Source organism: Lactuca saligna, chromosome 4 (genome assembly GCF_052625555.1).
Source record: "Lactuca saligna cultivar CGN05327 chromosome 4, ASM5262555v1, whole genome shotgun sequence".
Taxonomy (NCBI): domain Eukaryota; kingdom Viridiplantae; phylum Streptophyta; class Magnoliopsida; order Asterales; family Asteraceae; genus Lactuca; species Lactuca saligna.
The window spans coordinates 36,593,343-36,665,431 of NC_136420.1; the positions used below are offsets into that span (position 1 = coordinate 36,593,343).

Genomic DNA, 72,089 nt, shown 5'->3' on the forward strand with positions numbered 1-72,089 from the left:
TCTCAGAGCTTATAAATATAAATAGAACAGCTTTTATTTATCACCATATTTATTACACATTATTCATTGTATTAGTTTCAACTAATTAGCTTTATACTTGAATCAAAACACTAGTCATGCCATGCTCTAAGCATGCACACTATGTTTATCCAAACAATAGTCATGCCATACACCAAGTATACACACTATGTTTGTCTAAACATTAGTTATGCCATACACCAAGTATGCACACTAAGTTTTTCTATGATCTTTACTTTGTGAAATAGATCGATTGAACATAATACCAATGATTCTCATTTCACAATCCCAAATCCTTACTGCAAATGCAAGAATTCTAAATTCCTGCTATTTACCAAAATCTATTAGATTTTAAACTTATATGCACTGATCCTCTGTAATGATTATGCACAAAGTCACAAAGACTTGTCAACAGACATTAGAGAATATTCCAATGGATATCAACTCCACGGAACCGAAGTCTCAATTTCAAACTCCATTGCTTTGAACATCCTTCTTGCATTAAATTTTCTAATCTTACATAGATTGAATAACTTCCACCTATAGAGACATTTCCATATTCCTATTTTTATTATCACTTCTGAACAAGAGTTGTCTCCTTTCAGAATATGTCAATATTGTCCTTTCAAAATTAACACTATACTTCCAACTGTCCCTCGGCAACCAATCTTTGATAAACCTTATATTTTCCTCGATAATTGCTTAATCATTTTAGTCATATCAAATTCTAAACCTTTTTCCCTCTTAATGCCACCAGACATTTGAAAAAATTTAGAAAGGATAAATATTATAGCACATGCAATCGATCCTACACCCGAATCATATGGGACACGATTCATTATGTCTCATGTAAAGACATGATTCTAGACCAGTCTTTTGCTACAATATTTTTTTATTTTCCAGGTTTTCATAATTCGACTATGAAGAGGGATGCCGTAATCATAATCGAATTTTGAGAACGCAATATATACATATATATATATATATATATATATATATATATATATATATATATATATATATATATATATATCCATATATATATATATATATATATATATATATATATATATCCTTGACTAAAGATGATTAAAATCTCAATCTAACCTTTTAGAATTGAAATGAAGTATAATTTCCACTCCCTTAATTATATTAAAACTACTTTTCCCAATTGAAACTTTTGTTTTCTATAATTAACATTGCTAACTTGCAACACTTATCATAATTATCATGATCCCACTAACATGAGAATAATCAGCATAACACTTATGCTCCCTTTGACATGTACTAAAAAATTAGCTAAACTTATAGAAATCAATACTTTATTGACTTTCTTACCAAAGTTCATACTTCTAATACAAGATGCTTTGATAAAAACTTTATCAAAATCATATACCTTTCCTTAGATAGCACACATATGTATCTAAACAATTTCAAAACTATGAAAAGCGACGCCGTAATCATAGTCTCAATTGTTTAGACATTTGCTATTCCTCACAAGTGCATGTTAGTATGTCGGTTAACCACATACGCTCCACTAACGACATTGAGAATGCAAATATCACAATTACTATCTACTTATAATCACTTTGTGAAAGCGCTTCCTTACCATCGTTTTCATGAATCAGAGAGAAACCTTATGACACTTAGATTTTATGGTGTTTTTGTTCCTATCCATGTGAATTTGTCAAAACCATAATCACAAGATAAGGTAAGTGACAAATCCAAACTTATATGGACTAAACTTGTTCAATTTTAATTTCTTGCCTTCTGGCAGCACAAGGGCCAGCCATTGCTTCCAAGTTGTTATGTAACCAATTGAGAACTCTCAGAACTCATATGCAAAGACAAATTTAACAGGAATGGGCACAGAAATAGGAATATGTCAACAAGATAGGTTATAAACCTCAAATCGTGAGCCAGTGAGAAACTACAGGTTTTATTCTTGATTTGTCACATCCCCATTTTCACAGCCAAAAAAGACGGATTTTTGTTTATCCTTTATAAAACTCAAAGTACCTCTTTTAATAAAAATTTTGCGGAATTTGTTCCCAATAAAACATGATAAATACGTTATCAAAGCATTTCCGAAGAAAAATATTTTTAATTCGTTTGAAAATATTCGGGATGTCATCGTCAATACAGAAACATAAGCCTAAACAAAACTTACATTTATTTACACTAGTGATCTACATCTCTTTAATCTCTCAGTGTAATGTGACTTCATATCAATACTTGTAATATAAATAAACTGAGTGGTCAGGTTGGGAAACCTAGTGAGTACATAGGGTTTTCAACCCACAATAATATAATTATTATGTCTAAACAATCAAAAAATCGAACCAATTACCCATCCCCATTATCTTCTTTACTCTTAAGGATCTATCCTAAGAGTTCTATCCTTCATTCGTTTATTCCGAAATCCCTTGCTTCCAGGGTTATAGGAGTGGCACTAAATCCATAGCTGCCAATGCTCGTTCGTAAAGCACTAATTCCATAGCTGCTATAGTTTATTCATCGGGTACTAAATCCATAGCTAACAGTGTTTATCTAATAGGTACTAAGTCCGTAGCTACCGATTTCTAACAAGTACTAAGTCCATAGCTACCAGTGTTTGTCCAATAGGCACTAAGTCCATAACTGTCGATGTTATTTGTTAGGCACTAAGTCTATAGTTGCCAATGTTTACTCACATCATCTTTTATCTCTCACCATTCATCTACCCATCTCATACCCAACACACTTGTATATTTAAAATACGTATCCAGTTCAAATCATTTAAAGCATGTATAAAAACGTTCATCCAGCATAGACAGCAAGTATTCAAATAATATGCACACATAGCACGTAGTTTATATAAAATACTTCATATCTATGTGTAAGATGAAGGTAACTATGCACTCACTTGAAAGGTGGTGACTCAACACTCGGACAACGCGTTGATACTCTCAAAACAATTTTCCTTCGATAAAACCTATGATCAATACCACTAGGGTTTAGTCTAACGATAACCGCAATAAATAAATAGTTTGACTATTATTACTATTATAAAAGCGTTAAACGATACTTATATAACTCATAATAATAGCCCAAATAATTATTTTAAGGACCTAATAACATTACTATAATTGTTTGAAATCTATATTAAAAATTGCGTAAGCGTAGCTCACTTACCTATATTAAAAATTGCGTAAGCGTAGCTCACTTACAGTGGATTTTAAAGAAAATCGGGCTTTGCTCGGAGCATCGTTTCGAAACCAAAAGACCCTTTTTCTTAGGACTCCGGGAGCCTCAGGGCTTCCTTTGGGTGTTAGGGAGGTTCCTTAGGGTTTAAGAGGGTTAGGATAGGCTAGAGAGAGAAGTGAGAAAGGTGCAAGAAATGAGGCTGCCTCGGCCACCTTTTATAGCTGCGAGAGGCCTTCGCTACGTTGGGCGTTCAGAAGCTCTACGCGGGGAGTAGCTTCGGATAAGGCGGACAGATGGCGAGCTTCGGATGAGGCGATGTGGCTCAAGTTGGACCGAGGAGTGTGAGGCGTACGCGGTGCGTTCCGAGCTTCGTACGCGGGGCGTAATGCAACCACTACGTGTCGCAATCCGAATTGAGATCTTTGATCGGCATCGGACGGCTGGTACTCGTCCACGTCATCATCATCGCATCAGGCTTCGCAAATCTGAGTGCAACTTTAAAAATTCGTAACTTTCGCGTACGAGCTCCATTTTTGACGTTCTTTATATCCACGCGATGGTGGGTACGTACTCTACAACTTTCGTTTAGACTCCGTCAGCTAATTTTGACTTTATTTTAAATGTTATATTATTAACAGGCCGGGACAGGATTGGTCCGTAAAAAATTCATAACCTTTTCATCCGATGTCCGTTTTTGTATGTATTTTTATCGTTACGCTAAACATAACGAGATCTTCGATTCTCGTTTAGGTCATATCGGCTAAAAACCGCTCGATCTAATATTCGAACTTCGGGCTGTATATTACTAAGCCGAAACTTCGAAAAATCATAACTTCCTCATACGAAGTCAGATTTGGGTGTTCTTTTTATGGATGCTCTCAGTTTAACGTATTCTACGACTTTTGTTTAGATCACTAAGGCTAAATCTCGCTCTATCGTAAATTCACTATTTACGTTTCCCGGTATCGTGCCAGTTCCGTCGCGAAACTTCGATGGGTCATAACTTGTTCGTTATAACTCGGATTTCGGCGGTCTTTATATGTACGGAAACCTTGTAATATACACTATAACTTGGTTAAGATTACTTATTCTAAATAATGTTTTGCCGAAAAGTCATTTTAGACACTTATTGCCTCTAATTTGACTAGCCCGGATCTACGGGCGTTACAATTATCTCCCCCTAAGGATGATTACATCCTTGAATCATCAACGAAATAGAACTCGTATAATGACTCCATACGTCATCTCTCTATCCTAGGTAATAATTATAACTTCTATATTCTTTTAAGTCTATCTCTTAGACTTATTGATTATAAGCAGTACTCGATCGTGCACCTGCTTTCTATCTCAAGTTAGACTCCAAATTATGACCTACCATCATGTTATGCACGTTTAGACTTAGGTCTCTTATAGTTATATTCCAAAACAGACTATACCTTCCTTCATGTTCTAATGTAATATAGTCACATTTTAAAAGGTAGCATTTCTAGCTACAAGCAACTTTTCGTGATGCATCTACTAATCGCTTTGTATTCCAATATTCCGTTTTAAGTCAGATGCTACATCGAACTTGATTTTCTAAACCACGCATCATGCTCAGTGTAGTCGGACTTAATTCGATATGACCACTTGGGTCGGAATATCAACAATCTTTTTAGTCATTACCGAAACAATGGTAACGACATACTTGAATAAAACGGTATCAATTACTAGCTTCTTGGTAACCTTGTGACTTTTCCTGATCCAAGCGTGAGTCCTGTGCTTCCGGTAGTATATGCATCTACTACCTTTCACACCTACTCATACTCGTCCCAAATTGTCTCACAGTTTTCCAAGTCACCATACAAGAAAATCACATAACAGTTTAACACATCAGATAGCAAAACGAAGGCTTCATTATTTCTTGAAACTATTACATAGGTGTTCAAGTTCATCCTAGACTATGCCTCTAATAGGCTACATCATATTGTTCTATCTCTTAGGCTACCTCATAACTAAATCTTCGGGTATGAATTCCTCATCCTTGATTCCTCGCATGGTTTTCTTCCTCGTCAAGGATCATGTGGAATGCCCTTGGCATTGGTGGTGTGTTTGGCTTTGCTGCTTCATTTGTCTTTGGGCAATTTCTAGACAGGCTCCCCTTGCCTCCACATTCGTAGCATACCTTATCATTATGTGTGCAGTCCTTGGAATAGTGACCAGTCCTTCCACACTTGTAACAAGTTACTTCTTTGTTGCACTTCCCACAATGCTTCTTCTTGCATTTATCAACACATCTCGCCTTCTCCTCCTCTAAGCTTTGAGAATTTGCTCTCCTTGTTGGACCTTGAATATCCTTCAAACTTTTGCTTCTCTCCTGTCTTATCTTTTTCTAGACCATTTTCTCTTATTTGAGTCTCTACGTTCTTAGCTTCCCTAACAGCGGTTTTCAAGGTAGTTGCCATTTTGACCATTGGGCCAAAGTCAGTGGGCAATCTCTTAGCAAACCAATCAATCTTGGAGAGTTCAGTAGGAACCAAGTAGGAAAATAGCTTCATCCTCTCGGTGAATGCGGTGGCATACTCATCAACACTCATCTTCCCTTTCTTCAGGTTCTGAAACTCGTTGTTCAGGTCTATCATATCTATCTCTAAGCAGTACTGCATTTTCAACTGTTCCAAAAACTCTTCCCATGACATCCTTAGGGTTTCTCCTCGTGGAATCGTATCTTCCAGTAGCTTCCACCAGCTCAAGACTCCTGTGTTCATCTGTCTTATTGCGAAGACATTCTTCTATTTCTCGCTACAACTGCAGCTCTCAAACACTATCTCCATCTTGTAGATTCAATCCACAATCTAAACCGGCTTCGGGCTTCCTAAGAGACTCAGTGGCTTCGCACCCAAGAAATTCTTGTACATTCTCCCATCCTTGTCGTTTCTCTTCTCCGGTCCATCCCTTCGTTCACCTTGAGTCCCCACTTGACTTACTTGGCGGTTGTAGTTCCCTTCATCTTATTGCTCGGGAATCAGGTCAGGTTGCTCATTGGGCATAGTAGGTTCATCCCTATTCAACATCCGCCTCATTTCTTCCCTTTGTTCAACTAACATAGCCTGAATCATGGCTTGTACTCCAACCATGGTGATTGGCTCGGGTACATCTTCTACTACAACAGGTATTTGTTGAATCACCGAGGGTTGATTCCTAATCCCATTTGTATTCCCAACTCCACTGCAGGTTCTTGCCATTTTGATCTATACACCGAATAAGGTGAATCTAGATCATAATTTAGGATTGAAGTTTTAAATCATCCTTATCACTCTTAAACATGTATATGCTAGTTCTAATATCGTATTCATACTTTTAGAATCCTAAACACATAAGGTTTCCAGATCCAGTCAGCAACAGACCATAGATCCGATCAAACTATAGCATAAAGCATAACAAATCATTTAGCACGTAAAAGCAATTTACGCATCATTCCTAAAATAAGCTAGTACTTGTGTTTATTCAGGTGTATTACCTAAATCTATTAGACACACTTCTCACAATCATTGCTTAGCATTCTAAGTTTAAGTCTAGAAATAAATCCATATTCCTAGTTCGCTTGACATCCCCATTTTTATGGCCATAATAGACCAATTTTTGTTTATGCTTTATAAAAATCAGAGTACCACTTTTAATAAAAATGTTGCGGAATTTGTTCCCAATAAAACATGATAAATACGTTATCAAAGCATTTCCGAAGAAAAATATTTTTAATTCGTTTGAAAATATTTGGGATGTCATCGTCAATACAGAAACATAAGCCTAAACAAAACTTACATTTATTTACACTAGTGATCTACATCTCTTTAATCTCTCAGTGTAATGTGACTTCATATCAACACCTGTAATATAAATAAACTGAGTGGTTCAGGTTTGGAAACCTGGTGAGTACATAGGGTTTTCAACCCACAATAATATAATTATTATGTTTAAACAATCAAAAAATCGACCCAATTACCCATCCCCATTATCTTCTTTACTCTTAAGGATCTATCCTAAGAGTTATCTATCCTGCATTCGTTTATTCCGAAATCCCTTGCTTCCAGGGTTATAGGAGTGGCACTAAATCCATAGCTGCCAATGCTCGTTCGTAAAGCACTAATTCCATAGCTGCTATAGTTTATTCATCGGGTACTAAATCCATAGCTAACAGTGTTTATCTAATAGGTACTAAGTCCGTAGCTACCGATTTCTAACAAGTACTAAGTCCATAGCTACCAGTGTTTGTCCAATTGGCACTAAGTCCATAATTGTCGATGTTATTTGTTAGGCACTAAGTCTATAGTTGCCAATGTTTACTCACATCATCTTTTATCTCTCATCATTCATCTACCCATCTCATACCCAACACACTTGTATATTTAAAATATGTATCCAGTTCAAATCATTTAAAGCATGTATAAAAACGTTCATCCAGCATAGACAGCAAGTATTCAGATAATATGCACACATAGCACGTAGTTTATATAAAATACTTCATATCTATGTGTAAGATGAAGGTAACTATGCACTCACTTGAAAGGTGGTGACTCAACACTCGGACAACGCTTTGATACTCTCAAAACAATTTTCCTTCGATAAAACCTAGTATCAATACCACTAGGGTTTAGTCTAACGATAACCGCAATAAATTAATAGTTTGACTATTATTACTATTATAAAAGTGTTAAACGATACTTATATAACTCATAATAATAGCCCAAATAATTATTTTAAGGACCTAATAACATTACTATAACTATTTGAAAGCTATATTAAAAATTGCATAACCGTAGCTCACTTACAGTGGATTTTAAAGAAAACCGGGCTTTGCTCGAAGCAACGTTTCGAAACCGAAAGACCCTTTTTCTTGGGACTCCATTCTTTAACAAATAAATATTCAACAGATAGTGTGGATTCTTAACAAGAAAAAAACTTCACAAAATTGGCCTAAGTTGGTTTTTGTTTTATCCAAAACATCACAACTTACCAATTTCAAATGTAAAAGAGTAGGACACATTTTACTCTTACATTTGACAAGTGTTAAGAAATCTTCTTTAAGATGTGTCACTCAAATTACAATCTCAGAGAATGACTCTAAGACTTGTTTTGGAACGAAGTATGACTCACCTTCTTGATTAACCATTTCAACAATTCATGACTCCTCTTATTAGCCATAGGAATGAACTAATATGTCCTTACAGGACCAATTGTGATATGTTTTCTTAATCATTAAGATTATCACAAAACATGATACTAAAGTACCCTCCCATCTTTTCATTTTTGAGAAACTTTTATCTTTCTTCCTAATTATATTCTTCTCATTCATTCTGCAATTAATTTAACCCTTTCCAATGTATCATGATTATACTTAAACTTGTAAGTATAACCATATTTACAAAACTTTTGTAAATCATTACGAATAGTTTTATCGATCTTTTTTGGTGGATCTGACCAGTGCACAACCAAGTGTACCCGATCCCTTTGTCCTTCACTTGACTCACGTATACATGTGAATATGAATTAGTCTTAATTTTCCAAAGATGAAAATTCTCATTCATCATACTATACAACTTGCATGATTCCAAGTTTCGGTCCAATTGAAACTTGGGTGATGAGAATCTTTCCTTATTCGCTAAATTTAGACATTACCACAAATCAAAGAATCAAATTCATATTTCCATTATTGCTATAAACATACAAACATCAATTTTCATAAATGCCATTACAAGGAGATATAAAATAAAATAAAACAAAATTTTATTTATTTATAAAATGCGGAAAAAAACTTTACAATGCAACTTTAAATGAAAACTATGTTATTACATATTTTCTAGCAATCTATCATAACTCCTAAGTAGTAGCTCAAGAATTTGATCTTCGAACCATGCGATTGAAATCCATCTTCACGATCAGATTCAACATACTCTTCCTTTAAGTTTCCTTCCTTTTGCTTGATCCTGCCATACATCAAAATGTATTAAGAATCTTCAAATAGGAACTTAAGAGAGTTAGATAGTGGACTTACTTGAAGTAGAGTCAAACATGTTGACTTGACCTTCTCTCGGATCTTTCAGGTAGTTAGGGCAGCTTCACAACCAATGCCCCTTCCTTTGGCAATAGAAACATATGGACCCTTTGTGAATGGTACACGGGACTATCTCAATCTTAGTCTTTCTCTTTACAATTTGGTCAACCGAGTTGAGTATGGTCGATCCCTTTCCATAGGGAAGAGAAAGCTTTTCTGGGTATCCAATCTTACCATTGTCAATATCCATGGTAGTTCGGGAATTTGATCTTCTAATCAAATTTTCTTTACCAGTGCTCCAAATCGTTGTTGATTCAGCAGCACCAAACAAATAGATAAGATCACTAAGGGTCATGTCATAGTTTGTTACATAGTAGTCCTTAATGAAGTCACTATGTGACTTAGGAAGTGATTGAAGACTTAGTCAACATCCAACTTCATCAAGACTTTGACACCCAACTCTCCCGGCTTATTAATATGCGACTTTATCTCCAAGTTGTGAGCATACATAAACCTTGCTTGCCAATAAGGCTTGAGTGACCTTGAACTTGTGGGTTAGAAAGAATAAATGGAGGAGGTGGTGGTAGAGAAGTATGATTTCCATGAGATTTGGGAAGATCATAGTTGTCTAAACCAGACATCTAAAATGGGAGAGCATCAAGTTCGTTGATTTAAGTCCTTAATATAACACCCAATATGAAATATTAAGGCTAGGACCCAACACAATATTTTAAGACTTAGAAGAGGGATGTCGTAATCCAAGCTATAGAATATTTGAAGGTAGGCGAATGACGATTCACCAATTTCAACCATGAAAAATGAAATAATTTATTAGGTTTTAATTCGATTTGAAACTTCATGATCTTTTGAGATTCATTGAACTTTTCAATGGCATGTTTCAATCTCGATTTTACCCTTTGCCTACCTTGTTAAATCCAGGTTAGTGTGCAGATTAACCACACACGCTCCACTAACGATTTAAGCAAAATGCAAAGTGTAATTTCATGGGTTAGCACCAAATTTACATTTTCCCAAAGTTACTAAGATTGGAAATTTATAAAAGGTTTAGTTACTTTGTATTTATCATTATACTTATAATGAAGGGAGAATTATAGAATATCAAAATAAAGGTAAAAGCATATCAATCATAAATATACAATCTATATATATTATTGGTTATTATAAATAGAAAAATAATATATTATTTTGAACATTAAAATGGACACGTAATAAACGTAATAAAGTTAGTCAAACCAAATAAGTACGTGATCAAATAAGTACGTTTTTTTAATAGGAAAATTATATATATATTAGTTTCATAAATTAGATTGCTTTAGTTTCACAAATAAGTATATTACGTGTTTATGAGAATTTCTTTTAAAGAAAAACATAAAAGTTTATCAAGAAATTGTGGCAAGATTTGATGATACGTATTGGTTTGTAAAACATCCATATTTCCAATTTGTAAGGAGTAAACGTGTTAAGTTTTAGTGATGCAACCGTACATCTTCATTTTATTCACGGTGAATACGTGTTATTTTTATTTCAATGACTAAGCTACCTTGATTTAAGTCGGCGATTCCAAATTCAAGTATAAATAGAGGCATCGTTTAGTTAATTTTCATTCAGCAAATTGAACTTTAAATTTTAAAGAGCAAGAATAATAAATAGGAATTCTGGTGAGTTACGCTCGCAACTTTCCAAGCTATACCTAAATTAGGTGATATGGTTAAGTTAGGGGATGACGTCAGAACGACGATAGGTCGGGGGCTTATAGACCCGTGTGTTGACGACGAAATGGCAAGTAGGTCGTAAGTCTAGATACACATTTATTTAGTGGATCGGCGAAAGGTCGTGAGCCATTGATTGTATGCATGTATATGTATTGTGATATATGGTATTTTGGGAACACTCACTAAGCCTCGACTTACAGTTGTTGAATAACTATTTTTCAGGATGTTCTTCTGATCGTGGAAATGCTCCAACATGATTGTACTCGCATCGAAGAAATTAATAATGTTTTTACACTTCCGCTAAAAATCTCTTTTATGTTTAATAAATGTATGAAAATGATATTTCAATAAATATGGGCTTTTGGACATATTTTCTATATGTTTAAAAAAATTGTGTTGAAAATTGGGACGTAACAAGTTGGTATCAAAGCCCTGGTTTGAGAGAATTGGATGAGCACTTGTGTGATTCCACACTCAAACTAAGGATCTGAATAATTTTTATATATCTTTTGAAAGAATTTTATTTAAATGGAATGGATGTGATGCGTATAGTCATCCGAAGCTCAAAAAGGAAAGTGATTCCCAATATATCCATATTGTTTATATTGTTGATATGTGAATTATTAGAAATGCATGCTAGTATAAGGGCTAAGGATCTTTTCAGGAGTTGCATTAGTGTGCCTTGTAGCCCTAAGGATTTCTTTTATGTGCTACTTGAAACCTATGTTGATATCAATACTTACTAAGTGTATGCTTTAAATGGAACCTCACTAGGATTTTATAGCCTTAGAATGCTTAATTCAGCCTTACCTCCTGTTCCTTGTTTGGTTGTGGACTTAGGGTAGAATCATTTATTTGGCTGTCTATCCGATCCTGGATTATGTACGATTTGCATACACAAGGCGACTATTGATGTTAGGAGAGATTTCTAATTGTACGGTTAGTAAAAAACCTAGAAGAAAGTCTAGGGAAACTAATAATTTGGCCCCTGTAACACTAGGTGTGTGAAAAGGCCAATTGGTAGAGAAGTGTAGTGACTTGGAAACATTAGGAGAATTCTTGGATCTTGTATGGATAGGGGTGGAAAGTATTATGGGCCCATACTACCGGAAGCACAAGATCCACACATGAATCAAGAAAAGCCACAAAGTTACTAAGGAACTGTAAAGGGTCTGTTATTTCGAGTTATACATTCATATTAATTTATTCCCATTTTATATCATCAGAATAGTAATGATCACAAGAGCAAACGGTTCTGGTTCTGGAACGGGACGGGTTAGGTCCAAGCGAGATTGATATACGTGAATGGATAGAGGTGGCGGTATCAGCAACTGTAGAGGAGATGATTCCAGAAATGTTCGGATCCATCAAAACTGAATTAATAGCCTTGTTTGATGAACGGTATGTTGTGGTCGCTAGTACTGTTGCCGTCGCAGCCACTACTGTTGTTTCTGCTGCAACACCATCTAGAGACAAGGGAATGCCTTACCAGGAGTTCAACAACACCAAACCCCCAGAGTTTGATGGTGTCAAGGATCCAACTGTTGCCATGAGATGGATTTCAGACGTAGAAGGATGTTACTACACTTGTGCTTTTCCTGCTAACCTGAAGTTTAGATATGAACAAAATCTTCTTCGTTCGGGAGCAAAAGACTTGTGGAACTTTGTCACTAAGAACTATTCACATGCTTTGAAGAATGCGGTGACCTGGGAGAAATTTGTTGAAAAGTTCAGGGCAAAGTATGTCCCACCGGTAGAAAGGGAGCGACTCGCTCAAGAATATCTGTCACTCAAACAGACCACAGAATCGGTGACTGAGATCACTAAGATGTTCACCGAAAGGGAATTGTTTTCCCCGGAGTATGCATCCTCAAAACAAGTGCAAATGTCTCGATACTTAAGTATGCTTATGACGGAGATTAGGGAGTTTATATCAAACAATCAATACGAGACCTTAGCAGAGATGCAAGAGCATGCCAGGAGAAGAGAAATTGAGTTGGAAATCCAAACAAAGGAAAAGAGGCATACTCCAGCTCCATCTCATCCAACAGCTAAAAGGTTCAAGCACGCCGATTCAAGGTCTGGAGGACAGAAGGGTCCTAAGTGTAACAAATGTGGGAAACCACATGAAGGATTCAGTCGTACCCTGGTTTGCTATAAGTATATCAAGGAGAGACATTACAGTTGAGACTGTAAACAAAGGATGCAGGGGACGCGCATTTGTTTCCACTGCAACCAGATGGGTCATATCAAGTCTGAATTTCCCCTTATAAAATCAACAAGTGCAATACAAGTTCCAGCATCGACAACTTTGAAGATAACAGATGGGCATTAGGGCAGAGCTGAAGCTCCAAAGGCCAAGGGACGAGATTTTTAGCTCACGGCAGAGGAGGCCAAGGTGGCGTCATGTGACATCCCTAAAATCACGGCCAGAAAAGACCGGTTTTGTTTATACTTTATTTCAAAATCAGAGTTATCTTTTAATAAAAGGGTTGCGGAATTTGTCCCAAAACAATAATATGATAAAGATTTATCAAAAGCATTTCCATAGAAATGTATTTCATTAAAAGACTCGGGATGTCATGTTCGTACAGATCAAAAGTATAAACAGTACAATATAAGCCTTACTACATTATTTCATATCTACAGGCCTATATCCGTAATCCCTCGTCCAAAACATCACACCTATGCTCATGCGCCACTACCTGTAATGCATAAAACTGAGTGGGTCAGGCTTGGGAGCCTGGTGAGCACATAGGGTTTTCAACCCACAATAAGTTTATTAATTTCATCAATCAACAATAACCCGATTACCCGTTCCCGTTATCCTCACTTTACGTCCCTAAACACCTATCATAAGGGACCTAGCCTAAGGATCATCATCGGGACGGACACTACTGCTAAGGGGATTCCTCAGCAATAAATGTCCTAATAGGCAACCATGTGGGGGATGGAGTACACCGGTGAACACATCGTTCACAACACCTATAGGTTGCGAACCTGCTAGTGTTCCACTGGACTGTCTAGAAGAGTCCGTGGTCGTCATCTATACTCCGCTAGATGACTGGATCAACAACAACAACATCGAGGCCTCTCATCATTTTATCACACATCACCTATTACATCTACCCATGTTTTACCCCAACATTTTCGTAGATATAAAATACATATACAGTTTAAATCATTGAAAACATGTATAACAACGTTCATCTAGCATAGATAGCAAGTATTCAGATAATATGCACACATAGCACGTAATTTATATAAAATACTTCATATCTATGTGTAAGTTGAAGGTAACTATGCACTCACCGGAAAAGGTGGTGATTCCGAACTCAGACAGCGCTTCGCTTCTTAAAAAGAATTTTTCTTCGACGAAACCTAGTATTATTACCACTAGAGTTTAGTTTATTATTCGTCGAGACTAATTAATAGTCTAGCTATTATTATTATTATTATTATATAAGCGTCAAAAAAAATACTTATATAACCCATAATAATAGCCCAAGTATTTATTATAAGTTCCTAATAACGTTACTATAATTAAATAAAAGTTATATTAAAAATAGCGTAGGCGTAGCTCACTTACAGCGGGTTTTATAGAAAACCGGGCTTTGCTTGGAGCAGCGTTCCCGAGCCGAAAAGCTCTTCTTCTCAGAGCCTTCGAGCACTCCGGGGCTTCCGCCTCGTGCTAGGGAGGTTCCCTAGGCTTTTCGGGGGATTTCGGGGCTAGAGAGAGGTTCTAGAGAGAGAGAGAGAGAGTAAAGAGAAGAAAGAATGGGAAAGGTGTGAAGAAAATGAGGGTGGGAGAGGTGGTATTTATAGGGTGAAATGTGGCTGAACTTGGTGCCACATGTCACCATCTGGTGGCAAGCCTTGGGGAGAAAGCAATGGCCAAGATTGTGCCACATCACCCATTTTCGCACAGCACACTTCCGACTTCTAAAATCCGTAACTTTCACATACGACCTCCGTTTTTGACGTTCTTTATATCCACGCGTAGGTAATAATAAGATCTACAACTTTCATTTTGACACCGTCAGCTAATTCTCGACCGATCTTAAATTTAACAGTACAAGGAGATTATACTGTTAAACGTCTGCGTAAAATTAATAACTTCTACATACGGACTCTGTTTTTGTCTGTCTTTTTACCGTTGATTTCCTATTAATGAGATCTTCAACTCTCATTTATGTTGCGTAAGCCAAAAACCGCTCGAACTAAAATTCGAGTTTCAGGCCGTGCACTGCTAAGCCGAATCTTAGAAAAATCATAACTTCTTCATACGAAGTCAGATTTGGGCGTTCTTTTTATCGATGTTCTTAGTTTAACATATTCTACGACTTTTGTTTAGATTGCTAAGGCTAAAAAGTCTTCTATCGTAAATTCACTATTTACGTTTCCCGGTGTCGTGCCGGTTTTGTCGTAAAACTTCGGCGGGCCATAACTTCTTCTTTATAGCTCGGATTTCGGCATTCTTTATATGCACGGAAACCTTGAGACATATTCTACAACTTTATGTAGAGATATCGGGATTATCTCACACTTTAATTTTGACGCTCATTTTTATTCTTTATTAATTATACATTTATAATTAAATAATAAACACATAAACACACATAATTCACATAATACTCAAATATTTCATATTTATTACTTCAAAAAGAGTTACAATAGTTGACCTAGACTATTACATTGACAAAAATGCTTAGCCCTGAAAACCCGGGCGTTACAATTCTCACCCCCTTAGGATGATTCCGTCCCGGAATCATGCATCAGCAAACAGATGTGGATAGCGACTCATCATGTCATCCTCTGTTTCCCAAGTGAGATTCGGCCCATTCGAATGTTTCCATCGGACTAGCACCAAGTCGACCATCTTGCGTCGTAACTTCTTAGTCTTACGGTCAATAATTGCCTCAGGCTCTTCGATCAGCCTTTTATTCTCATCCATCCTTAATTCCGAGATTGGAATTATGTCGGGAACATCTCCCATGAATTTCCTCAAATAACACACATGGAAGGTGTTATGAATACCATTGAGTTCTTCGGGCAATTCCAGCTTGTAAGCTTGGTTCCCAATCCTCTGAAGAACTTTGAATGGTCCAATAAACCTTGGACTCAACTTTCCTCGTTTCCCAAATCGTATAAGTCCCTTCCACGGTGAGACTTTAAGTAAAACGGAATCCCCAACTTCGAAGGTTATCGGTCGTCTTTTCTTGTCGGCATAGCTCTTCTGACGATCCTGAGCTGCTAACATTCTTTCCCTAATCACCTTCAATTTCTCAGCAGTCTCATGGACTATCTCGGGGCCCATAAACTGCTTCTCTCCGGCTTCAAGCCAACAAGACGGCGTACGACACTTCTGCCCATACAAGGCTTGATAAGGAGCCATCTTGATGCTCGAGTGAAAACTATTGTTGTAGGAAAATTCTACCAGAGGTAAGTGCTCGTCCCAATTCCCTTGGAATTCGAGGGTACATGCTCTCAGCATATCTTCCAACGTCTGAATCGTTCTTTCACTCTGACCATCAGTTTGCGGATGGTAAGCAGTACTCAAACACAACTTTGTACCCAACTCCTCTTGTAGACTCCTCCAAAACCTTGACGTGAAACGACTATCACGATCTGACACAATCGTAAGAGGGACACCGTGAAGTCTTACAATTTCCTTCACGTAAGCATTTGCGAGCTTATCCATAGACCACTTCTCATTGGCGGCTATGAAGTGTGCACTCTTGGTGAAACGATCCACGACTACCCAAATCATGTCGTGTCCATTCTTCGTTCTGGGCAGTTTAGTCACAAAATCCATGGTGATGTCTTCCCATTTACCCATGGGTACAGGTAAGGGTTCTAAACTCCCATACGGTTTTTGATGTTGTGCCTTAACCCTCGCACATGTTACGCACTCAGCCACATACTTCGCAACATCGAGCTTCATCGTCGGCCACCAGTAGTAGGGTTTTAGGTCCCTATACATTTTAGTGCTACCGGGATGAATCGAGTACATGGTCTTGTGTGCTTCTTCCATTAGAAGATCTCTTATTCCTCCCGTCTTAGGTACCCAAATTCGATCTTGGAATACCTTCAGTCCTCGACTGTTCGTACCGAACACTAACGTTTTTCCCAAACGTTCTTCCTTTCGGTCATTCTTTTCTAAGGCTTCTTCTTGAGCTTTCATGATACTTTCCACAATCGTCGAGACGACTTCAATTCTTAACGCTCTTGGCCTTCTTCTTTCAAGATTGACTTTCCGACTGAGAGCATCAGCAACAATATTTGCTTTACCTGGGTGGTAAAGTATCTCACAGTCGTAGTCCTTGAGAAGTTCTAGCCAGCGTCGTTGCCTCATGTTCAACTCCTTCTGATTAAAGAGATACTGGAGACTCTTATGATCAGTGAAGAGCTTGCACTTCGTGCCGTAGAGGTAATGCCTCCATATCTTTAAGGCGAATACTACCGCTGCCAACTCCAGATCATGAGTGGGGTAGTTCTTTTCGTGCTCTTTCAATTGTCGAGATGCGTATGCTATCACCTTTTCTCTTTGGGTCAGAACACAACCTAACCCGACTCCAGATGCATCACTATAAACTGCGAAATCTTCGACTCCATCGGGTAGAGAAAGTATCGGCGCTTCACATAACTTCTTCTTTAGCTTCTCGAACGCCTCATCATGTTTCTCACTCCATGTATACGTAGCTCCTTTATGGGTCAAAGCTGTTAATGGAGCAGCTATCAAAGAAAAGCCTTGGATAAATCGTCGGTAATATCCGGCTAATCCTAGAAAGCTTCGAATCTCCGTGGGATTCTTCGGACGTTCCCACTTCATTACAGCTTCGATCTTCGCAGGGTCAACCATTATTCCTTCTTGGTTAACAACATGACCCAAGAATTGGACTTCCCGTATCCAAAAGTCGCATTTGGAGAACTTTGCAAAAAGCTTCTCCTTCTTTAACACCTCCAACACTTCTCGTAGATGCTTGCCATGCTCCTCCTGGCTTTTCGAGTAAATGAGAATGTCGTCGATGAACACTATCACAGATTTATCGAGGAATGGTTTACAAACCCTATTCATCAAATCCATGAATGCTGCGGGAGCATTGGTTAGTCCGAACGACATAACCAAGAACTCGTAGTGTCCATATCTTGTTCTGAATGCAGTCTTCTCAATATCCTGCTCTCTCACCTTCAGCTGATGATATCCTGACCTAAGATCGATCTTTGAGAAGTAGCTCGAACCTTGCAGCTGATCGAATAGATCATCAATCCTCGGTAATGGATACTTGTTCTTCACCGTTGCCTTATTCAACTCTCGGTAGTCTATGCACATCCTCATGCTTCCGTCCTTCTTCTTCACGAATAACACCGGAGCTCCCCAGGGTGATGAACTAGGTCGAATGAAACCGCTATCCAACAGCTCCTGAAGTTGCATCATGAGCTCCTTCATCTCCGTCGGTGCTAATCGGTAAGGTGCCTTTGCTATCGGTGTTGTTCCTGGTAATAAGTCTATACGAAATTCTACTTGCCTATCAGGTGGTAATCCAGGAAGATCTTCGGGAAAGACTTCCGGATAATCGCACACAACCGGTATATTCTGCACCTCTTTCTTTTCCTTCTTAGCATCGATTACGAATGCCAAGTACGATGCACATCCCTTGGACAAACATTTCCTAGCTTTCATCAAGGATATGATTCCAGAACTCACTCTGCGTTTGTCCCCGTACACCATAAATGATTCCTTTCCGGGTGGGTTTATCCTAACTATCTTCTTTCGGCATAATATCTCGGCATCGTTGGCGCTAAGCCAATCCATACCCAAAACGATGTCGAAACCGTTTAACTCTATGGGTAATAGTTCCTCCTGGAATTCGTTTCCGTTTAGGTCAATGACGATGTTCCTAATACGATTACTAACAGGTACGAATTTGCCACTGGCAACTTCTACAATTAGGGCGTTATCAAGTTTTTCTACAGGTAATGCTAATTTCGCACTAAATTTATGCGACACAAAGGAGTAGTTGGCTCCAGAATCAAACAGTATATTTGCAGGCAAACCATTTACAAGAAAGGTACCTGAAGCGACGTCTGCTGCCTCCTTTGCAGCCTCGAGCGTCATCTGGAAGGCTCTCGCCTTCGGCTTTGGTGGTATGTTGGGTCTTCCTGCCTCCTTCTTCTTCGGGCAGTCCTTCAAAATGTGCCCTTCTTCATTACACCCATAACAGGCCTTCTGGTTAAGAGTGCATTCGTTAGCATAGTGCCCAGGCTTTCCGCATTTGTAACAAGTGACCCCTCCATCACACTTCCCAGAGTGCTTCTTCTTGCACTTGTCACACCACTTTGCTTCTGATCCTCCTCCTCTCGAACTAGACTTCGAGAATCTACCTTTCTTACCGGACCTCGAGGATCCGTCAAATTTCCGTTTCTCTCCCACTTCCGCTCTCTCTAGACCCTTTTCTCGTATCTGGGTCTCCACATTCTTAGCAGCCCAGATGGCAGCTTTCAGAGTGGTAGTTTGCTTGACCATTGGACCGAAGTCCGCTGGTAATCCGAGGGCAAATTTGTTAACCTTGGAGAGTTCAGTTGGGACGAGGTGAGGAACAAGCTTCATTTTCTCAGTAAAGCTTGCAGCGTATTCAGTAACGCTCATTCTTCCCTTCTTCAGATTCTGGAATTCGTTGCTAATCTCCAGAAGATCCTGCTCAGAGCAGTATTGCATCTTCAACTGTACCAGAAAATCCTCCCACGACATTTTGCTTGCTTCACCTTTGGGCATTGAATCAGCTAATAGCTTCCACCAGCTTAGTACTCCAGATTTCAATAGAGGAACTGCAAGAGCAGTCTTCTGCCTATTGCTACACTCGCAACTCTCAAACATTGTCTCCATCTCAGAGATCCAGTTCATGACTTCCACCGGCGTCGGGCTTCCGGATAGACTCGGTGGCTTGGATGCCATGAAATCCTTGTATTTGCATCCACGTCCATCATTTCCTCCATCCTGGTGGTTTTGCCTAACTATCGGTGGGTTGGCTTGACCAATAGTCCCACTGTAGTTTCCTTCTTCAGTCTGCCCTTCGTTCAACTCGGGCTGTTCGAGCTGAATAGTCGCTTCCTCTCGATTTTGCTGGAGCAAACGCCTGGTTTCCTCCATTTGACGATCCAACATTGCCTGGATCATCGCTTGCACTCCGGCCATCGTTATTGGTCCGGCGGCGGCTTCCACAACTGGTATTTGCTCGATCACGGGGGGTTGGTGTCCGTTCCCATTTGCGTTTACGTTTCCGCTACGGGTCCTTACCATCTTGATCTATATACCGAATAAGGTGGATTTAGATCTTTATTTAGGAGATACGTTTTAAATCATCCTTATCACTCCGAAACGTTTACATGCTAGTTCTAATATCGTAGTCGTACGTTTAGAATCCTAAACACATAAGGTTCCAGATCCGGTCGGCAACAGACCATAGATCCCGAACAAAATAACAGCATATCATGCATAAAACATTTAGCACATAAAAGCATTTTAGGCACAATTCCTAAAATAAGCTAGTGCTCACACCTCACAATCATCGCTTAGCATTCTAAGTTTAAGTCTAGAAATCCTACAAATTCCTAGTTCGCTTAAACTAATGCTCTGATACCAACTGTGACATCCCTAAAATCACGGCCAGAAAAGACCGGTTTTGTTTATACTTTATTTCAAAATCAGAGTTATCTTTTAATAAAAGGGTTGCGGAATTTGTCCCAAAACAATAATATGATAAAGATTTATCAAAAGCATTTCCATAGAAATGTATTTCATTAAAAGACTCGGGATGTCATGTTCGTACAGATCAAAAGTATAAACAGTACAATATAAGCCTTACTACATTATTTCATATCTACAGGCCTATATCCGTAATCCCTCGTCCAAAACATCACACCTATGCTCATGCGCCACTACCTGTAATGCATAAAACTGAGTGGGTCAGGCTTGGGAGCCTGGTGAGCACATAGGGTTTTCAACCCACAATAAGTTTATTAATTTCATCAATCAACAATAACCCGATTACCCGTTCCCGTTATCCTCACTTTACGTCCCTAAACACCTATCATAAGGGACCTAGCCTAAGGATCATCATCGGGACGGACACTACTGCTAAGGGGATTCCTCAGCAATAAATGTCCTAATAGGCAACCATGTGGGGGATGGAGTACACCGGTGAACACATCGTTCACAACACCTATAGGTTGCGAACCTGCTAGTGTTCCACTGGACTGTCTAGAAGAGTCCGTGGTCGTCATCTATACTCCGCTAGATGACTGGATCAACAACAACAACATCGAGGCCTCTCATCATTTTATCACACATCACCTATTACATCTACCCATGTTTTACCCCAACATTTTCGTAGATATAAAATACATATACAGTTTAAATCATTGAAAACATGTATAACAACGTTCATCTAGCATAGATAGCAAGTATTCAGATAATATGCACACATAGCACGTAATTTATATAAAATACTTCATATCTATGTGTAAGTTGAAGGTAACTATGCACTCACCGGAAAAGGTGGTGATTCCGAACTCAGACAGCGCTTCGCTTCTTAAAAAGAATTTTTCTTCGACGAAACCTAGTATTATTACCACTAGAGTTTAGTTTATTATTCGTCGAGACTAATTAATAGTCTAGCTATTATTATTATTATTATTATATAAGCGTCAAAAAAAATACTTATATAACCCATAATAATAGCCCAAGTATTTATTATAAGTTCCTAATAACGTTACTATAATTAAATAAAAGTTATATTAAAAATAGCGTAGGCGTAGCTCACTTACAGCGGGTTTTATAGAAAACCGGGCTTTGCTTGGAGCAGCGTTCCCGAGCCGAAAAGCTCTTCTTCTCAGAGCCTTCGAGCACTCCGGGGCTTCCGCCTCGTGCTAGGGAGGTTCCCTAGGCTTTTCGGGGGATTTCGGGGCTAGAGAGAGGTTCTAGAGAGAGAGAGAGAGAGTAAAGAGAAGAAAGAATGGGAAAGGTGTGAAGAAAATGAGGGTGGGAGAGGTGGTATTTATAGGGTGAAATGTGGCTGAACTTGGTGCCACATGTCACCATCTGGTGGCAAGCCTTGGGGAGAAAGCAATGGCCAAGATTGTGCCACATCACCCATTTTCGCACAGCACACTTCCGACTTCTAAAATCCGTAACTTTCACATACGACCTCCGTTTTTGACGTTCTTTATATCCACGCGTAGGTAATAATAAGATCTACAACTTTCATTTTGACACCGTCAGCTAATTCTCGACCGATCTTAAATTTAACAGTACAAGGAGATTATACTGTTAAACGTCTGCGTAAAATTAATAACTTCTACATACGGACTCTGTTTTTGTCTGTCTTTTTACCGTTGATTTCCTATTAATGAGATCTTCAACTCTCATTTATGTTGCGTAAGCCAAAAACCGCTCGAACTAAAATTCGAGTTTCAGGCCGTGCACTGCTAAGCCGAATCTTAGAAAAATCATAACTTCTTCATACGAAGTCAGATTTGGGCGTTCTTTTTATCGATGTTCTTAGTTTAACATATTCTACGACTTTTGTTTAGATTGCTAAGGCTAAAAAGTCTTCTATCGTAAATTCACTATTTACGTTTCCCGGTGTCGTGCCGGTTTTGTCGTAAAACTTCGGCGGGCCATAACTTCTTCTTTATAGCTCGGATTTCGGCATTCTTTATATGCACGGAAACCTTGAGACATATTCTACAACTTTATGTAGAGATATCGGGATTATCTCACACTTTAATTTTGACGCTCATTTTTATTCTTTATTAATTATACATTTATAATTAAATAATAAACACATAAACACACATAATTCACATAATACTCAAATATTTCATATTTATTACTTCAAAAAGAGTTACAATAGTTGACCTAGACTATTACATTGACAAAAATGCTTAGCCCTGAAAACCCGGGCGTTACACGTCAGACGTTGTAACTGGTACGTTTCTAGTCAACTCTATGCATGCCTTAGTATTATTTGATTCTAGAGCAAGTCATTCCTTCGTATCACTTAAGTTTATCAAAAGAATCGATATCACCTTAGGGGATTTAGATTACCCTCTAAAAGTCGAGATAGCTGACGATCGCATGATTAAAGCATCAAAAGTTTATCGTAACTATACCCTAAAGATTTATGATGTTAGTTTTCCGATAAATCTCATTCCCATTCCTATGCGAGAAGTGAATATAATAGTAGGTATGGACTGGCTAGACCAGTTTGAGACCCTGATCGATTGTAGGAAGAAAATAGTACGGGTTCGGACTCCAAGTGAGGGAGAACTAACCATCCAAGGTAAGGGTTCCTAAAGAAGTTGGACATTTTGTTCGGCTGCGAGGTCCAGAAAATACCTACACCATGGTTCCAAGGGATTTTTGGCCTATATGATCGACACCCGGGAGAAGAAGAAGGAAACCGTTGCGGAAATACCAGTAGTTTGTGAATTTCATGATGTTTTTCCTGAGGACTTACCTGGTGTGCCTCCGGAGAGACAGGTAGAATTTTAAATTGATTTAATCCTTGGTGCGGCACCAATATCCAAATCACCCTATCGTCTTGCACCCCCAGAGATGCAAGATTGTCTAATCAACTTCAAGAGTTGATGGAAAAAGGGTTCATTCGACCGAGTAGTTCACCTTGGGGAGCACCAATTCTTTTCGCCAAAGAAAAAAGATGGATCGCATAGATTGTGCAACGACTACACGGAGCTTAACAAACTCACAGTAAAGAATCGTTATCCACTACCTAGGATTGACGACTTGTTTCATCAACTTCAAGGAGCTTCGTGGTTTTCCAAGATTGACCTACGTTTAGGATACCACCAGATGAAAGTAAGGGAGGAAGATATACCAAAAACGACCTTCAGAACTCGATATGGCCACCATGAGTGTGTAGTGATGCCTTTCGGTCTCACTAACGTACCCGCCGCATTCATGGATTTAATGAACCATGTGTGTATACCTATGCTTGATCGGTCAGTAATCGTGTTTATCGATGATATCTTGGTCTTTTCAAAGAATCACGAGCGACATAAGGAGCATCTAAGAGAGATACTCGAAGTTCTAAGAATGGAGAAGTTGTATGCTAAACTCTCCAATTGTGAATTTTGGTTACGAGAGGTCCAGTTCCTTGGACATCTCGTCAACCAGGATGGAATTTTGGTCAATCCATCCAAGATTGAGGCAGTAATGCGGTGGCCGGTACCGACTACTCACTCCGAAATTCGAAGTTTTCTAGGATTAGCTGGATATCATAGGAGATTTATTCAAGACCAATACAGGCTTAAAACTCAAAGATATGTTGTCTGGGGGTCCAACTCGTCGCGTGCATGAACCAACTCGATGAGCTGGATGAATTTGTGCAAGGACTCGGTGAGTCCATCAGTGGACTCGGCGAGTCCACTATCATGAACAGCAGAAAATTGATTTTTTCAGCAATTTGCATCAAGTATAAATGAAAAACAAGCCTAGGCTCTGATACCACTTATGGGTTTTGATCATTCTAACACTCCTATGGTGTACATGTAACCCTATAAACCTTGGATCTATGTTTTCTCTATTATACATGCAAATATTCATTATTCCAATGTTTCATCCTAAGTAGCACAATATGAAGCAACTATACTACAAGAAACTAGTAGAATGATATAGCTTTTGATGAAGCTTGAAGTCTTAAACTTTAAGAGCTTAGCCCCAATAGTATGGAAACCTCAAGAGGAATCACAAATCACCAAAAACACCTTGGAAATCTTAAAAGAATAGTAAGCATATTAGAAATCGGCCCACCCTTGTATCCTCACACACTAGTGCCATTTCATGTGTCAAGGACCTCTTTATATAGTATGGAGGATTAGGGTTACATTTATATAAACCCTAATACCCATGACCTTTCATTTCCATAGGATCCATGGGTTAAAAACTCCATGGACTATCCATGCAGGCTTAGCCCAACCTAAATGAACTTGGCCTAACATATATATAAGAGTCCATATTTAATTAGTTCATTTTGATCACTAAATTAATTCTTGATCAATACTAATTAAATAATATGATTCCATATTAATATATTAGAACTTATAATATATTAATATAAATAATAAACATACTATTCTCAAAAGACTATCCATATAAATTGTTCCGGTGAAGTGCAACTCAAATGGACCATGCTACTCTTGGGTCAAATACATACCAATAATAGTTATGGTCTTAGACATCTAATCCAACATGGAGTCCATTCCTCCCATGTTAGGGTTCTTAGACAACCCCCCCCCCCCCCCTAAAAAAAAAAAAAAAAAAAAAAAAAAAAAAGTGACAAAGGAGAGATCTATGTGCATAATGGTCAAGATTGAAACTTTCTTACCAGAAAATGAAGGAGGATGCAAGAGGTCTCTGGATCTACTAGTCTCTTCTTGTATCCCCAAGGCTTCACCCTCTTCTTCAAGATCCAAAACACTCCAGGATGTTCACAAATGGCTCACAAGCTCATGGAAGGCACTAGGGTTTCGCTCTGGACTTGAGAGAGCATTAAGGTGGCTGAAGGAGTGTTATAATGTTTTTAAATAGGGTACAAGGCCTGAATTTAGGGTTTTCTAAACCCATACCAACTCGCCGAGTCAGTCCCCGACTCATCGAGTGGGTCACTTAACCCGCGGCCCACAACATGCTCCTACTCGTCGAGTCATCCCATCAACTCAACGAGTCGCCTCCTAATCTTGAGGTTTTTTTGACCTTTCTAGATCTTCTGAATTTAGGGTGTTACAAAAACCATAATATGCCATGGATGAGCAAAGTTGATTTTTCTAAATCTACAAACCTCTTGAAAACTAAAATAGAAACAAAATCGATTAGAGTTTTCTAAAAACCCTAAGTCTTGGATGTGTAAACCTCCTGAAAATGAGATGAACACATACTCCTGAATATGAACATGTTAGAGCTAGGATTTTTAAAAATAAAAACCTATTGAAAACGAAATCGATGGAGAAGAGGATGGATGGTCATGGTTTTCTGATATGGAATGTCGCCCTGCCCTTCGTCTTCCCCAGATGTGAAACTCCGTTAGAAAAATTATAGATCTCCGGTAACCCTAACATCGACGTTGTTGTCCAAATCCTTAGCTCACGATTCAAGATCTGGGAGAGAGGGTTTTGTTATGGAGAAGAAGGTGTTGTTGAGACAAGGAATGTGACATTTCGACGTTAAGGATGATGTGGTGGTATCTTCTAGTTTTGGAGATTAAACGAGCAAGATGAAAGCGCGCAGAACAAAGAGGAGGGGTACGGGCAGATATTTTTAGTTTTAAATAATAAAATAATAGGAGAGAAACTAATAAAAGTGACAAATATGTCTTCACATGAGATGATGTGACCAACTTAATATCATATTTATCCTATATAAACTTTCAAAGTATTATATTTATCCAAATTATTTTTTAATATTATAATCATTTTAAATTGTTAGCGTTATTAATGGACTATTATACCCTTTATTATTGTAAAATTAAAATACAAATATAAGTATATAACGTAATATGAATTAATATTGTCTTCTTCATAAACACTTTTCCTCTGTTTCTCGAACAATGATTCTTAATAGATTATTCATCTTTTATGTTCAACGTAAATTAAGAGGAGAACATTGAGATATTCATATCATGTTTAACTTATTTTGGTGCTTATAACTTTTCAACTCGTTTGAACTCTAACAATGATTCATCGGTTGAGTATCAGCTTCTTAGTTTCTCTTTTCATAATCTTAGATTTTTTGGATAATACATATACCAAACAATTATTGCTATAAATCAAGGTCCGATGCGGTGGTCAAACCTATAAAGGGATATCATCAGTGCACGGATTGAATCTGATGGTACCTTGGTCAGATCTTTTGTGGTTTCCATGGTTTCTCAGTCGGATATTCCCCACCTAGCGGAATCGGTGTCACATATCCTGTGGTGCAATTGGGTTGTTTTCTCGGACCACCACACAAGGGGGGAGGACGTGTTTTGGGCGATACAAGGTGGAAAGTGACAGATTTACATCTCATCTTTTGTCGATGCAGGCTCCATAAACGAAAAAATAAACGTGTGATATTAGCCACATTTTGCTTTTTAGGAACAAAAAACAAAGATGTATTCAATCATAAACCAAACTATCCCCAAACTAAGAATCGTTGATTTGAAATCCATTTTGAAAACCATTAGTACGATTGATGACAAACGAAGGGTTCATCAAAATAATATTTTTTTAAGAAGACGATGTTAATTAGAATTAGGTTAATAATATAATTTAATTTAATAATATAAATAAGAAAGGTATAATAGTCAACTAATAAAAAAAATTATTTAAAATGATTATAAAATGTTTAACAATATGGAAAAATAATAATTTGGGATATATATATATATATATATATATATATATATATATATATATATATATATATATATATATAGAGAGAGAGAGAGAGAGAGAGTTATATTTATGTGAGACCGTGAGACACATTTTTTTTTTAGTTAATTCAAGTTCCGAAAATAATATTTAAAAAAAGAATTTTTTGATTTTTCCATTTATTTTGAATTTTAAAATCATTTTTTAGAATATATACAGTATAACATTCTATTAGAATATTTCAGGAATTTTTCAAAAAAAAACGGGATTTTTTTTTTTCATATTTTTTTTTAATTAATTCAAGTTTCGAAAATAATATTTAAAAAAAATTGTTAGATTTTTCCATTTATTTTGCATTTTAAAATTATTTTTTAGAATATGTCAGTGTAATATTCTATTAGAATACTTCACATACTTCTAAAAAAACGAGATTTTTTTATTTTTTTTAGTTAATTCAAGTTCCGAAAATAATATTTAAAAAAAGAATTTTTGAATTTTTCCATTTATTTTGCATTTTAAAATTATTTTTAGGTTTGGTCTCACGGTCTTACAAAATTAAAATGATCTCAAATGAACCTTAACCTATATATATATATATATATATATATATATATATATATATATATATATATATATATATATATATATATATATATATATATAGAGAGAGAGAGAGAGAGAGAGAGTTCAATTGAGAAAAAAAAAGGTTGAGAATGGTGAAATCATTCTCAGCCACACATTTATTTTACCGCAAAACACTTATGCGTACTGTCGGAAATGGATAACGGATAAACATGTATTTTCCAACCAAAAATGTTTTCTTAAACTATGTTAATCATTACCTTCATATATACAAAAACATACTTTTTTTCGTTTTTTTTTTTAATTTTTAGAAATTCATTATTACCGAAAAATTATTTTAAATATATCAAAATTCATAATTTTTTATTATCTATGAATAAACATTCATATTGATATACTTTTATGTTACGTCCCGATTTTTCAACACATTTTTTTTAACATATAGAAAATATGTCCAAAAGCCCAAATTTATTGAAATATCATTGTCATACATTTATTAAAGATAAAAGAGATTTTTAGCGGAAGTCTAAAAACATTATTAATTTCTTCGATGCGAGTACAGTCATGCTGGAGCCTTTCCACGATCAGAAGAAACTCCTGCAAAATAGTTATTCAACAACTGTAACCTGAGGCTTATTGAGTTTTCCCAAAATACCATATATCACAATACATATAGATGCATACAATCAATGGGTCACGACCTTTTACCGATCCACCAAATAAATGTGTATCTAGACTCACGGCTTACTTGTCATTTCGTTGTCAGCACACGGGTCTATAGGCTCCCGACCTGTCGCCGTTCCGCCGTCAACCCCTAACTTAACCGTAATAACTTAAATATAATAACATTTAAACACATAGAGATTACATTTATTCTACTAATTCAAGTATAGTAACAATAAGCATATAAAAACTATATTTTCGGCTAACTCTATAGCTTGAGTATAATAATATAAAACACATAAAGATTACATTTTTACTTTATTTGCTCTTTAACCTAACATAGATGAATATATATTGTAATACATAGTATAGTGAGATAACTCACCTGATTACGATAAGCACAACAAGCACGTATCACCTAATTTAGGTATAGCTTGGAAAGTTACGAGCGTAACTCACCAGAATTCCTATTTATTATTCTTGCTCTTTAAAATTTAAAGTTCAATATGATGAATAAAAATTAACTAAACAATGCTTCTATTTATACTTGAATTTGGAATCACCGACTTAAATCAAAGTAGCTTAGTCATTGAAATAAAAATAACACGTATTCACCGTGAATAAATGAAAGATGTACGGATGCATCACTAAAACTTAACACGTTTACTCCCTGCAAATTGGAAATATGGATGTTTTACAAACCAATACGTGTCATCAAATCTTGCCACAATTTCCTGATAAGCTTTAATGTTTTTCTTTAAAAGAAATTCTCATAAACACTTAATATACTTATTTGTGAAACTAAAGCAATCTAATTTATGAAACTAATATATATAATTTTCCTTTTATAAAAACGTACTTATTTGATCAACATACTTATTTGGTTTGACTAACTTTATTACGTTTATTACGTGTTCATTTTAATTTTAAAAATAATATATTATTTTTCTATTTATAATAACCAATAATATATATAGATTTTATATTTATGATCGATATGTTTTTACCTTTATTTTGATATAGTATTGTCCTAATTCAAATTATCTCCAATATATTTAATAAAATATACATGGATATTATTTTACGATCAATCTAAATTTTATAATTAATAATCGACGCTGTAAAATATAATTGTTTAATTGTAGGTTGAAAATACGGGTATTACAATTCTTCCCCACTTACCAATATTTCGTCCCCGAAATCTAACTAAATAACTCTGGGTAGTTGTTTGTCATCTCTTCTTCCGGTTCTCACGTCCATTCTAATCATTTCCAGTGTTCCCACTGCACTTTTACCAAATCAATTGTCTTGTTGCGTAAGGTTTTTGTTTTTCTATCTAAGATTGCAACTGGCTTTTCTATGTAGTTTAGACGCTCATCCACATGAATATCATCGAGAGGTACAACTACGGATTCATCTGCAATGCACTTTCTTAATTGAGAAACATTGAAAGTGTTGTGGATCTGACTAAGTTCTTCTGGAAGATCCAAACGGTAGGCAACCTTGCCCACTCGGGCAATGATTCGAAAAGGTCCGATATATCTAGGGCCTAACTTGCCCCGCTTCCGGAATCTAATGACGCCTTTCCATGGTGAAACCTTAAGTAATACAAGGTCTCCAACTAGAAACTCAAGATCCGATCGACATATATCTGCATAACTCTTTTATCGACTCTGGAAGTGACACGAACATCTTTATCAGAGATTATAGAGACAGGTACTCCATGCCGAGAGACCACTTCTTTAACGTATATATCTACAAGCTTCTCAGCCAAGGAGCACTCCTGGATAGGCAAAAACTGATCACTTTTAGTCAACCTATCTACTATCACCCATATAGTTTCTACACCACGAGAAGTCTTTGGTAACTTAGTGATGAAATCCATTTTTATTTGCTCCCATTTCCACACTGGGATATAAAGAGGCTGTAGTTTTCCATGGGGTTTCTGATGTTTAGCCTTGACCTTTCGAAAAGTCAAAAACCTCTCGACGAACCATGCCACATCCCTTTTCATACAGGGCCACCAATAATTTTGTCTAAGGTCTCTATACATTTTTGTAGCTCTTGGATAAATTGAGAACTTGGACTTGTGTGCTTCGTCCGTCAGTATTTGTCCGGTCCCACCAGAGTATGGAACCTAAACCCTACCATGCAAGGTTAATGACCCACGACTGTCAACGCTAAATGCTGAAATCTTCCCCACAATTCTTTCTCTTTTGCGGTTCTCTTCTTTTACTGCTTCATTTTGAGCTTGTTTGATTATTTCTAGGATAGGAGTGATCACAGTCATTCATAAACACATTCCCTTTATCGGCGTACTAGTTGTTTTTCGACTTAATGCATCATCCACGACGTTGGCCTTACCTGGATGGTAAACGATTTCACAGTCGTAGTCTTTTACTACGTCCAACCATCGACGCTGCCTCATATTTAAATTTGACTGATCCATTAGGTATCTCAAGCTTTTTTGATATGTGTAGATGGTACACCGAACTCAATACAAGTAATGTCTCCAAATCTTGAGAGCAAAGACCACTGCTCCCAGCTCCAGATCATGTGTTAGATAGTTAGCTTCATGAGGCTTCAACTGTCTAGAGGCGTATGCGATTACCCGGCCTCGTTGCATGAGTACGGCTCCAAAACCCATGATTGACGCATCACAATAAACTACCATGTCGTCCATACCCTTGGGAAGAGCTAACACTAGAGCTTCACATAACTTCTGCCTCAAAGTCTCAACTGCTAATCGTTGCTCAGGACCCTAACGAAAAACAACACCCTTCTTCGTTAAACGAGTCATTGGTACCGCAATCTTGGAGAAGTCTTGAGTAAATCTCCTATAATATCCAGCTAATCCCAGAAAACTTCGAATTTTGGAGGGAGTAGTCGGTACCGGCCACCGCATTACTACCTCAATCTTGGATGGATCGACCAAAATACCATCCAATGTCCAATGAACTGGACCTCTCGTAACCAAAATTCACACTTTGAGAGTTTCGCATACAACTTATCCCTTCTTAGAACTTTGAGTATCTCTCTTAGATGCTCCTTACGCCCCTCGTGGTTCTTTGAAAAGACCAAGATATCATCGATAAACACGATTACCGACCGATCAAGCATAGGTCTACACACACGGTTCATTAAATCCATGAATACGGCGGGTGCGTTAGTGAGACCAAAAGGCATCACTACAAACTCATAGTTGCCATATCGAGTTCTGAAGGCCGTTTTTGGTATATATTCCTCCCTTACTTTCATCTGGTGGTATCCTAAACGTAGGTCAATCTTGGAAAACCATGATGCTCCTTGAAGTTGATCAAACAAGTCGTCAATCCTAGGTAGTGTATAACGATTCTTTACTGTGAGTTTGTTAAGCTCCCTGTAGTCGATGCACATTCTGTGCGATCCATCTTTCTTTTTGATAAAAATAATTGGTGCTCCCCAAGGTGAACTACTCGGTCGAATGAACCCTTTTTCCATCAACTCTTGAAGTTGATTAGACAATTCTTGTGTCTCTAGGGGTGCAAGACGATAGGGTGATTTGGCTATTGGTGCTGCACCAGGGATTAAATCAATTTTAAATTCTACCTGTCTCTCCGGAGGCACACCAGGTAAGTCCTCAGGAAAAACATCATGAAATTCACAAACTACTGGTATTTCCGCAATGGTTTCCTTCTTCTTCTCCCGGGTGTCGATCACATAGGCCAAAAATCCCTTCCAACCATGTTGTAGGTATTTTCTGACCCTTGCAACCGAACAAAATGTAGAACTTCTTTTGGAACCCTCACCTTGGATGCTTAATTCTCCCTCACTTAGAGTCCAAACCCGTACTATTTTCTTCCTACAATAGATCAGGGCCTCAAACTGGTCTAGCCAGTCCATACCTACTATTATATTCACTTCTCGCATAGGAATGGGAATGAGATTTATCGAAAAACTAACATCATAAATCTTTAGGGTACAGTTACGATAAACTTTTGATCCTTTAATCATTCGATCGTCAGCTATCTCGACTTTTAGAGGGTAATCTAAATCCCCTAAGTGATATCGATGCTTTTTCCTAAACTAAAGTGATACGAAGGAATGACTTGCTCCAGAATCAAATAATACTAAGGCATACATAGAGTTGACTAGAAACGTACCAGTTACATCGTCTGACGCCACCACGGCCTCCTCTGCCGTGAGCTGAAAAGATCGTCCCTTGCCCTTTGGAGCTTCAGCTCTACCCTAACGCCTATTTGTTACCCTCAATGTTGTCGGTGTTGGAACTTGTATTGCACTTGTTGATTTTAGAAGGGGACATTCAGACTTGATATGACCCATCTGGTTGTAGTGGAAACAAATGCGCATCCCCTACATCCCCTGTTTACAGTCTTGACTGTAATGTCCCTCCTTGCCACACTTATATCAAACCAGGGTACGACAGAATCCTTCATGTGGTTTCCCACATTTGTTACACTTAGGACCCTTCTGTCCTCCAGACCTTGAATCGGCATGTTGAACCTTTTAGCTGTTGGATGAGATGGAGCTGGAGTATACGTCTTTTCCTTTGTTTGGATTTCCAACTCAATTTCTCTTCTCCTGGCATGCTCTTGCATCTCTGCTAAGGTCCTGTATTGATTGTTTGATACAAACTCCCTAATCTCCGTTATAAGCATACTTAAGTATCGATACATTTGCACATGTTCTGAGGATGCATACTCCGGGAAAAACAATGCCCTTTTGGTGAACATCTTAGTGATCTCAGTCACCGATTATGTGGTCTGTTTGAGTGACAGATATTCTTGAGCGAGTCGCTCCCTTTCTATCGGTGGGACATACTATGCCCTGAACTTTTCAACAAATTGCTCCCAGGTCACCGCATTCTTCTCAGCATGTGAATAGTTCTTAATGACAAAGTTCCACCAGTCTTTTGCTCCCGAAGAAGAAGATTTTGTTCATATCTAAACTTCAGGTTGGCCGGACAAGCACAAGTGTAGAAACATCCTTCCATGTCTGAAATCCATCTCATGGCAACAATTGGATCCTTGACACCATCAAACTCTGGGGGTTTGGTGTTGTTGAACTCTCGATAAGGCATTTCCTTGTCTCCATATGGTGTTGCAGCAGAAACAACAGTAATGGCTGCGACGGCAGCAGTACTAGCGATCGCAGCATACCGTTTATCAAACAAGGCTATTAATTCGGTTTTGATGGATCCGAACATTTCTGGAATCATCTCCCTTACAACTGCTGATACTGTCGCCTCTATCCAATCGCGTATATCAGTCTCGCTTGAACCTAACCCGTCTGTTTCCGTTCCAGAACCAGAATTGTTTGCTCTTGTGATCATTACTATTCTGATGATATAACATGGGAATAAATTAATATCAATGTATAACTCGAAATAACAGACCCTTTACAGTTCCTTAGTAACTTTGTAGTTTTTCTTGATTCCTATATGGATCCTGTGCTTCCTGTAGTAAGGGTCCATACTACTTTCCACACCTATCCATACTAGTTCCAAGAATTTTTCAAATGTTTCGAAGTCACTACACTTCTCTACCAATAGGCCTTTTCACACACCTAGTGTTACAGGGGCCTAATTATTAGTTTCCCTAGAATTTCTTCTATGATTTTTACTAACCGTACAATTAGAAATCTCTCCTAACATCAATAGTCGCCTTGTGTATGCAAATCGTACATAATCCAGGATCGGATAGACAGTCAAATAAATGAATATACCCTAAGTCCACAACCAAACAAGGAACAGGAAGTAAGGCTGAATTAAGCATTCTAAGGCTATAAAATCGTAGTTAGGTACCATTTAAAGCATACACTTCCTTAGTTTGAGTTTGGAATCACACAGGTGCTCATCCAATTCTCTCAAAACAGGGCTCTGATACCAACTTGTTACGTCCCGATTTTTCAACACAATTTTTTTAAACATATAGAAAATATGTCCAAAAGCCCAAATTTATTGAAATATCATTGTCATACATTTATTAAACATAAAAGAGATTTTTAGCGGCAGTCTAAAAACATTATTAATTTCTTCGATATGAGTACAGTCATGCTGGAGCCTTTCCACGATCAGAAGAAACTCCTGCAAAATAGTTATTCAACAACTGTAAGACAAGGCTTAGTCAGTTTCTCAAAATACCATATATCACAATACATATACATGCATACAATAAATGGCTCACGACCTTTCACCGATCCACTAAATAAATGTGTATCTAGACTCACGGCCTACTTGCCATTTCGTCGTCAACACACGGGTCTATAGGCTCCCGACCTGTCGCCGTTCCGCCGTCAACTCCTAACTTAACCGTAATAACTTAAATATAATAACATTTAAACACATAGAGATTACATTTATTCTACTAATTCAAGTATAGTAACAGTAAGCATATAAAAACTATATTTTCGGCTAACTCTATAGCTTGAGTATAATAATATAAAACACATAAAGATTACATTTTTACTTTACTAGCTCTCTAACCTAACATACATGAATATATATTGTAATACATAGTATAGTGAGATCACTCACCTGATTACGATAAGCACAACAAGCGCGTATCACCTAATTTAGGTATAGCTTGGAAAGTTACGAGCGTAACTCACCAGAATTCCTATTTATTATTCTTGCTCTTTAAAATTTAAAGTTCAATATGATGAATAAAAATTAACTAAGCAATGCTTCTATTTATACTTGAATTTGGAATCACCGACTTAAATCAAAGTAGCTTAGTCATTGAAATAAAAATAACACGTATTCACCGTGAATAAATGAAAGATGTACGGATGCATCACTAAAACTTAACACGTTTACAACCTGCAAATTGGAAATATGGAGGTTTTACAAACCAATACGTGTCATCAAATCTTGCCACAATTTCTTGATAAGCTTTAATGTTTTTCTTTAAAAGAAATTCTCATAAACACTTAATATACTTATTTGTGAAACTAAAGCAATCTAATTTATGAAACCAATATATATAATTTTCCTTTTATAAAAACGTACTTATTTGATCAACGTACTTATTTGGTTTGACTAACTTTATTACGTTTATTACGTGTTCATTTTAATTTTCAAAATAATATATTATTTTTCTATTTATAATAACCAATAATATATATATATAGATTTTATATTTATGATCGATATGTTTTTACCTTTATATTGATATAGTATTATCCTAATTCAAATTATATCCAATATATTTAATAAAATATACATGGATATTATTTTACGATCAATCTAAATTTTATAATTAATAATCGACGCTCTAAAATATAATTGTTTAATTGTAGGTTGAAAATACGGGTATTACAATTATTCACCACTTACCAATATTCGTCCCCGAAATCTAACTAAATAACTTTGGGTAGTTGTTTGTCATCTCTTCTTCCGATTCTCACGTCCATTCTGATCCTTTCCAGTGTTGCCACTGCACTTTTACCAAATTAATTGTCTTGTTGCGTAAGGTTTTTGTTTTTCTATCTAAGATTGCAACTGGCTTTTCTATGTAGTTTAGACGCTCATCCACATGAATATCATCGAGAGGTACAACTGCGGATTCATCTGCAATGCACTTTCTTAATTGAGAAACATGGAAAGTGTTGTGGATCTGACTAAGTTCTTCTGGAAGATCCAAACGGTAGGCAAAAAAGTCTGATATATCTAGGGCCTAACTTGCCCCGCTTCCGGAATCTAATGGCGTCTTTCCATGGTGAAACCTTAAGTAGTACAAGGTCTCCAACTAGAAACTCAAGATCCGATCGACGTCTATCTACATAACTCTTTTGTCGACTCTGAGCAGTTTGCAGTCTCTCTCGCACTTGTTGAATAAGCTCAGTAGTCTTGATTACAACGTCAGTGCTTCCTATAACTCTTTGGCCAACTTCTCCCCAACATATTGGTGTCCGACATTTCCTCCCAAAAAGCATCTCGAAGGGAGGCCTACCAATACTAGAGTGAAAGCTATTGTTGTATGAGAATTCTGCCAATGGTAGATATGTATCCCAGCTTCCACCAAAGTCAAGTACACTTGCCGGCAACATATCCTCAAGAGTTTGTATTGTCCTTTCACTTTGTCCATCGGTTTGGGGATGATAGGCTGTGCTTATATGTAATCGTGTGCTTAGCTCATCATGGAACTTCCTCCAAAATCTGAAAGTGAAACAAACATCTCTATCAGAGATTATAGAGATAGGTACTTCATGCCAATAGACCACTTCTTTAACATATATATATCTGCAAGCTTCTCAGCCGAGGAGCTCTCCTGGATAGGCAAAAACTGAGCACTTTTAGTCAACCTATCTACTATCACCCATATATTATCTACACCACGAGAAGTCTTTGGTAACTTAGTGATGAAATCCATTATTATTTTCTCCTATTTCGACATTGGGATATCAAGAGGCTGAAATCTTCCCCACAATTCTTTCTCTTTTGCGGTTCTCTTCTTTTACTGCTTCATTTTGAGCTTGTTTGATTATTTCAAGGATGGGAGTGATCACAGTCATTCTTAAACACATTCCCTTTATCGGCGTAAAGGATTTCACAGTCGTAGTCTTTTACTACGTCCAACCATCGACGTTGCCTCATATTCAAATTTGACTGATCCATTAGGTATCTCAAGCTTTTGTGATCTGTGTAGATGGTACACCGAACTCAATACAAGTAATGTCTCCAAATCTTGAGAGCAAAGACCACTGCTCCCAGCTCTAGATCATGTGTTGGATAGTTAGCTTCATGAGGCTTCAACTGTCTAGAGGCGTATGCGATTACCCGACCTCGTTGCATGAGTACAGCTCCAAAACCCATGATTGACGCATCACAATAAACTACCATGTCATCCATACCCTCGGGAACGGCTAACACTGGAGCTTCACATAACTTTTGCCTCAAAGTCTCAAATGCTAATTGTTGCTCAGGACCGCAACGAAAAACAACACCCTTCATCGTTAAACGAGTCATTGGTACCGCAATCTTGGAGAAGTCTTGAATAAATCTCCTATAATATCCTGCTAATCCCAGAAGACTTCGAATTTCGGAGGGAATAGTCGGTACCGGCCACCGCATTACTGCCTCAATCTTGGATGGATCGACCAAAATACCATCCTGGTTGACCAGCTGTCTAAAGAACTGGACCTCTCGTAACCAAAATTCACACTTGGAGAGTTTCGCATACAACTTCTCCCTTCTTAGAACTTCGAGTATCTCTCTTAGATGCTCCTTATGCCGCTCGTGATTCTTTGAAAAGACCAAGATATCGTTGATAAACATGATTACTAAACAATCAAGCATAGGTCTACACATACGGTTCATTAAATCCATGAATACGGCGGGTGCGTTAGTGAGACCAAAAGGCATCACTACAAACTCATAGTTGCCATATCGAGTTCTGAAGGCCATTTTTGGTATATATTCCTCCCTTACTTTCATCTGGTGGTATCCTAAACTTAGGTCAATCTTGTAAAACCATGATGCTCCTTGAAGTTCATCAAACAAGTTGTCAATCCTAGGTAGTGTATAACGATTCTTTACTGTGAGTTTGTTAAGCTCCCTGTAGTCGATGCACATTCTGTGCGATCCATCTTTCTTTTTGATGAAAATAATTGGTGCTCCCCTAGGTGAACTACTCGGTCGAATGAACCCTTTTTCCATCAACTCTTGAAGTTGATTAGACAATTCTTGCATCTCTGGGGGTGCAAGACGATAGGGTGATTTGGCTATAGGTGTCGCACCAGGGATTAAATCAATTTTAAATTCTACCTGTCTCTCTGGAGGCCCACCAGGTAAGTCCTCAGGAAAAACATCAGGAAATTCACAAACTAATGGTATTTCCACAACGGTTTCCTTCTTCTTCTTCTAGGTGTCGATCACATAGGCCAAAAATCCCTTGCAACCATGTTGTAGGTATTTTCTGGCCCTTGCAGCCGAACAAAATGTCGAACTTCTTTTGGAACCCTCACCTTGGATGATTAGTTCTCCTCCACTTGGAGTCCGAACACGTACTATTTTCTTCCTACAATCGATCAGGGCCTCAAACTGGCCTAGCCAGTCCATACCTACTATTATATTCACTTCTCGCATAGGAATGGGAATGAGATTTATCGGAAAACTAACATCATAAATCTTTAGGGTACAGTTATGATAAACTTTTGATGCTCTAATCATTCGATTGTCAGCTATCTCGACTTTTAGAGGGTAATCTAAATCCCCTAAGGTGATATCGATGCTTTTGCTAAAATTAAGTGATACGAAGGAATGACTTGCTCCAGAATCAAATAATAGTAAGGCATCCATAGAGTTGACTAGAAATTTACCAGTTAGAATGTCTGATGCCACCTTAGCCTCCTCTGACGTGAGCTAAAAAGCTCGTCCCTTGGCCTTTGGAGCTTCAGCTCTGCCCTGACGCCCATCTGTTATCCTCAAAGTTGTCGATGTTGGAACTTGTATTGCACTTGTTGATTTTAGAAGGGGAATTTGGACTTGATATGACCCATCTGGTTGTAGTGGAAACAAATGCGTGTCCCTTGAATCCCCTGTTTACAGTCTCGACTGTAATGTCCCTCCTTGCCACACTTATAGCAAACCAGGGTACGAAAGAATTCTTCGTGTGGTTTCCCACAATTGTTACACTTAGGACCCTTCTGTCCTCCAGACCTTGAATCGGCGTGCTTGAACCTTTTAACTGTTGGATGAGATGGAGCTGGAGTATGCCTCTTTTCCTTTGTTTGGATTTCCAACTCAATTTCTCTTCTCCTAGCATGCTCTTGCATCTCTACTAAGGTCCTATATTGATTGTTTGATACAAACTCCCTAATCTCCGTCATAAGCATACTTAAGTATCGAGACATTTGCACATGTTCTGAGGATGCATATCCGGGCAAAACAATGCCCTTTCAGTGAACATCTTAGTGATCTCAGTCACCGATTATGTGGTCTGTTTGAGTGACAGATATTCTTGAGCGAGTCACTCCCTTTCTACCGGTGGGACATACTCTGCCCTGAACTTTTCAACAAATTACTCCCAGGTCACCGCATTCTTCTCAGCATGTGAATAGTTCTTAATGACAAAGTTCCACCAGTCTTTTGCTCCCGAAGAAGAAGATTTTGTTCATATCTAAACTTCAGGTTTGCCGGACAAGCACAAGTGTAGAAACATCCTTCCACATCTGAAATCCATCTCATAGCAACAATTGGATCCTTGACACCATCAAACTCTGGGGGTTTGGTGTTGTTGAACTCTCGGTAAGGCATTTCCTTGTATCCAGACGGTGTTGCAGCAGAAACAACAGTATTGGCTGTGGCGGCAGCAGTACTAGTGACCGCAACATACCGTTCATAAAAAAAAGGCTATTAATTTGGTTTTGATGGATCCGAACATTTCTGGAATCATCTCCCTTACAGCTGCTGATACCGTCGCCTCTATCCAATCGCGTATATCAGTCTCGCTTGGACCTAACCCATCCGTTCCCGTTCCAGAACTAGAATCGTTTTCTCTTGTGATCATTACTATTCTGATGATATAAAATGGGAATAAATTAATATCAATGTATAACTCGAAATAACAGACCTTTTACAATTCCTTAGTAACTTTGTGGCTTCTCTTGATTCATGTACGGATCCTGTGCTTCCGGTAGTACGATTCCATACTACTTTCCACACCTATCCATACAAGATCCAAGAATTGTCCCAATGTTTCCAAGTCACTACACTTCTCTACCAATAGGCCTTTTCACACACCTAGTGTTACAGGGGCCAAATTATTAGTTTCCCTAGACTTTCTTCTAGGATTTTTACTAACCGTACAATTAGAAATATCTCCTAACATCAATAGTCGCCTTGTGTATGCAAATCGTACATAATCCAGGATCGGATAGACAGTCAAATAAATAATTCTACCATAAGTCCACAACCAAACAAGGAACAGGAAGTAAGGCTGAATTAAGCATTCTAAGGCTATAAAATCCTAGTTAGGTACCATTTAAAGCATACACTTAGTAAGTATTGATATCAGCATAGGTTTCAAGTAGCACATAAAAGCAATCCTTAGGACTACAAGGCACACTAGATATCAGACTATTTAAAATGCAACTCCTGAAAAGATCCTTAGCCCTTATACGAGCATGCATTTCTAATAATTCACATATCAACAATATAAACAATATGGATATATTGGGAATCGTTTTCCTTTCTAAGCTTCGGCTGAATGTATGCATCACATCCTTTCCATTTAAATAAAATTCTTTCAAAAGATATAGAAAAATTATTCAGATCCTTAGTTTGAGTCCGGAATCACACAAGTGTTCATCCAATTCTTTCAAACCAGGGCTCTGATACCAACTTCTTACGTCCCATTTTTCAACACAATTTTTTATTAAACATATAGAAAATATGTCCAAAAGCCCAAATTTATTGAAATATCATTGTCATACATTTATTAAACATAAAAGAGATTTAAAGTAGAAGTGTAAAAAAATTATTAATTTCTTCGATGCGAGTATAGTCATGTTGAGCCTTTCCACGATTAGAAGAACATCCTGAAAATAGTTATTCAACAACTGTAAGCCGAGGCTTAGTGAGTGTTCCCAAAATACCATATATCACAATACATATACATGCATACAATCAATGGCTCATGACCTTTCACCGATCCACCAAATAAATGTGTATCTAGACTTACGGCCTACTTGCAATTTCGTCGTCAACACACGGGTCTATAGGCTCCCGGCCTCTCGTCGTTACGCCGTCAACCCCTAACTTAACCGTAATAACTTAAATATAATAACATTTAAACACATAGAGATTACATTTATTCTACTAATTCAAGTATAGTAACAATAAGCATATAAAAACTATATTTTCGGGTCTACTCTATAGCTTGAGTATAATAATATAAAACACATAAAGATTACATTTTTACTTTACTAGCTCTCTATCCTAACATACATGAATATATATTGTAATACATAATATAGTGAGATAACTCACCTAATTACGATAAGCACAACAAGCGCGTATCACCTAATTTAGGTATAGCTTGGAAAGTTGCGAGCGTAACTCACCAGAATTCCTATTTATTATCATTGCTCTTAAAAATTTAAAGATCAATTTGATGAATGAAAATTAACTAAACAATGCCTCTATTTATACTTGAATTTGGAATCGCCGACTTAAATCAAAGTAGCTTAGTTATTGAAATAAAAATAACACGTATACCGTGAATAAATTTTTTATTTTATCTTAAAAGTATATCAATATGAATGTTTATTTGTAAAGAATAAAAAATTATGAATTTTGGTGTAAATAAAATCATTTTTCCATATAAATAGCTCTTAAAAAAAAAAAAATTATGTTTTTGTATATATTAGGGTAATGAGTAGCATAGTTTAAGGAAACATGTTTTGTTGGAAACACAAGTGTATTCTTTATCCATTTCCGCTTGTACAACAAAGGCTTTTGCGGCAAAATTAAAGAGTGCTGAGAACAATTCCCTATTCTCAACATTTTTTATTTTCTTAATTGAACTTACCTCTCTCTCTATCATATATATATATATATATATATATATATATATATATATATATATATATATATATATATATATAATTCTCAAACGTGGACTATGCAAGAAAATAATAATAATAATAATAATAATAATAATAAATAAATAAATAAATAAAGTTTGGATTCACTTTTTGTAAACAACCCATTTTGCCATTTACTCAAAATTTAATTGAAGATTTAATATTTTCAAAAGGAACCATGGTGGAAGGCTTCTATTTATACTAGCCAATCAGTTATTGTGGGATCAAAAAAAATTGCCACCTCAAAAATGGAGTACGGATTGAATGCCATAACGCTTTCCTCGCTGCTGCTCTTTCTTTTAACACTTGAGTCGAGCTTCATAACTCTTTCGCAATCTAAATCAATCGTCAAAACCCTTCCTGGATATCCTGGTCAACTTCCATTCAAGCTCGAAACGGGGTATCGTTTTCTCAACCTTTATGAAAAAACTGGTTTCATATATATCATATAGAAAGTCATCGATTTACACTTCTTAGCTGTAACAGAGGTTATTAGTTCATCGGAAAATGTGGTGCATTATAGAAATTAACACAAATACGTTCACGCTTTATTCTAATTAAAACATTGTTGTATTGTGTGGAAGTTATGTGGGAATAGGAGAGAAGGAAGAAGCACAGTTTTTCTACTACTTTGTTGAATCAGAACGAAATCCAGAAGAAGACCCGCTGATATTTTATCTTACCGGAGGTCCTGGTTGTTCTGCTGTCATTACGTTCTTCTATCAAATCGGTATAATCTCTTCTGTCTTTGTTAGTAAATGGATTTTTTTTAAGTATTTCATAAAATTGTCTTCCTGAGGTTTAAAAATGTTGCATGGTAGAAATGTAGAATTATTGATTTAATTTACATGGCATTGCAAGAGGTTGTTGAAAACATAAAATGGGTTGCTCGAAATATTTGACTAATGTTGATAAAAATTACTAGAGTAGTTTGAAAGTACATGTTTAGTTGAATATTAAATGAAATATTTTTCAATATGGTTTATAACATGAAAAATATTTTATATATGAATTGTTACTATCACTGAGGATTCTAGAGAATAGTAGAAAGAGTAAATTACACGAATGGTTCTTATGGTTTAGGGTAATTTGTATGTTTGGTTCCTAACTTATTTTTTTAACTCGGAAAGTTCATATTGTTTGTTTTTGTTACACGTTTGGTCCTTATCTTACCTAAAAAGACTATTTTGTCATTGATTTTTTAATTTATTTAAATAAATACACTCTCAACCCCACTCCTCTCACATTACCCTACCTATCCCATCATTTTTCCATATTCAAATAATAATCTTTTAGGTAAAACAGGGACCAAGCGTGTAACAAAAACAAATAGAAGGAACCAAACGCGTAACAAAAACAAACAGTAGGGACCTTCCGAGTTAAAAAAGTAAGTTAGGGACCAAACGTGCAAATTACCCCAAACCATAGGGACCATTCGTGTAATTTAATATGGTAGAAATCAATGTTTTAAAACCCAGGTTTTTAGTTGATCCAGTGTGACGACCGGTTCACGGGTCAACCGGTTGAACCGCCGGGTCAACCCGGTTTATGGTATTTTTTTATTTTTATATATTTTTACTTTCCTGCATAATGCATAAACATATAAAACCAATAATTTGATGTAGACAAAATTTTAATATTGAAAAACATTAAAGAAACCACAAATGATTCGTTGTTTTGGTGTTTGCTATTTGTATCCAACTATCAAAACCCTATTAAAATGGGTCAACCTAGTTTTAACCGGTTCAACATAAACGGTCGAACCGCGGTTCAAGGAAAACTCGGCCGGTTCGATCCGGTTCGTATTTTTACAAAAAACAGTTCTCAATTGACCCGCCTTTTACCCCGGGTCACGGTCCAACCGGGTCAACCCGGGTTTTAAAACATTGGTAGAAATAGAAGTTGATATGTTAAAAGTAGTTGATAGCATATTTTAAATTGTTCGTAGGCAAGTTAGAGTGTGTACACTTTAATTACCCAAATAAATAAACAAGCTTGAGTTTTAAGAAAGTAAAACATTTGTATTAACGAAATAAGAGACTATGTGCTTTTGCATTGAAATCAGTTAATTCGAGTTTTATGCGCGACACAAGTGTGTTAGATTCTTTCCTTTTTATCTTTCTATTAAGATATACTAGTTTTATGTGATAAGTTCGATAGATTTTTTTTTCTAACCGGTTAATATAATCTACTTCTAACCTACACATAATTTTTATCTATGTTCACGATAAGACTTGAACCCCTCAATGTAAAAGAGGAAGAGTATCACCTGATACAACTAGGCTAGAAGCCTTTGATCATTAGATTCTTTTACTATGGTATGACTTAGGAGCCCATGACTAATCCTTACACTTATTATTTTTAATCTTCTACTTTTACGAGTTAATCTTCAAATAAATAAGATTATTTTATCTTACCAACGAGGACTGATGTCATAGCTTAAAGTAACATGTCAATTACGTTAGCATGAGATTTACCAACGAAAAATTGACTTATCAAGATAATTATCTTTTTATTTTGTTCACATTTGGGTAAATTCTGTTTTTTATATATAAATTTGAGTAACAAACTTGTTGAAAATATTTACATATGACCACTACGACCAGCTGCAAGTTAGAGTTGGTATAGCCGATCATAATTATCATATGTGAACATTTTCAACAAGTTTGTTACCTAGATGTGTAAAAAAAAAAAAATATATATCCACACGTGGAAAAAACAAGAACGTAATACCATGATAACTCAATTTCCCTTTTTATTAAGTCGATCAATCATAATGTTTGCAATAATAATATATTCCGTTAAATTTCCTTAAAATAATATTTATAACCATTTATAAGTATTTAAATTAGCCACGACATGTTAAGAGCCATTTGTGTGTGTGTGTCTATATATATATATATATATATATATATATATATATATATATATATATATATATATATATATATATATATTAGACAAGAGCAATGCTATCTATGTAAATAAAAATCATTTCTATTTTTATATATATTAGACAAGAGCAATGCTATCTATGTAAATAAAAATCATTTCTATTTTTTGTGTTTTAATTTAATGTAATATATGAAGCAAACTTAATTGAAGATGGTGTTCTTCTTCAACGTTATTGGTCTGAATCTATGTACTTTTACTTTCTATTAATTAATATCTTAAACTATCAAATTCTATAAATTGATATGCATTTTTTTCTCTTCTGAAGTTTTTTTTATAAATGTAGCGTTATAAAAAAATATATTTACCAAAATTGTGTGGTTTTAAAAATATTTTCCTTTTAGGTTAAATTTATACCAAATCAAAATTAGAATGTAAAATAAAAAAAAAAAAGAATGATAATTGATTAATGAGGTTAATTAGTTTTTTATTTTTGTTAAGAAGGTAACTTTTTTTTTACAATTCTTGATAACAAACTTATTAGAAATGTTCAAAAATATGATTATTATAACCAACTATAACAAATTAAAACATTTGTTCTCTAAATATGTATAAAAAAAATTATCTAAATATAAACAAAACTAAAAAGTAATTACCAACATAAGTCAATTTCCCTACAAATAACAAACTTAATCTGCGTCACAAAACATTTATTATCACGTTCATTTGGCCTTTGGGGGATATATCTTTTCGACAAATTCGTGAGTATCACTTGCAAATTCATCACTAAAGATATTTATTATTAGGTCGCTAATCTCTCACATATCAATGTTTCAAATTGGTTATTCGGTCATTAATTCTGGTAAATTTTAAGATTGTGTTTTTTTTAATCTAAAAAAAAATACGTTAATTCATAAAATTCTATATGTATTTCGTCAATCATCTCATCTACTATAATAAATGAAAAAAAAAAATTTATCACGTGTCAATCTGTAATGAGTTTTTGATATTTATCATTTTGTGATATTTTTTAAATAAATAATATCCAGATGTAAATTTATAGTTTCTTTATTTTTTAAAATTAAAAAGTCACATAATATTTATAGTTATATAAGTAAACTAGTAAATGTAATAAATATTATATTAATTTGCAATTAATATGTTTTTTATTTTAAAATTTCATTCCTTATTTCAAAACTTAATTTTAAAAAATATTTATTATTTATATTTTAATATTTTTTTTAATTACACCTATTATATATATGAAATACAAAATGCAAAAAGTTTTAATAGTAGAAAACCATACATTATCATTCAAATACCTATTGGTCGACAAACATCTAATATCAAAGTTTGACATTGATTCAAAATTCTCTATTTTGTCTCATATTTTGCATTGCAACATACATTTTCACTATTTATTCACGTATTTGTGTTTGTCGGAAATCCCTCGCTGATAGTCTACAAACTACATGAAATATATACACTGACAATTTTGTCGTTGATCCATCGTTGTTTGCCTAAAATTAGTTAGGGTATTTATACATGGTTGATTTCCTCGCTGAAATCTCATTTTCTAGTATGAGCAGGATACACAACATATTTCCCTTTCCCCAATAACAACCATAATTTTATTTTACATATGGATAAAAATAAAAATAAAATAAAATCTTTTTATTTTAATTATTTACAAAAATATTAGTATAATTTTGGAAAATATAGTGAATTCATTTAAACTTTTAAACATTTATAAAAATGAACATCAATGACTATTTTGGATAATGTGCTATTTGTTTTTCATTTGAAAGTTTTTTAAAATTTCTTTCTATTTATTTTCGAAATGTCAAATATCACCAATTAATCTACCAAAAATCATCTTTTATGCCTGTATATTATTTTCTATTTTTGCAATGTCAACATATCACCAATTTTTTTAACCAAAAGTTATCTTTTATGCATGTAAAACATATTACTTTTTAGTTGCTACATTTCTTTAATTTTTTATTAAATGGCAATAAAAAACAAAACATTGTCTCGAAAATTCCTATTTGTTTATCAGATTTAGGACATGTTATACAAAATTTGGAATATGTTTTTCTTTCTTGTCTAAAATCCGATATACATTTTTTATCATAAAATGTTCTTTTAATGTGTTTGAAATAAAATTATAATGTCTCTATTTCGAACAGTGACCATTTTGGTAAAACCCAAAAAGTAAGGTTATTTTACTATGTTCCAAAATTTTCGATGGTCATTTTTGTGAATATTTATTTTATAAAAGAAACCAATAAATTTTACATTTATTTGGATAACCTAAACCTTTTTGTGAAGTTTAAACCTTAAACTCTTTATTAATTTATTAATCTCATTATATGTACTGTTGTATAACTAGTAATCAAGTGGTGGTATAGTTTTGACGATGATATTGTTACCTTTTAATTGCTATTATTTATCACATGAAACGTTCAAAATAACTCCTTTACTCTCACCACTTTGTGTTATGGTGCTCTTCTAGCGAGACAAGGGAGTGATTTCGATCAACAATCATAACAAAATTCTTGGATATTTGTTTGCTAGCACATCATAACCTAATTTAAAATATGTCGACTTTTTTTCTTAAATAAAAACCTGAGTGGAACGACCCACCCCACACCCCACAGTGCAACTAGTAGACGACAACCATTTTGAGACAGGATATGGACGGAAAAAAAAAAATGGGAATCAAGCCTCGAAAGAGAGAATGGAGTCATCGGCCATGGAAGGAGATGAATTCTTAATCTTACATGAATGTGAAAGTGAAACCTTCGCACTAGCGAGGGAAGGTTCATCGGAGATGATGAAACCATCATCATGGAGTGGGTAGTGCGTGTTACGTGTAGGTTTCGAACTAGGGTTTAAGTCGTGTCTAAGTAGGATTCTTAGCGAGGAATTGGATGGGTAAGTGAGGGACATTATTTGACCAAGTCATTAATGTCTTAGGGTCTCTTTCTTTCATTTTTGAATGGTTCAATTTAAAGCCAGTTCTAAATGATTAAAGCATTCAGGCATTTGGAACGCCAAAATTCTATCTCAGGGGCTACAAAGCCTCTAAACGATTAGCATTTACACCCCATATAAACCATTATTTTCCTTCCTTTTCCCCACCATCCTCTCTTCTAGTTTCTTTCTCTTTTCTTGTGACTGATGTTTTGCACAAAGACGAAGGAAATCCGACGAAGAAGCCCTAACACCAAAAAAGAAGAAGAAGAGAAAGTGTATATGTAAAGAAAAAGAACAAATGGGAGAAGGTGAAAGACCATTGGAGACTGTAGGTCTAATTTCTTACTTCTTGTTTATACCTTACATGTTGGTTTCAATTTCACCTGCAACGAACAAAGGAAAGGAGAAGAACCGCCAGAATAGTAACACCAAACTAGGGAGAGGAAAAGTATGTCACCGATTAAGAGTATGTTGCAGATCAGAAAGAAGAATGAGAAGGGAGAGAAGATATCAACCCATATAATCTATGTTGTTTATCAAAGTCCCTTTGGCTAAAATGATTCTCTCAAATGAAAGTTCATGATTCAAGTATCAGTAGAACACATAGGATTACGTTACGGCTAGTTTAAAAAAAAAAAAACTGACTAATGGATTTTTATTTAAATTTTCAATAAATTCTTAATATAAATATTAATAAAGTTTAAAACTAAATTATAACTATAGAAAAACACAAAGACCGGGCTAAAACTTCGAAAAACCTTTTTTACCTGGTCTTGTAGATTTAATAGGTATCCAGATTTTTTCGTTATTTTGATCAAATATTACAACTTTGCTAAAGATTATCCTATTTTTAACCAATAACATAAATATTTATAAATGTAACAAATTTACTTTTATATATATATATATATATATATATATATATATATATATATATATATATATATATATATATATATATATATATATATTAAAGATATGAATGTTATGAATAGTAAAGTTATCATTTTTTTTTTTGTAGAATTGATCCCTACACTTTGCTCCTCATTATTTACCTATTTTGATATTTTTTGTCTTTGCAATCAATATTTTTATACTTTTTAGAAACCTTTTAATATTTAAAGTTTGGCCACAAAACTTTAATTGTTTGACAGCTTTGATCCCTTTTCTAAAAATTTGTTAATTTTTACCCCTTTAATAATTTATCCGTTTTGACACTTCTGATCCTTGCAGCAAAAACTTTTACATTTTTCATAAATACATGAAAAAAACGGTCCGGGGCAAAGCCCGTGCTTTTTATCCTTGCACTTTCTACGTCTGTCTTATTTATCGATTCGGAAACAACATTGAAAATTTCTGGCCTCCGCGTAGTGGGGGTAACATTTCTAGTTATAAATAAAGGAAACACAGCTATTATTGTTAATTTCTAGAAATGGAAATGTGCACCCAAGTACTTTCATACTCTTTGCTACCACTTCAAACACTCTATGTTTCTCTTATAAAGAAATAATACATGTGTTTAAAAAAATTATAAAAGTGGTCTCCCTCTAATAAAAATAACAGATTACCCTCCTGTAGGGGGGGTTAATATCACTGGAGTTCTAATGAATAAGTAATTCTTTTCACAGGTCCACTTAGTTTTAACTTTGAGAACGCTCCTGAAAACATCACATTATCATTAAATCCAAACTCGTGGACAAAGGTATGTTTTTTTCACAACAATTGCTAGTATATTTTTATATTTTAAACCCAGAAAGTATTTATGTTATGTATGTCGGCTAAAACTTATATGGTTGGTTATACTGCATAGATGGCGAATGTCATATTCGTTGATATGCCTGCTGGCACTGGATTCTCGTATGCCACATCTAAAGAAGGATGGATTAGTAGCGATAGCATTGTGGTCAAACAATCTATTGATTTTCTTAGAAAGGTACAAATAAAATTTTCTTTTATTCATGTTTTGAATTTAAAATCAATATTAACTTTACAAACTTTATATGTATCGGTTGATGTACAACAGTTTCTTATCGATCATCCTAAATTTTCAAAAAATCCACTATACATATCGGGCATTTCTTATATGGGCATTGTCACACCTATCGTTACTTTGGAAGCGTACAATGGTAAACGGTTTCCTTCGATGCTATATGTATTTTTATCTCACCTTTTCGAAAAAATATTTTGATCGTTGAAATTTTTTTGTGTTTAGCTAACGAACGTGGTGATCAACCTCCAATGAATATTCAAGTAAACGCCCCAACTTCATGAACTAAAAGCTCAATTTTTAATATAAAATATAAAATTTTTAAATCAAAAATATAAAACTAATCTTTGTTTTATATGAATTTGGATATAGGGTTACATTCTTTGCAGTCCTCTTACTAACAAGTTCATGGACTTTAATTCTAGAGTTGAATATAGTCATCGTATGGCACTTATATCCGATGACATTTATAAGGTAATAACTTGACATTTTAAAAAATTACCACTAAATACTTGTATGATAATAATAATCTTATTTTGCAGGATGCAATAGAAAATTGTCATGGTAATTACGTAAACAAAAATGTTGCCAATTCGGTATGCGTAAATAGTCTTAAAAGATACGAAGAGGTAAGTCAATTGAATTCATTTGTAAGACAATATTGGCTTTAAACATGTAGCAATCTAAATTTTAAAATGCAGTGCACAAGTGGGTTAAATATTGAAGATATCTTGGAGCCACTTTGTAATAAATCAGATCTAAAGCCATATTGTCGAGTAATCCATCTCTTCTTAAGACTTTACTTGTTACACCTGAAAAGAATAGAAAAGGCAGTATGGGACAAGCTTTATATGCATATTTGTGATGATGAAGACGAGTGAGAGATTGTCAACTTTTGCACAAACAATTTCACTTTTTCAGTTGGACAAAAAATTACAATTTTTGTCTAATTAATATTAATTTCAATCCTAGTCGAGTGCGCATCGAACTCATTCGTTTAATACAACATAATAAATGTGACTGAAATACCTTTAACCAAGAAATAACTTATAAATATATGGTTGATCAGATTAATTAAAATGAAACACAAGGATTGTGGTTCCAAAATCTAATTAACACACTCATATTGTTTTTTATCTATTTAGGAGTACTATTATGATTTTGCAGCGGATTGGGCAAATGATGAAGCTGTGCAACAAGCTCTCAACATTCGACAGGTGTTGTTTAACTTTATATGCCTTATATTTCCTAAAAGATGTTATAAGTTTGGGATTATCATTGGATTTATGTTCAGGAAACGATTGGAAAATGGGAGTTCTTCAACACAACAATGCATTACACTGAAGGAAAAAATGACACATTTTGTTATGCTTATGATATCTTTAGTAGTTTTGAATACCATAAGAAACTTGTTAGAAAAAATTGTCGAGCTTTGATCTTTAGGTAATTTACAAGATTCACTCAACCCTAATTGAACCATAGTTAAATATTATAAATAATGTTTTAAAATATATTGACAGCGGTGATCATGACATGACATTTCCATATGTTGGAATCGAGCAATGGATAGTTGCTCTTAATCTTAAAGTCGTGATCCCATGGAAGCCATTCTATGTAAACAATCAAGTCGGAGGGTGAGAGTCTACTTCATTTTGTTAGTCCATACTTCGATATTATGTTTACCGAATTCATGGTTTGTCTTGCAGATATGAAATGACATATGCGCAAAATGATTTCTCATTAACATTTGCTACAGTCAAAGTAAGATTCACAATAGTTGTAACTATCAATGTTCTTTATTTACATATATTTAGGTATTCATGCGAGTTGTTGTTAATAAAGATATCTTTTACTGATGTAATTGTAGGGTGCGGGTCATTCTGTGGCACAATACAAGCCAAAAGAAGCAATGGTTCTAACTGAGAGGTGGCTTGCTTTAAAAAGTTACTTAGGTGATATGTAGCAATGATTTAAGTTTATGATCAACGTTTGTGAAAGTTTGATTTTAATCTATTTTGATGTTGTAATCGAGAGAGAATGATTCATTGATGTTGAATAATGAGTTGATTTTCATCTCTTTTGATGTTATAATCAAAAGAGAAGGATTCATTGATGTTGAATAATGACGAGTTGGTTTAAAATAAGATGGCATTTATTGGGATAATCACAAAAATGACCACATTATGATAAGGCCTTGACAAAATTTACCACCTATTAGGTTTTAACAATTAAATCATATCTTGCTAGTATTCTAAAAATCATTTTCCAAATATGTGTCGAAACGCATATGAGAACTGATGGGTTTTGGTCATAAGACATCCTATGTGCTCATACAAACCCTAATGCTTGGATCTAGGTTTCTCTATTGTACATGCTTTGAATCCAAGACTATAAACCCTAATTCTAGCATTCAAATAATCATATTAACATAAGAATGAGTTTATAATGTTACCTTGATTGTTATGTAGAAATAACAATCTCAAATCTCCTTGTATTGACTTTGGAATGCTTAGAGTCACAAGTGTCACTCCTCTAATGGTTCACAAACACCATAAGCAAGAGGATGAAGAGGAGAGAGGTTGGAGGCTGTCAAAAACATGTGTAAACCTTTACAAGAACATCAGCCACGTTTTTTAGCCTTAAAGGGTCTTTATATAGTTGGGCTATTAGGGTTATCTAACAAGGAAACCCTAATTTGGATGCTTAAGCCCTAAGCAACCCATAGACTCCTTTTATTAAGCCCATGGACGATTTCCTTATGGGTTTCTCATTAGAATTCGTCCATCCCTTAATACAAGGCAATCCATGGCCCAAATTGCAATTATCTTATAATTACAATTCCAGTCCCTTAAGTTTAATTAATCTCTTTTAGTCACAAAACTAATTACCAATTAATTATTGACTAATATTAATTAAACAATATGATTTCTCCTTTAATATATTATTCCCATAATATATTAATAAATCATATTTAATCCTTACTCTCCATAATTCATCCTATCAAGTTGCTTTGGTGAAGGCAACCCAAAAGGACCATGCACCATCGGGTCAAGTACATACCAAAATAGTTATGGACTTAGACACTAATCCAACAGTCTCCCACTTGGATAAGTCTAACAACTATTATGCGTATGACTTCAGATCCCGATCTGCAATCGTAGCTTTCCAAAGCCGCTGTCAACTCTGATCATATCAGATACGTGTGTCCTTAGATAAGGGATCATATATTCCTCCATTCTTGATATCGTCTGAGATATGATTTCTAATCATTCTCTTTGTACTACTTCTCGATTTCTGATTTATGACGACAGACTAATTGAACAAATCAAATTAGCCCTAGCCCGGCCGAGCATTTACGTATGTCATCACTAAACCATCGAGGGGCCCAAAGATATCGCTTTTATCCTACCTTGGATAAAAGGAACGGATAAACTTTGATACAATGCTCGCTTGCACTCACTAACCAAATCACACACAACAATATGTTTTATAACACCAAGTTACTAGTGCGTTTACATATTATCAATGTGCAACCGATCAGCAAGATACAACTCACACATCTCGGTTTCAAGAATATAAGATGTTATCGTCTCACTAATCACTCGAGATAGTGATCCAAGTGAGCATGGGTTTAATCCAATGCTCAAATCATATTCGTAAGCACTCATGAACATTGCAGCAAACATTTTCTTATGTCTAATACTTTTCTAGACAATCCACACACCAATTCATGACAGTCTTCATTCATATCTACTTCCAACATATGAACGACTGTGGCCCGTTTGAATAATTCGATTATTCTTAATAAACTCAATTATTCTGGAAGTCAAAACATGCAAGGTGAAACACAAGAATAATACTAATCCCATGCGGCCTCAACCCTTTGAGTATAAACAAAACACGTTTTATTTATCACCATATCGATTACTCATTATTTGTCGTTTCGGGTAATCAACTTCTTACTTGAATTATTACACTTATCCCATGCTCCTAGCATGCACACAATGTTTACCTATGGTTCTTACTTTTGTGAAATAGAAAAATTGAACACGTTTCCAATCCTTCTCATTTTACAACTCCAAATCCATTTTCTTAAGTGTAAGAATATCAAATTCTTGTTACTTATAGAATATACTAGATTCTAACACTTTATGCAACGATCCTTTCGTAATGTCACTGCACCAAAGTCAAAAAGACTATTGCCAACGATATTACAAAGTCCTCCAACGAAGATTGTTACAAGACAATTCCTTAGATATGATGTCTCTCACTCAAAGTACATTCCTTTGAACATCCTTTTGCATAAAAGTTTCTAATCTAGATTTTCAATATTTACTTCCCAATATGGACACGATTCCATATTTTCCATATGACAACTAATTTCTTAATAGAATCTTATCTATTCATAATGATGTCGATATTGTCCATCCAATATGGAAACATTTCCATAATTTCCAATACTATACTTCCAACTACTCACAAGCGACCAATCTTCATCAAACTTTGGATTGTCCTTTGATAGTTGTTTAATTATTTTAGTCAAAACCGATTCTAGTCCCTTTTCCCTCTAAATGCGCTAGATATTTGGAAAATTTTAGAATGGTGAAACATTAAATCATTTGCAATCGATCCTATACTCGAAGCGTATGGGACATGACGCACAATGTTTTATTTGCTATGTTCTCAAAATTCGAATTGTGAAGAGGAATGCCGTAATCATAATCGAAACTTTAAGAACACACTATGTACCCTTGACTAAGTTTATTAACATTTCTCAACCTAATCCTTTAGATTTGAAATGAAGCATAATATTCTCTCCCTTAATTATAGTAAAACAACTTTATAACTCTTACAACTTTGCAAAGTATGACTCTAGTTTTCTATAATTAATATTGCCAACTATGCAATGTGTGCCTTAATAATCATACAATCATAACATTTATGCTCCCACTATCATGATTATTATTATAAAACATAACACTTATGCTCCCACTAGCTTCGACATGTATTCATAAACATCTTAACTTTCAGAAAAAGAATACTTATTGAATTTCTTAAGTTCATGTTTCTAATACTTAGTGCTTTGATAATCTTTTATCAAGGCTTCTTGAACTTGTACACCTTTGCCTTTAATAGTTGATATGTGTCTCTAAACAATGAATACTAATTGCCAAACCTCACAATTCAAATTATGGAAAGGGATACCGTAACCATGATTGAATTCGAGAATGCAATTTTACAATCACTATCTTTTAAAATCTTTCTTAGTGAAAGCATTTCCTCACAATCATTTTCATGAAGGAGGAAATTTTATGACACTTAGATTTAAACGGTGTATGTGTTCCTATCCATGTGAATTTGTTAAAACTAAAGTTTACGACAAATTCAAACTCATATGGATCGAACTTCCTTAATCTTGATTTCTTGCCTTATGGTAGCACAGTTGCCCACCACGTCTTCCAAGTAGTTAAGCAGCTCACCTTTTCCTATCAATGTACTTTCCATTGATCAAGGTCCTTGCCTTTTATGCATTCAAATGAGAACTCATAGGACTCACATGCATAATTAACTCGATTGGATTGGCACAGAAACAAAATAATGTCTTCACGATAGGTTGTAAACCTCAACTCGTGTGCTAGTGATGATCAATAAGGTTTATTTGATTTGTTCTTGAAACCTTTCAAGACCATTAAGACTCCCACTGACTCCTTGACATATAAGATTCTTTTGTCAATAAACATTTCTTGACAAACAAATATTCAAGAGTTAGTGTAGCTTGTATCAAAACACTTCATAAATTGGTCATAGTTGGTCTTTGTCTTATCCAAGACATCACAACTTTCCACATTTGATGAATGTTATAAACCTTTAATACTTTCCACTCATTGTCACAATCTTAACTTTAAGACTTGTTATTGAAACGAAGTATGATTGTCTTCTTGATTTGACCATTTCATCAATCTTTAATTCCTCTTCTTGGACATACAATTGTACCAAGACTCTCTTAGAGGATCAATTGAGATATGGTTCTTAATCATTAAGACCTATCATAAAGCATAAAAGCTACTCTCCCTTCTTCTTAGAATGGAGAAACTCTTATCTTTCTGCCTACTTGATTCTTCTTATTCATTTTGCTATTGATCTAAACCCTTTAATCAATTCAAAATTACACTTAATCTTGTAAGTGTAATCATATTTACTAAGCCTTTAGTAAATCATGACGAATATCTTTGTTACTCTTATGGTGAACTCGATCAACACACAACTTTGTGTACTCGATATCCTAGTTCTTCACTTGACACTTTGTCAATGAATTAGTCTAATTTCCAAATACGTAATTTCTCATTCATCGTGCATCCACGTTGCATGATTCCAAGTTTCTGTCCAATTGAAACTTGGGCGATGAGAAACTCTCCCTATTTGGTAAATTCTTGACATTTCCATAAATAACATAACTAAGAATCATATCCATTCGTTGTAGAAATATGCAAACATCAATTTTCACATAACGATTTCATTGCAAGGAAGTAAACAAATAAATAAGTTAAACAAAATTTGTTTTATTTATAAAAGCAGCGGAAAAACATTTGTCCTTACAATGCAAAATCTATTGAAAACTATGTAAAAAGAAAATTTCTAACAACTCTATCATAACTATCTAAGCTCAAAATCCAATCTTCAAGTCCATGCGATCGAGATCCATCACTTGTGATTAGATTCATCTTGCTCTCTTATCAAGCTTCCTTTCTTTTCACCGATCCTTCAAAACATTCAAATGCAATCTTATCACATCATGTATTAAGAATCAATGAATAGGAACTTAATGGAGTTAGATAGTGGATTCTTACCTAAAGCGTAGTCATACTTTTGACTCTCCCATCTCTTAGATCTCTTAGGTAAATAGGGCAACTTCGTCTCCAATGCCCCTTCTTTTGGCAATAAAAGTAAATTGACTCTTTTGGAACAACACATGGAACTACCTCAAACATCGCCTTTCTCTTATGATCAAACTTTTCGATCATTGCATGTCTTTCATTACCATTGTCTATATCCATAGAAGTCTTGAAGGCAGATTCACCAATCAACTTTGCTTTTCTATTGCGCCAAACCATTGTTGATTTAGCAGCAACAAGCATATAAGTGAGATCTATAAGGGTCACGTCGTAGCTCATCATATAGTACTCTCTTACGAACTTACTATATGAGTTGGGAAGTGACTGAAGAACCCAATCAACAGCCATTTCCTCACAGACAACGGATCCTATCAATGTGTGACTTCATCCCTAAGACGTGTGCACACACGGACTTTCCCTTTTTACGTTTACTTGCCAAACGGGCTTGAGTGATATTGAACCTTTCAATTTTACAATCTTGTGGGTTAGGGAGAATAATTGGAGGAGGATGAGGAAGTGAAGCATGATTTCTTGTTCCTCGATCGAATCGTGGAATATCATCTTCATGTGGAATGCTAGTTCCACGGGATTTGAGAAGACCATAGTTGTCGAACTTTGACATCGGGAGAAAAACCGAATTCAAGTTAGTTAATTGATTGAGTCCTTGGTAAATCACCCAAATGAAATTCCAAGGCTAGGACCCAACACAATATCCTACAACTCGAGAGAGGGATGCCGTAACCCAAATTGCAGAACATTTGAAGGTAAGTGAATGACGATTCACTAATTTCCACCATGAAAAACGAAAAAGAAATTTAAGTTTTAAATCTATGAAAACTCCTAGATCCTTTGAGATTCATTGAACATTTCAATGGCATGTTTAAATCTCGATATGCCCCTCTAGTTTGTGACTGGGATGCCGAGGATCACAAAGCGGGTGTGAATAACCATGCAAACTACATGGTGCCCTCACATGTTACAATCACCTATTCGATGTGCCGGTAAACCACACACGCTCCACCGAACTATGACAAACATTGAGTCACCCTTTGCTACCTTTGCTTAGAACCATTTAGTGTGCCGGTAAACCACACACGCTCCACTAACGTCTTCGCAAGGGCACAAAGTGTAATTTCATGGAATTGCATTATTTCACTTTTGCCTAAGTAACTAAGATTGGGAATTTGAAAAACATTTAGTTACTTTGTATTTCATTATACTTATAATGGAAGGTTTCGTCCTATCCTACCCGTTCGGCTAACGACCCTCCACTAGTCAAGAGTGCGGTGGGTAAGAGTGGATACCCATTCAATCGTCATTTTATAGGCAATTTCCTTAAACACCCCTTATAGACCAGCTTCGCGAATGAGGCCTACTAACGGTAAGACTGACTTTTACTCATACATATATATAATGTTAGACTTTTAATGTTATATATAGTATAGGGTGTATTTTATACATTTAAAATACTATATGGTTAACTTTAACAATTACACATTTAATTCAATTAAAGGTTAACCTAGGGGTGTCAATTTATGACACGACACGACAAAAATACACGACACGAAACGAAATCGGGACGAAATCAAAATTCGAATTCGTTTTCGTGTCGTGTTCGTGTCAAGTTTAAAAAACACGATGTCGTGTCGTGTCGTGTTCGTGTTTACAAATCCACACGAAATTGACACGATTGAGCATGTATTTGTCGTGTTTTCGTGTTTGTCGTTTTTATCGTGTTATATATGATTAAATATGAATTAAATAAAATAATAGTTATGTAATATTATCTTTTTCGTGTCGTGTCGTGTTGTCGTTTTTTAATTGGTTCGTTTTCGTGTTAGTGAAAAAAAACACGACATCGTGTCGTGTCGTGTTCGTGTTACAAAAAACATTGTCGTGTCGTGTCGTGTCAGACAAAAACACGACACGATGGCCCGATTTGACAGGCCTAGGTTAACCTAAAGTTTTATGGATTTATTAAATCTCTTTTAATTATACACCTTAATTAATTAATAAAACCATAAGGGTGTGATTTGAACTTTTTCAAAACGGTACAAGAGTTTTAGAATTTAACATTTCTAATTAACCTTTTAATCAACCTTTAAATTCCAAAACTTGAGGGCAAGTTTTGAAACATTTCAAACCATAAGGGTTTAGAATTTAAATATGCATCAAAATTAAACTATTCAATCAAAATTTAAATTCCAAAACTTGAGGGCAAGTTTTGAAACCTTTTTCAAAACATTAGGGTTTTAACTATTTAAATTTCAAAACAACAAAACTTTTGGGGTTCAAATTTAAACTATAAAACCTAAAGGGATAAATTGAAACTATTTCACAAGATAATTCAAATCTAAATTACAAATAATCAAACTTTATCTAATAAAACAAGTGATTATCTAAATTTTGACAATTATCTTCTATTTAGGTAAGGATAATCACATAATAATGAAAAAATTCGGATTTTATCACAAAAACGAGTTTATGGTAATTATCCAAAACCAAAACAAGAAGAAAATCGCGAAAACGAGCTGTCAGACACTTTGACTCGTCGAGTCTGGGCTTGGACTCGTCGAGTTCAGTTGACTCGGCGAGTCAAACATTCAGAAACTCAAAAAATCGATTTTCAGTGCTTATTTCGATCAAATATGCATCAATACAATTGAAACCAATCAAGGCTCTGATACCACTGATGGGTTTTGGTCATAAGACATCCTATGTGCTCATACAAACCCTAATGCTTGGATCTAGGTTTCTCTATTGTACATGCTTTGAATCCAAGACTATAAACCCTAATTCTAGCATTCAAATAATCATATTAACATAAGAATGAGTTTATAATGTTACGTTGATTGTTATGTAGCAATAACAATCTCAAATCTCCTTGTATTGACTTTGGAATGCTTAGAGTCACAAGTGTCACTCCTCTAATGGTTCACAAACACCATAAGCAAGAGGATGAAGAGGAGAGAGGTTGGAGGCTGTCAAAAACGTGTGTAAACCTTTACAAGAACATCAGCCACGTTTTTGAGCCTTAAGGGGTCTTTATATAGTTGGGCTATTAGGGTTATCTAACAAGAAAACCCTAATTTGGATGCTTAAGCCCTAAGCAACCCATAGACTCCTTTTATTAAGCCCATGGACGATTTCCTTATGGGTTTCCCATTAGAATTCGTCCATCCCTTAATACAAGGCAATCCATGACCCAAATTGCAATTATCTTATAATTACAATTCCAGTCCCTTAAGTTTAATTAATCTCTTTTAGTCACAAAACTAATTACCAATTAATTATTGACTAATATTAATTAAACAATATGATTTCTCCTTTAATATATTATTCCCATAATATATTAATAAATCATATTTAATCCTTACTCTCCATAATTCATCCTATCAAGTTGCTTTGGTGAAGGCAACCCAAAAGGACCATGCACCATCGGGTCAAGTACATACCAAAATAGTTATGGAATTAGACACTAATCCAACAAGAACATCATGTAAGTAAAAAATAATGTTATTTGTAGGTTTTGGATGAATGTAACATTTTGCATATTAATTTAACATATATATAATCAAAGTATAACTTATAAAGATTGTTAAATCCATTTTACATAATTTTTAATATTCAGAAAACACATATATGTAGTTGAGTTGCGAAAATGTCTGAAGAGTTTGTTGTTTGGTCTTAATTTCACTGCTGAATTTAAAAGATTCATTGTACGAGCATATCCAATGGTTAAGCTCTATTAAGATTTAAAACGATTGACTCGCCATCATTCCAATAAATTTATTCTCTAATTAAATAACCACTTCAATGATTATCCGCTTCTAATAATTTTTTTATACAAAAATAACTAAGTTATTCATATCTATCAAAAACGTTCTATAAAACCCTCTTATTTAATTATTCTTGTTTTTAAACACACATTGTATTACAATATATTTTATGAAAGAAATATATTACAACATATTGTTCGGAAAAATTAATAAAAAACAAAAAAAACTATTATGGAATAGTCACAAAAAGATTGAAAAAAAACTATATAATCATTATAATTTTATATTTCATAAGCATTTCATTAAATATTTAATAGAAATAACTAATTAGTAAAAAGTACAAAAATAATTAAAACTAAAATATATTTAAAAGGATAAAATGAAATATGACTAAAACATGAAGGGTTAAATAACAAAACACAGATTAAGTTAAAAAAAAAAAAAAAAAAAAAAAAAAAAAAAAAAAAAAAAAAAAAAAAAGTCTCCATTAAATATGCTCTAAAAAATGTCAAAGAAACAAATTATATAGCATTTTTAGAAAGTTTGAGATATAAATCGTTTAATAAACATGTAGAAACATGTAAGAAAGTTATTATATGTAGTCTTTAGCACCTATAATTTTGGAGAAGAAGTTTTAACTTTTAGATGTTTTTCCTATTTAATTAAATTAACTTTTAATTAAATTAAATAAGGGTTTCGGTCATTTTTTGTCACTTAACTTTTTATTTTCTATTCATTTGGTTACTTAAATCTTTTTAAGTTTTAAAATGTTATCAAACTTTTAACTTTGTGCTCTTTTAGTTACTTAACTTTTAAAATTGTGTTCATTTAGTCACTAAACTTTTGAAAAATTTTAAAAGTTTAGTGACTAAATGAGTATAATTTTAAAAGTTAGGTGACTAAATGTTACCAAACCAAAAGTTAAGTGACTAAATAAGCACAAAGCCAAAATGTTGATGACCTTTAAAACTTTAAAAAAGTTAAGTGATCAAATGAGCACAAAACCAAAAGTTAAGTGACCAAAAATAACATAAACCCAATTAAACAATATTAAATCATTAAAAATCCAAATTTAATCGATTTATAGTAACTAAATTAAAAATAAATACTTGGTAGGTTAGAATTAAAGCTTTAAGTCTTAAAGATGAAACTTACCTTTTCAATCAATGTATTCTATATTTTGTACTTATTGTAAAAATATTAACATCTAAGGTTAAAATAAGGACTAATGGCATAAAAACCCTCATATTTGCACAAAATTAGCGGATTTGCCCAAAGTTCAAATTTAGATCCGTTTTTGCCTTAAACTTGCATTCAATGTGTCGTTTTTGCCAAGTAGTTGGTTTCCCTTTAATCAACCGGTTACCACTTGCTTAGGTGGAAGATGCGTGACATTTATCATTTAAAAACCCATTCACAGACATCTCCGTGTGCAATTGATCCCTTCGACCCCCACAGTTAGTCACAAAGCTACAACGGAAAAATGACAACTTCGTCTTCAAGATCAAGCTTCAATGGTGGTACAAGAATGAGGAACAAGATGGTAATAAGATGCGACTGTGGTGATGTTTGTGGTGTATCAATCTCACGAACACCTGATAACCCAGGAAGAAAATTTTGGGGTTGCCCTAGTTATCAGGTAAAAATCTATTTATTTTTGTACTAATTTCTCCTTAAAATTTTAGGGCTGCTCTAACTTCCCAAAGAGGAACGTATGTAATAGAACCCTAATTTTTTTTGTTATAAGTGGAAGGAGGTAACTGTGGTTTTTTCAAATGGGCGGATGAAGAACTAGGTCAAAATATGGAGATGTACCATATAGAGGAGATCAAGCCATTGTTAGAATTGATCATAGGGTTATTAGTGGTTATATCTTTGATGCTAGCAATAGTGGTTATTAAGATGTAGTTTTGTTGGTTTTTCCTGTATTAGTAATATATTAAGGGTAATGAAGAATTGTTATATCTTTGTAATGTTTTTTTTAACGGCTGAATGTTACATTTGTGTAATGTATTAAGGGTATTAATGGTAATGTTATTAATGATAGTTAATTGCTATCTCATGTATATGTTCCATGAATGTAAGTACATTGCAAAAAAGGAAGGCTAATGAATGGAAGTACAATGAAATTACATTAGTTACATTCACAATGAAAGTAAACTTTGCATGACTGGAATTGCACTAACTTGCATAAAAGGAATTGCACTAATGAAATGAAGAATTGTTACATCTTTGTAATGTTTTTTTTTTGAACGGATGAATGTTACATGTTTGCAATGTATTAAGGGTATTAATGGTAATGTTATTAATGGTATCTCATGTATATGTTGCATAAATAGAAGTACGTTGCATAAAAGGAAGGGCTAATGAATGGAAGTATAATGAAAGTACATTAGTTACATTCACAATGAAAGTAAACTTTGCATGAATGGAATTACACTAACTTGCATAAAAGGAATTGCAATAATGAAAGTACATTGTTAATGCTTAACATTTACTAGAAAATAAAATAAAAACATCATGGTTACTTACCATAATAGGGGGCATCCATTATAAACCTTAATATAAAGCATCCATTACATAAGTTTTACTAGCATGTATCCATTTTGTGTGTGTGTCTATATATATATATATATATATATATATATATATATATATATATATATATATATATATATATATATATATATATATATATATATACTAGTAGGATACCCACACGGTGCAGCGACGCAAATAGTTTCCTTGCGGCGATTAGTTTGCTTTTGGCGCAAGATAGTTTCTTTTGGCTTTAATATAGATTGCTTGGTGTATATTGTTTTTTCTGGCGAATAGACTCTAGCAAGGTGAGTAGTCGCGGTTGGTGATGAACTGTCTCTAGTAATGTACATAACTACATAATATCACGGGCAAAGAATAGTTTCTTTTCGGGTGTCATCAATTGTTTTGGTTCTTAATATATTGATTATTTGGTAGATGTGTGCAAAAAATGAAACCAAAAAAATATATATGGAAAAATGATTTGTTTTAAAAAAACCATTATGTTTTTTTAAGAACAAAGACACACTGTGATAGCACAATCTACAAATCAAGTATTTTAATGTATTTATTTTTTCAAATAAACCCTCTAAACTGTCTATCAATTTTTAAAGTATTTTTATCCATACGATTTTTACTCTATATGTTTTAGATAAAACTATATTTTTATGCGATTTTTATAAAACATTAGTTATTTTGTTGTTATATTTGAATATTTTAAGTCCATTTTGTTGTTATATATGCAGGAAGTTAGTTTCATTCGGATAAATATTTTCCATATTTTCAGTTCTGATTGTCGATTAATATTCTTTCATAATCATGGTATGTTCTAAAAAGCACGTAAAAAATCGAAAACTATCATTATCATTATCCTTAAATTAATTTAAATAATATAAGATGTTGTTTTACATCGAATATAAAAAGTTTAACAACTATTTTATTATACATTACTCAAACTTCATTCTAAATTGAACATCTATCTAAATATCACATTGTATATTTTTTTTGAAACGGCAAACTATCTTACTCTTAATCTAACCCTAAACATCATCTAATTCTCCTAATGAGACTTGAACCCAATCACCAATGACATTTCGTTTGAGAAAGTCACTCCTTACCGCTACGCCAAAAGCCCGTTGGTAAATATCACGTTGTATATTGAGCTAACTATGGGTGTGTTTGGTAAAAGTAACTGTTAGTTGGAAGCGGGTAGCGGTTAGCTGGTAGCATATAGCGGATAGCTGGTAGCGGGAAGCTGTAGCTTTTATTTGTTATATGGATGTTTGGTAAAAGTAGCTGGAAGCTTTTGAAATATATAAAATTACATAAAATGATAATTGATTAAAAATAAATAAATATATAAATATATTTTTAAGGGTAATTATGGAAATTGATTTCAAAAGCTCATGAGCGTTTTGTTAAACGCTACATAAAGTAGCTTTTAGAATCAGAGTGTTTTGTTAAAACTAAAAGCTAAACGTTCTTACTGGTAAACGAAACTTTATGTTTAAACTAGAGCGTTTTATCAAAAGCTAAAAACTAGAAACTCCTAAATACTTCCAAAAGCTCCGTGCCAAACATGCCCTATAATTTTTTACATATTTAATGCATCATTTGCTAGGTTTCTTTAAATTATAAATTCTTTCAAATATCTTGTATGAAGATTTAATTATTATGATTATATATTCTTTTGGAAAAACACATACGTGACTTATAGAAATTATGAGGAAAAAAAAACGAAAATAAATTAATGTTGGTCAAAATGTATGAAAATCAACAGTGAAAAATGATTTTTCCAATTTAGGAAAAAAGGTGTGTCAAGATTCTGATTAAAAAATGAATATAAAATTTCGATTTTAATTAAAAAATTAATATAAAATTCAAAATTTTAAATGGGCATTGCATCGATTGGATAGAAACGATCAGCCTTATAGAATAAAAAAAAGATGGGGCTACACTATTCGATCACAAAAATATAAAACAAATATAAATAAATATAATACATGTATATAGCAAAAAAAAAATAATAAATAAATAAATAAAAAAATCTAATAGTCCTACTATTAGATTTAGTAGTACAAAGAAAAACTACAAGAAAATAATATTATAAAAAGTTAAAAACCAACTATGTAACAAAATAAAACTGTTATATTTAGTAGTACAAAGAAAAACTACGACAAAATAAAATTATAGAAAGTTAAAAACTAACAAAATGAAAAATTTAATTGAATTTGTTATTTTGTTATATTACAAGGACCATTTATGTAACTCACTGTTAAAATAAAAAGACGGCCATCAATTTTTTGATATTACCAAGATTTATTTAGATAATTATAGGAGTAGTCGGTGTGGCACATCAACAAGATTCAATGCGGTGATGTGGTAGCCGACGACGGCGTTATGATGGGGGAACACCGCCCCCTATCTCGTTGCATCTCGTCAAAGACATCTCGTGGGTGTCATGACGAATTGAAACGTGAAGCATTTTACCATTTTTTTTTACCGTTTCAAAACGGTCGAAATTCAATTTAATTTTTTTTTTTTTTATCTTTTTACCTATATATATATATATATATATATATATATATATATATATATATATATATATATATATATATATATACACACACACACACACACTCTTTTTAATTTAAACTTTACATATCTTTTTAAAATCCTCTCTATATTTTCTACACTTTGTTAATCAAAAAATTGAGCAAAACCCAAACACCCCCCTTCCATCATCAAACTCAAACACAACCTCGTCTCTCGGATTTGCGGGGTATGAAAATTATTTCAACCTTTTGTCGTCTCAAAGGTTCACCACAAATACCATACCAAGGTGCCGCTTTCAATACCGCTTCACTGCCACTGCAATTTCCCAACTCACCTTACGTTCAACAAAATCAATTTGGTCAACACCCAAATTTACAACAAAATCTTTTCTCTACTTTTGGTTCGATGCAACAAACAACCAATCAACCGTCGCCTACAACACAACCAACAGTTCAAGTGGAAGCGGGAAGTAGTAGGAAAGGGAAAGGGAAAGGAAAATCAAAAGAGAAATTAATAGCTGTGGAATCTGAAAATGCAGACGTTCCACAATGGTGGACACCGGAGGAGGAATACGTTTTGACGACGGCTTGGTGTGCTACTTCAAAAAACGAACTTCGCGGAAATTGAATGAAAAAAGGAGCTTATTAGGGGGCGGTGCTCGACAAGTTTCACGCTATTTTAAAAAAAAAATCTGTATCGCAACGACATGTTGAGCAGTAAATGGGGTATGATAACTAAGCGGTGCAACAAATTCAACGGTATTTACAACCGAATTGCAGCGCAACAACAAAGAGGAACCAACGACTTTGATTTGTTCAAAGCTGCTAAGGAACAATATCGGGTCGAAATGGGTCATGTTTTCGACTTTGAAAAATCATGGAAATTGTTGCGAGCGGATCCAAAATAGAATAAAACACCTACATCGTCGAAGGTTCAATCCAAAAGGTCTCGCAATTCTAGCTCGATCGACGTGTCGTAGGGATGTCAACGGGGGCAAACGGGGCGGGGAGTGCATCTCCCGCCCCCACCCCCGAAATTTCCCTGTTCCCCCGCCCCCGACCCCGCCCCCGTTCCCCCGCCCCTGATTGATTTTGGGCTACTTTTTTTTTTGTCTAAAAGAAGTTGTTATTTAGGTTAAAATAAGCTATTTTTTAGGTAACAAATAATTATTTATAGCAAAATTTTATATATTAAAAATAAAAAAGTTATGGCATTTTAAAAAATTATACTAACAACTTAAAAACATGTTTTTTGATGAATTTTGGAAGCTCAAAATCATGTTATTGTTTATTATATTTATATAATTCATATATGTAAATATATGTGTAATTTATTAACGGGGTCCCCATAGGGATTTCGGGACGGAATTGCCTACCCCCGCCCCCGCCCCCGAAATGAAAACGGGGGTTAACCTTGCCCCCGCCCCCGTCCCCGCCCCCGATTTTTTTTAAAAAAATCCCCCAAACGGGACGGGCCCCCACGGGAACGGGGTCCCACGGGACTTTTTGACATCCCTAACGTGTCGGACGCACGGACTAACATCGACCTAAACGCCGATGACGATGAGATCCCGGATGATATCCAAGAGATATCCCCACCACGACGACCGGTAGGACGTGACAAAGCGAGGCGCGCTGCAAGACATTCGGAGGTGGTGGAGACGAGAGCAAAAGATGCGGCGGAAATGAGAGCAAAATTCGACGAACATAATTTATTAATAAAAGAAAAATTGAGTTGAAACGTCGTCATTTGGAATTCCTGGAAAGGCAGGCACGTGAAAGCAGGAGCAAAAAGAGAGGGAACTAATGACACAACAGTTGCCAATTTTTCGGACAAGCGAGGAAGGTTTAGCGCCTACTAATCTAGCGGTGCTACAAGCAATGAATGAACAAATTAGGAAAAAATATTTGGGTTAATTTGGATTTGTGTGTGGTATTTAGTAGTGATTTCAATGGTATTTTAGTTATTAATTTAGGTTTAAAATTATGTTTTTTAATTGTAATCGGATTTTAGATTTTAAATATTATGTCTTTTTTTTGTTTTTAAAATTATATGTTTTATAAAAAAAAATATATTAGTTATTAAAAAAACGCAAAAACAAAAAAAAACAAAAACAAAAAAAAGGTAAAAAAACGAAATAATAAAAAAAAAATACAAAAATAGAAATATTTATTTTCAAAAAGTTGGTGTTGCATCTTGTTGTATCTTGTTGTCCATTTACTCACTTGGTGTTATAACACCATTTTTTTATGTGGAATGTGAGGTGACATAACTTGGTGTTGCATCTTGTTGCCCACACCCAATGCTCTAAGACATAGCAACCAATTTTTATTTTTTTTCCAATTTTTTTCCTTAAAAATAAAGTAAAAAATGGGATAAATATTGTTTCATCTCCAACCCTACTTTATTTTTTACCCCCAAAAAATATATTTCATTTTTCCAACTTATATAAATTGTCAATCATACTATTTCTGTTAATTTGGTTTTAACAATATATAATCAATACTTTTTTTTATTACAATACTATTAAATAAATAAGATGATATTTATAACACCTAATTATAAGCTTTTGTAAAATACGTTATCGTATTTTAAAATTTCAATATGTATTTAAATTTTCATATGAATTTGATAAACAAAAAATAAACTTTATATATATATATATATATATATATATATATATATATATATATATATATATATATATAATTAATATAGTTTAATATATGATACAATATTATAAGTATTAAATAATACATTTAAATTATAGTTAGAAGACAAAATAAACTAATAATATATAAATATACCAATTGATTTTTAGAACATACATTTACAAACTTTAAATATATACCATTGATTTTTTATATTTTTATCAATCATTTTTATCTACCTAGTATGACCATACATGATACCTCAAACAAAAATAATACATAAAACAAAGCATTTTAATCATTTTGTATCAAACATTACATTAATATTTACAATCGATCATCAAACTATTTAAATATATACACAGTATACATCTGAAAACTAAAAACAAAATTAAAATGCTTCAGGTCATTAGACTAAAATTTATAGTAAATGTAGATGATTTCTTCTCTTCCAAATCAAAAGCCTTTCAAATCTGGATTTTAAGAAAACATATGAGAATGGAAAACATAAGAAAATAAAAATAGGTTAAGAACACATTATAAGAAAATATTGGGTGAAAATGTATACCTAAATCGGCAATGCCATCATCGTAGTGACGACAGATGGTGGTGATGGAAACCAAGCGACGGCGGAGGTTGTAATATTGTTTAGGGTAAAGGTTGCCTGAGGGAAAACAGAGGTTGACAATGATTTCAAAACAAAAACATTAAATCGAATATGAAATACGAAAGTAGTGTTGGCGATTTTAGATCTAGGGTTCGGTAGAAGGCGGTGGTACTTGAAGCGAAGGTGGCAGAGTTTATGATGCACCGACGATGGTGGTATCAGTGCGAAGATCAAGGTGGCGTAGCTGAGTGGCCGTCGGAGAAGTAGAGGATGCAACTGAGGTGCTGGTGGAAAGTATTCGTGTGTTTTCAAAAAGAAGGTTTTAAAGAAAAATAAGGATTACTAAAGAATAGAAGCTCAAAAATGGTAGCTCACGTCCCATTTTTATATTATGACAAAATTTGTATTTCCTTTGTATATTGATTCTAATTGGTTATTTTTATCATTATTTTATATCATTAGATGCATTAACGTAAAATTAATGTTTGAGATTTAAGCTCCTTAGTTTAAGACTTTGGTCTTAAAACCTTTAAACTTCTTATTATGTATATATTATAAAGTAATATATATATATATATATATATATATATATATATATATATATATATATATATATATATATATATATATATATAGTTGTAAACGAATCATTCGGCGGAAAGTTTTTTTACGTTCGTTTATTTAATAAATGAACGACAATGAGCACAAATTCTCATTCATTTAATTAAACGAATGAACATCAACAATGATCTAGTTCGTTTATTTATGTTTTTGAAAGTTCGTTTATGTTGTTTATTTATGTTCGTTCATTTAAGTTTATTTATGTTCATATATGTTCAATTGTATTTTATTGCTTTACTATATTATATGTTTTTTTTATATTCATATATGTTGAATTGTACGTTTATATTCGTTTAACATGTCACGAACATAACTTAACAGACATGAATATGGTAATTCGTTAAACGAACGAACAAGAACACGAAAACTCGTTTGTTTATTCAAATAGGTACTGAAAGTGTATGTATTTTATAAAGGTAAAAGGGAATTTATACAATACACGGATTACAAGCAAATGAAAGAGCTAAAATTAAGGGTTAAACAAGTAAACAATATACATAATTGAGAAGCAACTACATGCGTATCTCTAAAATATCTCTAACCCCTTAACTTCCTCCTTAAGACATCCAAGGCACCCTTAGAGCCCAAGAAACCCTAGGAGTGCTCTAGATATCGTTCCCCTTTTTAGGGAGGTTCTAGAATTGTCCAATGCTCAACTATTGAACATTGTCACCTTTAGTTCCGTGGTGGCGAAACCGCACCTAGGGGGAGTTGTTTCGCTGCCACAGTGGCGAAACCATGGTCGAACACCACACCACTCCCACAAGCCTAAGCATCGGGATCGTATTCGTGGTTAGTGGTCATTGCCACATTAATCACTAAACCCTTCATGAAGGGTATAACATAAAGTCTTACAAACCATAATGACCCTTCGTGAATGGTATAACATAAAGGGCCTATTTGATATAGCTTCCGATTGAATCCAAATATTGAATCGGTCCAAAAATGTCATTTAGCGTGTTTGTTATACATTAAAAATCTTGGACTCGGCCAACAAGTGAAGACTCGGTCCATATATTTTTCTTAACTCGGTCCACAACTAAAATGCCAAGGACTGGGAACAAATTCCAGGATGCCCATTTTGCCCTACCCATCTCAATGCAAGACTAGTGAATAGAAGACGCACAACTCCGCCTCCGCCTCCGTCTTCTTCTTCCTTCTTTTAGTGTGATGTTTTTTTTTCTTTTTCCATACTATTTTGCAATCATTTTTTTTTCTTTCTCCACAACTTTCAATCGTTTTTTACTTCTGATTTGCTTTCATCATCTTTTCAATGATAATTTCCTACCCAAGCATCATCAAAATAGTCACAATCGTTGGAGTATGCTTTCTTTGTCCATCTTTAGATTGCATTTGACACAAGTATCATTATTACCCTCATTGCAGTGAGAATGGTTTCAAATATATGTAACATAAAAAATGGTCATACGGATAAACATTGTGAAGGTGATCATGTAAAGATTGAACAAGGTTGGTGTTATTAGTACTTGAATTTTGTAACAATGATCAATAAATATCACTAAAAAACAATGAAATGAAATATCAATATAAAGGAATTGAAAACATGATTATAAAAGAAAATGTTACCTATAAATTTTTTGGTTTTCATATATATAGTAATGATTTAATATTGTTTCAGATTAATTAATTATCTAAATTGTTTTTTTATATTTATGTGTTGAGAAAAAAAATGTACTGTTGTAAATTAAATGGTAAATCATAACAAAATTATTATAAAAAATGTTGTTTGAGGGTAATATAGTCATTTTGCATAGTCAATCAAATGCAAAATCAAACAGCAAATTTCATTCAGAAGTTAACTCAGTTAGAACTTCTAACTCAGTCATGAACTTCTAACTCAATCGTTATAGTTTGTAAAACTTAAAGCTGAACATTGATCACCACGTTTCACATCATTTAGGTTGGTAGGTGTGGGCAACACTCACACCAGTGTTTTTGATAAAAAGAAGAAAACGATGTTAGTGGAAAGTGGTGGTGGTAACGGGAAGCAACGCATAGACCTTTAACACCTAATAACGGTTAAGGGGGGCGGTGTTCTTGAATGTTATTAGGCGTTATTAGCCCCAATAACAGGGGTGGGCATTATCCACTCCTAGTAGTCTTAAGCTTTGATATAATTATAGCTTACTAAAACTTCTCTTAGAAATATTTTGAGGTTAAGGTGCATGCATTGAAAAACACTTGGTAGAATTAATATATGACGTATTATTTTATGATTTTTGTCAAGTAATATTTTCTAAAAAATACTTACAAGATGGATATGACAATTTATTTTAGTTAAATGGTTCAATATTTTCAAAAGGAACCATGGTGGAAGACTTCTATTTATAGTAG

At 34.7% G+C, this 72,089-nt stretch overlaps 2 protein-coding genes and 1 long non-coding RNA gene across 5 annotated transcripts; 1 reads left to right on the plus strand and 2 right to left on the minus strand.

The window, feature by feature from the left end:
• Positions 1 to 28,432: 28,432 nt before the first annotated feature.
• LOC145038428 (uncharacterized) lies at positions 28,433 to 29,143 on the minus strand. 3 transcript variants are annotated; one of them, XR_013679367.1, is made up of 2 exons: positions 29,030 to 29,143; positions 28,433 to 28,578 (listed from the first exon to the last, which is right to left on the minus strand). It is a non-coding gene; the product is annotated as an uncharacterized LOC145038428 (long non-coding RNA). The 3 variants fall into 3 exon arrangements; XR_013679369.1 differs by having other exon boundaries at positions 28,433 to 28,795; positions 29,030 to 29,137; XR_013679368.1 differs by having other exon boundaries at positions 28,683 to 29,137.
• A 6,298-nt stretch (positions 29,144 to 35,441) lies between these two features.
• Positions 35,442 to 37,016, minus strand: LOC145039487 (uncharacterized). The gene is made up of 4 exons (XM_078987541.1): positions 36,850 to 37,016; positions 36,330 to 36,802; positions 36,093 to 36,214; positions 35,442 to 35,549 (listed from the first exon to the last, which is right to left on the minus strand). Exons 1-4 carry the CDS (start codon positions 37,014 to 37,016, stop codon positions 35,442 to 35,444), a joined length of 870 nt encoding a protein of 289 aa, XP_078843667.1.
• Positions 37,017 to 42,444: 5,428 nt separating this feature from the next.
• On the plus strand, positions 42,445 to 52,233 carry LOC145041606 (serine carboxypeptidase-like 2). Its single transcript, XM_078989741.1, has 14 exons — positions 42,445 to 42,631; positions 42,816 to 42,961; positions 49,731 to 49,804; positions 49,913 to 50,035; positions 50,126 to 50,228; positions 50,315 to 50,352; positions 50,462 to 50,563; positions 50,632 to 50,718; positions 50,791 to 50,865; positions 51,235 to 51,306; positions 51,384 to 51,532; positions 51,610 to 51,723; positions 51,796 to 51,850; positions 51,957 to 52,233. The coding sequence occupies exons 1-14, from the start codon at positions 42,480 to 42,482 to the stop codon at positions 52,050 to 52,052; spliced, it is 1,386 nt and encodes a 461-aa protein (XP_078845867.1). The 5' UTR covers positions 42,445 to 42,479; the 3' UTR covers positions 52,053 to 52,233.
• The last annotated feature ends 19,856 nt before the right edge of the window (positions 52,234 to 72,089 follow it).

Excerpts from the sequence above, each read along its gene's own strand:
- LOC145039487 (XM_078987541.1), bottom strand. The coding sequence starts at position 37,016 with ATGGATTTCATCACTAAGTTACCAAAGACTTCTCGTGGTGTAGATAAT. Across the intron at positions 36,803-36,849 it reads AAGTGGTCTATTGGCATGAA|ATTTTGGAGGAAGTTCCATG; the intron begins GTACCTATCTCT and ends TTTCACTTTCAG. Across the intron at positions 36,215-36,329 it reads CATTAGATTCCGGAAGCGGG|ATGAATCCGCAGTTGTACCT; the intron begins GCAAGTTAGGCC and ends AGTGCATTGCAG.
- LOC145041606 (XM_078989741.1), top strand. The coding sequence starts at position 42,480 with ATGGAGTACGGATTGAATGCCATAACGCTTTCCTCGCTGCTGCTCTTT. Across the intron at positions 49,805-49,912 it reads ATCCAAACTCGTGGACAAAG|ATGGCGAATGTCATATTCGT; the intron begins GTATGTTTTTTT and ends TATACTGCATAG. Across the intron at positions 50,036-50,125 it reads CTATTGATTTTCTTAGAAAG|TTTCTTATCGATCATCCTAA; the intron begins GTACAAATAAAA and ends GATGTACAACAG.